We start from the raw sequence: 72,089 nt of genomic DNA, 5'->3' as shown, positions 1-72,089 counted from the left end.
ATCCTATGCTTAAAGACTTTGCTGTATGAATGGCAAAAGACTTTGTCCATTTCTATCTCGGCGTGGATAACACTGTGCTAATTCTATGCTTAAAAACTTTGATAGAAAAGCAGACATTTGAGGTGAGCAAATTTAGAGTGTCGCTGGTGTTGAGGGTGCTCTATACAGGAGTTGACTTCTACCTAAACTTGGGAACTACCCGGAGTTCTCTCCTTCTTTTTTTGCATAATTTATGTGTCACTCTATGCCTGCAGGAGAATTGTTTTGATATATATGTAGGCAAGCAGATATTGTTATAGTTAGGCTCACATAAAATTCAACAGTTATGGTTACCTCAGCTAACTATAACTTACACCCTCGCAATGCGCTGCTTATGACCTCACATATTGCATTACTGCTGACATGGTCAGTGAGATCACCGATGACATCACTGATAACATCACAAATGACATCACTGATGATATCATCCCACAAGTGTGTTTCATATACGTTTCTGAGCTACAGCATAAGTACATTAACTATTTTTTCTTTACTAGTAATTAGTCATACTATTTCTAACATATCCTATCTGATTGGCTATGTGGCTGTATCAGTGTGTGGTGGATGTCTGAGTCAGAGTATGAGTCAGAGTATGAGTGTATGTGAGTAGCTGTATGAGTCAGTGAGTAGCTGTGTGAGTACCTGTATTGGAGAGTATGTGGGTGTGTCAGTGACTGCATGGGTGAGATAGTGGCTGTGTGAGTGGCTCCATACGTATGTAAGTGGATGTGTTTTCTGGCTGTATGGGTGACTGAGTGTCTGTGAAAGAGACTGTTGGGATGAGGGGGTGGGAGCGTGAGTGGTTGAATGGGTGAGTGAGTAGCTGTTTGAATGTGTATATATATGTCTGCGTGAGTGGCTGTAAGGATCAGTGAGTGGGTGTGTGAGTGGTTGTATGGATATGTGAATACACATATGTTGACATCATTTCCTCTCTTTTGAGAACTTTTTCAATGATCTTCCTATGAAATCATGAAACCATGACCTTTTAGTTTGTAAATATGAGAATAGGATTTATGACGATAGAAATTGTAAATAAGGTCCTTTTGTAAATAAATCTTTTATATAGATATTTGCTTCAATAGTAATGGCTCCAAATGTGAGCATTACATATGTATGAACTATTAATTGTCTTTGTTGCGGTTGATAGGAGCACGTTCCATCATGAAAGACTTCTAATCACAACGCAAAAATGATTATCTTTTAGATTTTTTGTTATAGTATTGTATTTATGATACTGTATTATGTAAACTTTTATGAATTTTAGTAATTTTATAATTGTTTAATTTGTCTTTAGCCCTGACGAAGTCCACAAACTGTATAAAGTTAGGACGAAACACGTGTTGGCAAAGCAAAAAAGAAGGAAAAGTACTGAGTGACTGGAAAGAAGAAAATAAAGAAGACGTTTTTTTGAAATATACTGGATTCATTTCTTCTGATTTGTTCAGATATAATTTGGATGCTTTTTTTGTGTGGATTAATTCTAAGATAATGCTTTAGTAACTGCTCAGGAAGAGAATTGTGTTATGGATATGTGAATGGGTACTTAAGTAGTTCTATGAGTTTGTAAATATATGAGTGGCTGTGTCAGTGGCTCTATATATAAGCAAGTGGGTGTGTGAGTAGCTGTATTGGTGAGTGAGTGGCAGTGTGAGGGGGTCTGTGGATGAGTGGTCACCACTAGGTAGTTATAGTTAGGTCTGCTTTTCCATAGAAAGTGCTTTTTTCTGGTTTACTAATAACGTTGGCCCCGTATGGCAGATCATCACTAAACGTTCCCACAAAAAAGTTCATCCACCTCAGCTCCTTCCTGAAAGGTTTTGCAGTGGCCCGTAAAGCATATGATGAGAAAGAAGGGGGCCCCAAAATGCAAAATCCCCATGCACTTTCCATAGACATGTTTAGACAAGGCTACATCAAAATCTGCTGATCGGAATTATGCCAAATTTGGCAGGAAGCTAGATCTTGGTCTTCAGATTGTGCTTAATGTGATTTGGTTTAAATTCGTTAAGTAGTTTTGAGAAAAGATGGGACAAAAATAATTGTATATCTGGACATATTAGCAACAAGAGTCTTGAGAGCCTGTCACTGGAATGGCAATTTATAAATACAGCATTCTGATTAGCCCAGGGAACTTTATTTGCCTTGGCCACCTCAAGTGAACTGAGTGCTGTCAGCAAAATGAGAAAAATGTTGCTAGTAGCAATTAGAGCACTCAATAACTAAGTCTCCTGTCCTGAAGTTAAAAAAATAAACAATATTAGGGGACAGGGTAGAGATAGTCTGGCCAACAGGCGCTATGCCAGGACAAAGAGAGACCCCCTTGGGCCAAAAATAAAAAGGAAATCAGAAAAAATGCAGTTAAAAAAGGAGGCTGGATCTCATTTAATAACCCCACACTTCGGTGTTCCCACTGGGCTTATGTTTTAATAAAGGTGGGGGGCTATGTGGCTCTACTTCCTGAGCCTTAAGAGGCCACAGGGAGCCCACCCCATGGGGCTAAAATGACTTTATATGGGGAGGGAGGTGCACAGCCCCCTCTCCGAGCCTCCCAGGAGACCCCCCTGGCTGAAATTCCTTTATATGGGGAGGGGTGCTTTGTGGCCCCCTCCCTGAGTCTCCAAAGACCTAGGGAACCCATCACCAGGCGCTGCAGCCGAACCCCCTATTGCACCTTTGTCTATGTTCAGAGTAGAGTTGGCTGCATGTAAGGGGTTGGCTTCAGAACATGATGGCTATCGGCCAGGCCCTGCAGCCACCCTTCCACCATGCACAGCTTTTATCCATGTGCGGCGGTGGAATACATTTACTTATTGTGTTTAAATATATCTTTATGTTAAAAAAACTACATATTCATTGAAAAACCCACGGTTAAAGTAATGTTACAGTTAGGTCTGCTGAAAAGATCTGTTTTTCTTTAAAAGTGATGTCATTTGAGATGTAATTTGAAATGTCATCAGTGATGTCATAAATTATATCACAGAGTATGTCATGAGTGATGTCATATGTGAGGTCATAAGCAGTACATGGCAGAAGTTATAGTTATATCTGCTATTTATAACTGGTGAATATCTGTTTTTGTTTAGTTTAAAATGTTAATGTTTTCACTTACAAATACACCTAACTATAACATTACTTTAACCTTTGATTTTATCAGTGAATTTCAGAGTTTTTTTAATGTAAAGTAACAATATAAAGGGGTGTCATTTTAGGTAAGGCAGATATACTGGCTTTGTCAAAGGGTGAAAACACCAACATATATAAATCAGGCCTATTGGCTTTAGGGGGAAGTCAACACATCAACAGTTATAAAGCAGACATATTAGCATTGTCAAAAATTCATTACTGTGTGTGATAATTAACTATAAACCAATATATTAGTTAACACACACATCACAATACTTAATAATATTAATTATCACAAATATGCAAAATATAGCATTTTTATTTACGATAAAGGTAAACATGCCTTTGAGTCTTTGTTTAACACTCTTCAGGCCACAAAATGTAGACAGAGAACCAAACAAAAAGGATCCTTGCCCTCAGAGCTGAAGAGCATAAAACTCTTGCTCAGAATACTTGAAAAATGATGGTAAGTTATCCTGGAGTCATGTATTCTATGATCCAGGAGACTTACATTGTGTTTTCTAAAACATTTCTAGGGGGCTAATTTGCTCCTTGCTGCATACAACAACACTTTTTTAATGTATTGGTGATGTCCGTGCCCCTAAACTGAGGCACCACGACAACTACAATACTGCTTGAAAAAAAAGCAGACACAGGGCGCTATAGGCATTCCCAGGAGGGAAAAGTGAATATTTAATGAGCAGCCTAGATACTTCAATACTGAAACAGTGAGTCCTCTACTTAGTTTCTTTTTTACCTCTCATTCTGGCCTCCTGGGCTCCACCCAGAGCTGTTTTTTGTGTTTCTTACCAAATGACAGCATGAGGAGGCCAGGCTCTACTCACCTAACCAATGGCAGAAGTGTGTAGAAATGAAGACTAAGCAACCAATGCCCCTGTTATCTGGATACCTACACACTGAGGGGCATATTACCAAGGGCCATTATCGCCACATTAGCGGGACTTTTTCCCACTAATGCGGCGATAATTTCATCGCCCTATTACCAAGCTGTCGCTAACACCAGTTAGCGACAGCTTGTAGGTGATAGCGGGCATTTAGGGGCCCACTTTGCATGTCAGCGATAATTATCACTAATGACATGCAAAGTGGGCGTGCCAAGATGTTAGCGACTGAAAACAGTCGCTAACATCGCTACCTCCGATTACCAACTTTTGGAAATATTTGCGCTAAGAGCAAATATCTCCAAAAGCTAGCACCTGCCCTGAGCAGTTCTTAGCCATGTTATCCAATGGTAGGTGGATAACATGGCTAAGAGCATTAGCTCAGTAATGCATGAATATCCCTGACTTTTCAGTGATATTCATGCATTTCGGCCGATTTTTATCGCTTAGGAGATAAACCTTGATAATAGCAAGGCTCCTAAGCGATAAAAATAGGCGAAGCACAGCGATAAAATTATTGCCGCTAACCAAGCATAGCGGTAATTTTCACTTATGCTTGGTAATATGCCCCTGAGTGTTCTGACTGTGTGATGGAAACAGGCCTCAGGAGAAGAGGAGTTAGGATAAGAAAGAGAGGAAGAGAGTAAGAGAAGATAGGGGCATATTATCAAGGGGGTTTATCTCCGCTTTTTTGGCTTTAAAAGCCAAGAAAGCGGAGATAAAATTATCTCCCTATTACCTAGCTGCCGCTAACACCAGTTAGCGCCAGCTAGTAGGAGATAGCGACCATCTTGGGCCCCACTTTGCATATCAGTGATATTTATCACTAATGAGATGCAAAGTGGGCGTGCCAAGATGTTAGAGACTGAAAACAGTCGCTAACATCGCTATCTCCTATTACCAACTTTTGGAGATATTCGCGCTAAGCTGGAATATCTCCAAAAGCTAACACCTGCACTGAGCAGTTCTTAGCCATGTTATCCAAAGGGAGGTGGATAACATGGCTAAGAGCATTAGCTCGCTAATGCATGAATATCGCTGACTTTTCAGCGATATTCATGCTTTGTGGCGATTTTTACCGCATTTGCGTTAAACCTTGGTAATACCAAGGTTTATTTGCGGTAAAAATCGCCGCAGCGCTGCGGTAAATTTTTGTCACTAACCAAGCAATAGCGATAATTATCGCTATTGCTTGGTAATATGCCCCTCAGTTTTCCAGCTTTAGGGAAGGAGCCTGTTTTGCATAGAACTTCTCTTCCCACTTTTCTGAAAGGGAGCTTGAAGGCCTGTCAGCCAAAAATGTATTGGGAAGAATGAAGGTGGAAGAACATCAATACAATGTACAATTTTGTGTTATCCCTCATCTTACCCTTGCGTGATGGATTTACCTTACTGCTTACCCATGGAAAGTCACCGAACTAACACTCTTTGCACTCAATATGGATTACTATTATTATTATTATGTCTCTATTAGGTTTCTATTAAAAAAGAAACAAATGGAAAGGGGCGACCATTCGGTCCCCCCGAACGTATGGTGGAGTACCACGATCCCCCCGGGAAGCCATCTTGGGCGGGAGGCGAGTCTCGGCTGGTATGCCCGAAGCGGCGTAGCCGGGGCGCGCCTTTTCCCGCCCTGGAGTGGGTTGTCCTAGACACTGACGCACTCGGCCACGCCCTCGGAGGCGGGCGGGGGCGGGTTGACGCCCGCCCTGAAGACGGATAAAAGAAGCAACAAGCCAAGAAAGCATCCTCTTGTTCCTGTGCTCTGAAGCTGCACCTCCCCGCTGCACGTGAGCTCGAGACGGAACGAAGAGCCAATTTTGACCCACCCACCAGCCCCTGAGGACAGCTAGTTGTTTTGAAATGAAGTTTTGATGTGGTAACTCTATTTTCTTACAGGTTGTGACGATTGTCGTGATAATTTTTGAGTATGCAATAAAGATGGTCACTTTCAGTATGTTTTGCAAATAAAGTATTTTGCAGTGGTGTTGATCAGTAATCATGCTTTTAATAGGCTATAATTGTTTCGTAATTTAGTAATTTAGGTAGATTTGTCGTATTTATTGTCGGGCGGTAAGGTCATGATCGGTGAGCAGTAATTGGAAGATCCCTATGGGGGGGCGTCACCCATTACGGATGGGAGCGCTCGGGGGAGGTGGCCATTGGCCCCTCAACGGGGAGGCGGTCCCGTCTAAGGATAGGCCGCCGGAAGGAAAGGAAAGGTGGTCAAGGCCCCTTCCTGGATAGGAGGGGCTACGGGCCCTCCTGGGGAATTTCCCGGGGCCAGGACATCTGCGACAGCAGATGGGTAAGTTGTGTGGGGTTCGGGAGGGGGTTTACGCTACCTCTTAGACACCTCACACGAGTCCTCGGACGACCGTTAAATGGCGTCGAGTTCATTGGGGCCCCCGTCAAGTCCAAGGGAAATTGGTAGATGCACTTGAGGTACGCCTCTGTGCGGTTGGTCCTCTCACAAGTGAGGGTTGTATTTCTGGTTTAGGGATCTGACACCGGTTACGACCTTGCCGTTGGCCCTTAACGTTAGGATGTACAATTTCAAGTCAAATGTTTTGTAGGATGTTAGATCGGCTAGGAGAATCTTTGTATTAGAGATCTGTTAAGGTTAGCCAAACATCGTAATGTGGAAATGAAATTGTACATAATATGAAACTGTTATTTTAATGTTTTGATTTTGTTTCATATTTTAATAAATACGGCCGGGAGGGTCACTCCCTCCCGCCTTCCAAAAGTTCAGAACCGTTTCGGTTTCCCATCCTTGGGGATTGTGTTGAGAGGGGGTGGCGGGTATCTCAGCCATATACATATGAGATGCATTATTACCAGGATATTATCACATAGTCCCTTTTTTACCAGGATATTATTGCACACTCTACTGCCCCTTAGTCGTACCTCTTAAAACTCGTGCTCAACCATAGGATAACTTCACAGTATTTGACAAGAATGCCTTTACACTTCGCAACACCTTGTACCTGCACACTGTTTATACCAGAGGCTATTGCAAATGTCCACAAAACAACAAAGTTTTTCAAGTTACATTGTTCATATTGTCCATTGTGTGTTATGGATGCATTCACTTCCAACTTCAAGTCCTTGTACTTTAGTTAAATGTCTTTCAATCCTTATTACTTAGTGCACTAGCCCAAAATATAGTTTGTGAATGCCTTTGCTCATAACAGCGGTAATCTACCTTTCCGAAGTTCAGTAGAGATCTGTACATGTCTCTGCTTTTCTTCTTTTGCAGGGAGCCTGAGGCAGAGGCTGTCAGTGCAGACAAAGAAGTAGTGGGTCCTACAGTGGGAACAGGATCAAGCAGTTAAGATCTTACATGAAACCTACTTTCCAGAGGAAATGAGGCTCTCTCCTTGAGAGTGAGGAAGCCAAGCAGGGGAGCAGCAGAAGGGTGAGGTTTTTATAGAACAGTACCCAAGGGCGTGGCAGTGCATGGTACAAGGAAGGTTCTAGGTCCAAGAGGAAGCCTTGACAACAAAGAACATTAGATCAATGAGGTGGGTGATCAATATAATGACACAAACAGCATGGAAAGGTAACAAAAGTTCCAAGGGCTCAATTTACAGGCTGTGTTGCTGAATACCCCGGGAAATATGGGATACCAGGAGAGAAGCCAGCAAAGCGTAAAACAGACTACGCATGCTGGTTGGGATGTATAAATATATCTATACTAATATTATAAAGAGAGAGCCCTAACCTTTGAGGTGGGTAATCTCACTAACCACAGCACCAATCACAACACCCAATACAGCATTGGAAAGGGCAGTTGCAGCAGAAGGACATAAGCTATACTGATGGCCAACATATACATTTGAAAGGTAAAAGAACCTTGCCAGCAAAGTAGTCCCATGTGGGCGTGTGCTTGGGTGGGGTACGGCATGACGACCAAAAAAACGTATTCCTTAAACGTGTGCGTTGTGCTGGGGGCGTGACAAAGGCTGGGGACGTGTGCTAGAGGCATGCCAAACGACAATGGGTGCAGCAATTGGGCAATTGCATGGGAGCAAGGGGCGTGGCCAATGGGCGCGGAAATGCATGGGAGCAAGAGCATTCAATGGGCGTCTGAGTTCAGCTGGAGGTTCGCCAATATGCGTGGGAGCAAGGGCTGTGACAAACGACAATGGGCACGGCAATTGCAGAATTGCACGGGAGCAAGGTCCGTGGCCAATGGGCGTGGCAATCGGCCGCCAACAATCGCGCCACATTCCGAAATTATGATGCCAATCGTGCACCTGGGCGTATGCATTCAATGGGCGTCTGCGTTCAGCTGGAGGCGTGGTAAGTAACCGTTCGCTCTACTCACTTGTGGGCCTGCAGGTTGTGCTGGGGGCGTGTCACACATACTGGGGCCGAATGCAGTGTGTGCCTTGGGCTGGGTGCGTGTCAAACAGACTGGGGCCGAATGCCGTCGGTGCTTTTCTAAATTGCCGTTATGTTCTTGCCTTCACGCCATGTGGGTCCTAAAAAAATAATAATACCGGGAAATAACTTTCAAGGGTCACATAATTCGCATTGTAATATGGTCGCCACTGGAGCCGGGCCTCAAGCGGGGGCACACGCACTGAGCGTGCCTGCAGGGACAATAACTGCAGCGTCTCCTGCGCTCTGTCACTCAACTCTCTGCATAAATTAATTTACACACGGCGCCCAACATCAACCAGGGCTGGAGCCGGCCTCAAGCGGCGGCTGACGCGATTAAGCGGCCCTGCTGGCACACTAACCTTGAAACTGACTGCACTTCCCCACATGCACAGCGTCTCTAGCGTGAGCTGTCACCCACTCAACTCTTCATACCCGGACAATGTCGGGACGGGCTGCTAGTATATATATATATATTCACTGAACAAATCATAGGTTTTAGGGGCGTTATATTTAGGAATTAGCATTTAAAAAGCGTATGAAATTCACTGAAAAAAACATAAGTGTCAGGGAAGTTATAGTTAGAAATTAGCATTTAAAAAAACCTTTGAAATTCACTGAGAAAACAATGGGCCCGATTCACAGAACTAACTTAAGACAAAATCCTAAACTTACTACCATTTTGGTATTCACAGAAGGCATGTACTCATTTTGGTATTCACAGAAGGCACTTACTCATTTCGGTATTCACAGAAGTTAGGAGTCCTAACTTTAGGACTCTTAAATGCCTTCTGTGAATATGGAAAGTCTTAAAATTAGGATTTTTCACAATTTAGTAGTAGTAAAGTTAGGACTCCTAACTTTAGGACTCCTAAATGCCTTCTGTGAATACCGAAAGTCTTAAAATTAGGATTTTTTATCAGTTTAGTAGTAGTAAAGTTGAGAAAAATCCTAATTTTAAGACTTTCACTGAAAAAACCATAGGTTTCACACACGTTATAGTTAAAAATTAGCATTTAAAAACCTTTGAAATTCACTGAAAAAAAACATAGACTACATAATCAAACGTGTCAAGTGTATTAACAGCACAAACAGGATTAGCTGCACATAACATTAAAGGGATTATTTTACATCACCTACTAATGATACCTGTTGAACATTACAATAAACTGGAAAACTGGACATTATCTAGTGAAGCTTGCCATGAGTTATCAAGAGTACTGAAGAAACTGAAGCTCCTAATCATTGATGAGGTCAGCATAGTATCCATCTTAAAGATTGCTTTCACAAACTTAAGAATGCTGCAGATTTTAAGAACAAACCACAATGTGGTCTTTGGAGGAATGCATTTGATTTTATTTGGTGACCTACTGCAACTTACCCTGGTAAAAGGCCAACCTGTTTCCAAAATACTTGTCCATAATGAAACAAGAAATTCTCTGGGGAGTGTTGGCAATGTAAATCCTTGGTGACAATTTGAATACAAGGAACTAGTGAAAAATATGCATTAAGCATCTGATGTGGATTACGGAAATATCCTTAAGGAAATTAGAATAGGAGTTCTAACAAATGATGGAAAACATGCTTTATAAAGTCGACTTATCAAGAAACTATTTCTATCTGATATTGCAACAGTAAGACTAATAAACAATGTCACTGAAGAACAGATATCCATAGTCTGTTTAATACTTACACTGTAACTATAACTCACACCCCCACCATGCACAGTTGTCTCATCAATAATTTAACTGCAAATGTTGCAGTGATATTATAAATGATGTCATAGATATTATGAGTGATTTAATATGTGGGGTAATTAGCAATGCATGATGAGGGTGTGAGTTATAGTTACCTTAGGGCATGAATTATAGTTATTTGAGATAACTGCTGAATTTCTATGATTTTTTTATGTGTAAAATCTGAACCTAACTATAAATTCCCTGTAACTTTTGCTTTTTTCCAGTGAATTTATAAGGCTTTTTAAAATGTTATTGTCTAACTGTAATGCAACCTTTGGCTCTTTCAGTAAATTTCTACAGTTTTTTAAAGCTATTTCCTAATTATAATGTCCCTGTAACCTTTGGGTTTTTAGTGAATTTCACCTTTTTTTACTATGTTTTTACCATAAGTTTAGTTTACTAATATACATTTTCACAAGTTTATACATACATTTTATTCACACATTAATTCTTAATATATATTTTAAAACAAAAAATGTACAATTAAGATACAGTAACTTCTGTAGTATCTGTATAAACGCAGTGCACCAAGTCTTTCTATTTGCTAAATTCATTTTATGGATTTGTCACAAATCCTCAGACAAATAAGGGGTGCTCATGCTGTGTGCCCTTGATACTGAAAAGACGTGAGGTTGTTTCTTTGCCTAACTCACGTAGAACTCTGAAGAAAGTAAGTTGGAATTGTTATGCATTGGATCATCATAATACAGGTAGTGGCTTGCCCCCCATCTCTAACTGGTAGGTATAGAAATAGAACACAAATTGGGTGCTAACACACTATTGTTGTTAATATGTGTTGTATTGCATCATTCACAACAAGTTACAGAGTGCCAGCAATTAGTTATACTATTGTCGGTTACGTATAATGTGGTTGTAATACAGTGTTACGATGCACAAGCTTCCTGAAACATATTTTGGTTATGAAATAAATATCTATAAACAATGCCTTGTGATGTAATTGACTTATTTACATTGTGTTGTATGTCTGATGAGGTGCAAGCCACAGTGGGAATGCGAACAGTTGAACGTGTCATACCAATATATTTTTGCTGCCGTCATTTGCCAGGTTTCCAATGTGTGCCGCAGTGATTAATGCATGAGTGTTGGGTCAAACGACATGTCCATCACAATAAATGGAATAGGAAGTCAATGATTGTATTGTTTGCAAGGAGAGTAGGCACCATTACGAATAGAAAAAAGTGCAAGTATTCATTTGAGTGCTGAGAATGTTGAGTCCGTGACACTCATGACAATCTCGTTTTTCGCTAATGAAGGTTTTCCAAAGTTCAAAAATGATGCCAAGCTCAAAGAATGTATAGATAGGTGATGGTTAGAATATATGAATGAAGGAATGTTTTTCATTCTTTTAATAGCAAATTTAAATATATTGAAACTGAAGACAATCTAAATGTGACAGAATTGTACAAGAAATTGCTCTTTGTAAGTAATTAATTCTGCTCTCTTTTATCAACACAGAATACTGATGTACTTACCATGGAGTGATAATGGCACGAGGAATGGACCAAATATGTATTGTTTGAGTTGTAATTACTACAGTTAAACTGTTGGAGGCAAGGATAGGCACTGAATTATGGCCTCCAGGTGAATTTGTGCTACAATTGGGGAGTTGGGAGAATTTTGATTTAGAATATGTACATACAGAAGATATATAATTTTTTTTTTTAAATATTTAAAAAAAAAATAGGAACAAGTAAAACCTGTTTTAAATGTCTGTTTATATGTTGATTATTGTATATATATGATGTTCAGTTGCTTCTATCTTTGGCACCGGTATATTAATCTCCATGAAATGTTTCCCAAAAATTTTTAGGCCCTGATGAAGTCCCTACATTGGGATGAAACGCATTGGCTGGGGCTGTGCAAAATTGGAAAATTGGTATAAAAATAAAGAATATTTAAAAATTCCAAAGTTTGGAGAACAAAACTTTTCTGACAGAAATACTCTTTGGTTCATGGCCATCTGATTACAAGTGATCACAGCTTTAAATCCATGGGCGTTTTCAGAAACTATTTAGTGACTATTGTCCTACTCTACAGTTAGTTTTCTATAAATTGATTAGATCAAAACTTGGGAGTGTGCACAAAGGTGTAAAAACTTTGAATACTAACCTGTGCAGTCTTTGAAAATCACTACTACCATTGATTTGTGTATTAAACTGAATGTCTTAATATTGTTACATCATAGAAACTAAAGGCCTGAGTTAATTTTTTGTGGACAGGTTACAGCTTCACAAACCCCTACTCTTATCGAATAATACTTTTGTGAGAATTTTTCTTTAGCAAAGCCTTTTTTACTTAAATGTTGACTTTCATGGAAAGTTTTGTGAAGTTGATCAACTTTGATATGTTTGGAAAGTCTGAATCTATTCAAATTTGCCAAACATGGTACGAGAGATGTACATTTTGTAATCCCTTATCAAAATGAAGAGCCTATTCTAATTATTACAGAAAGGTGTATAGAAAATGTAAAGAGGCAAAAAACTAGCATGTAGAGATATAAAGAGGATTAAGACAAAGGACAGACACCATCAGTGAATTATAGAGATGTCTTATGTTATACGTATTTTGAAAAGTACAATTATTTCTAATTAGTCACAATAGTATATCTCTTGAGAATATTTAGAACATACAGTGTACACATAATTTTGAAATTATTATTGAGTATTTTAATCATAATTATGAAGCAAAGTCACATATATGAAGCAGGTGCTTCAAGTGATATTATGTGGAGTGGTGTGGCTCACTGGTTAGAGGCAGCAGACCCGGGAGCAGAAGTCGGCCTGGGACCAGGGTTCAATTCCCGGCAGGGTCGTGGACCAGGGTCAGCGGACTCGACAATTCTCGCCTCGGTGCCTACCTGGGGTCCCACTCGGCAACTCTGGGCATTCGCTTGCCTAATCTCCACAACGGCCCCATCAACGCTGGGGATGCCTAGCTCCACCTTGGGGTTTCCCAGTAGGGACCATCCCACAGGGAAAGCCAGGACGGGTTCCCCAGCGGTATACAGCGCTGGGGCAGCTGTGCACTTTACAAGTATACGACATTTTAACATGACCCACACATCATGTTAATCTCTGTGATATCCATGCCCTCTGCTGAGGAGAGAGGCAGATCAAGTTTTTTATTTTACTGCCCACTTAATTTAGTACTAAATCTGTACCACCGAACAGGGGAAATAGACACCTTGTCCCAGATAATCCAAACTTTCCCCCAACTGAGCGCAGCACTCAAAGTTGCTGAGCTGCGTTGTATGATAGGGAGAGAGCAGAAAAGCATCATAGCTACAAAGATATTGCACTATCCTGCTCTCTCCCTAGTGCTGATGCACAGTTAGGATGCCGAGCACCACCCACGCCTATGTGCCAAAGTGCAAAGGTGTCTGCATGAGTCTAACATAAGTTGGTGCTGGAAAGATTTCCCTTCCAGTACAAAATACTGTGCTTAGAATGACTTTAAAACTTTCCAAACTTTGGTTATGTGTTGTACAGTGCAGCACACATGGAAAGTGTGAAAAGGTAGGACAAATAAAAAGCATTTCTCTTTTTTAACACTTTGTGCTACTTTGAGTTACTTTCAGGCAACTTTCCAGAGCGAAACAGTTTAAAAAAACTCACTTTTTAGACGCGAACCCAATGCAAAATGTTTGATAATCCGGGCCAATATGTTCACTAATCAGCACTAAATAGAAGGAAGTAGAGAGCAGTCTAGCCAGGCCTTGTCAACTTTCTCTGCAGTAAATTTCGAAAACTGACTGCAGGTTCTTCACTGTACGTTCATATCTGTACCTCAAAATACCTGTAACTCAAAGTGATTCATTCTTAACTGACCTTTATAATATCTCAATCTCTTTCTGGTGAGGAAACTTATTTTCTATCGATTTAGCTTCTTGGTTTTTATTACTGCTTCCTGCTCGTGCCACAATTCCAAAAAAACACAACTATGACCAAAGCTGAATGGTATGTTATTGCCATGTGAGGTCACTTGCATCAAGAGACAGCTGCAAAGGAATGTCACCTCTGCTTTTTTTACCATCATAGTCTTACCTGCTTTCTGAAATGCGAAGAAAATTCCAATTGTATTTTTAACAAATCGCTGCCTGAAAATATTGTTGACATGTTTCTTCTTTGTTCACCGCCTATGAACTTGTAGATTATTGCCTATGGCGGAGTGAAGGAAGCTCCCTCTGAGCTGTCCTGTTATTCCGAACATGTATAACCGTGTCCAGCACCATTTCTCTGTTGATAATCCCTCTTTCCATGTTCCAAGACTTTTATTCCAGATGTACTCCTCCACCGAGAGAGCTGACCCGTAATACCTCCTCCAAGTATGTCTGCTGAATTGCTCAGTGTCATTCAGATGTCCTCTTTAGTGTGCTGACATCCCCAGGGTGTACGACAATCAGGCCACAAAGGGATCCCAGCACATGCCACATCGAGATTTGAGGCCGAGCGTAGCTTTGATTCCCGAGTTTCTCAGATATATCATAATAGCGCTCCAGAGCTGCGGCTTCTATACACCGCCAGCTACTTGCCTGCTGAGACACAGCACCAGCTGTGTTGGCAGCAATTTGAAAACAGAGCAAAGAATGCGTCCAGCACAATACGACACCAGGCTGCCACCGAGTACAAAACGGAGCACGGCTAAAAATGTCTCCTTGTTCATTAAACAGGAAATGAACTCTGCGAAAGTGTTCCTTAGTACGCTAGGACTGGTCAAGGGGTCAAGATCAGATAGAGGTGGGGAGAAGTCTTAAAGCCTTTTTAAGCACTCGAATCATTTTTCCTTGCAAAACAACACCATCCCTTACTGAGATGTAACACTCTTTGGCACAAGAAAAAGAATGTTTATCTCTGTACATAATTTACCAGTAAAAGTATTCTTTCCTGCAACTTATATGGCAACGTACATCCTGTTTCATTTCAAAGTGGGGAAAAATCTACAATGTTCTTTATACCGAAATGTGGCTTTTTTTGTATGAAGGTAGAATGTAAATGGAAAGGTTGTTACTTAAAATACAGTGTTGTGTTTCTTGTGTGACCTCTGCCAACAAACAGAGAAAACCCCTGAGGATAGGAGAAGTGACTGATGGTTTGGTGTATGAATTGCTATGTGACAAATGCTCCAAGAACATGGTGGTATACCCACAGTACTGCTAGAAAAATAAAATAACAAATACACTTTCGTCAAGGAGAAGGTGGCAAATTCATATACGTGATGGAAACAGTCAAGGAAATCGTAGTCTCATCATAAGTTTTTTAGCTAAATAGAGTTTGACATCAATGAAAAATATTTAACTAATGATCGCAATATTTTACAAATGCCAGTTTTAAAAGTCATTGTGAGGAAGCAACTCTTTTTGTGTGGTCACCCCCATTTTTGTTGTGGACTAATGCTGCTGTTTTTGAACTCTGTGCCCCGTGACACTGATAACCAGGCCCCAGTGTATCTACTCTAACCCCTAAAACATAATGGATTGGCTAACATCTTGTTGGCATATTTACTTTTCCTATACGTCTATGGTGTTCAAAGCACATCTATGGCATGGAACGGTAAATGTCACCTCTGGACTAAAGAACTACTGTGCTATCAACTCATTGTCCAGGAAAACATGACTTTAGGCCTGCAACAGCTGGCTTGCAGTTGCATTTTAAAACTGCAACTTGACCTGTCGAAATATACAATTTTGGAAAGTAAAAAGCATTCCTTTTAAATATTAATATGCCACCACTATGTAGGACTTGTAGTTCACAAGACAGGTTGCATGGTAGAAATTTAAAGATAACAGCCCTTACAGTGACTAGCACTCAAAAGCTATTTTCACTGTAGCAAGGCTGTCCGGTTATAGAGAAAGACTAGGAAGCACTATCACATTTCTCAATGCTCTCTGAAGTTAGGAAATTTGTAGAAATATCTTTCTTGGACGTGTTGTTATATTTATTAAATGACCAAATCATTGGTGAAGTCAGGTTTCTAATACATATTAAGGAAAAAGTAATTTTAGAAAGTTGCAATTTCACTGCCTAAAGCCTCTGTAGAATAGAGACTCCCCTGTCAGAGGCAAATGTCACAAGACACCTGTACCAACCCCTTCTTTGTTCCCTCAATCAGAGACTCCAATACCAATGGGGAGGGATCTGACTCAAAAACTGGTTTAGTCAACACAGAGGAGGGGAATCTCATTTCCCAGTACACACCTCTGGGGTGGACACACAGGCTCTGCACAAAGGGAAAAGAGTTTCACCATCTGGATTTAGGCAGAGGGGCACGGTTGTATTGTTTGCAGTAGGGCATACAGGAACTGGTGAAAAATTGGGTATGGGTACCCCAGGGAATTTCCCCTCTATTGGTTAGGCAGGGGATAAGGTTCAACCCATCAACAAGTTAGTGCCAGGCATCCCTGGGCACCCTCCTCAGAACATTCTGGACCGGTAGAAAAACAAAAGAAGGACTGCACCTGATTTTTGAGACCTATAAGGAGGCATAAAGGGCTGGACCTGCTACCGCTTGTGCCCATGAAAAAGAAGTGGATTCAAGAGTCAATTGGCTGATCTCTTTTTTAAGGTACTGGGCCACAACAAGCTGCAAGATGCCTTTTCCCTGAGGAGCCCAGCTGACCAGTCCTAACTGAACCTGTCCTGGACCCAGCTGGTGGCCTCAGCTAGAGCGGGTCTTGACCCTCAAGTGCTATTCCCAAAGTCATTGGACCCTTGGCTGTGACACAGTATACTTCCTCTAACAACCCTGTAAAACTAGGGACTTTGAAAATGTGTTGACTAAAGACCTGGGCAAACCCGGCCTGATCAGACTGAGGTGATTAGGTGCTGGATTGAGGATTTTCAGTCTTGTAGAGCCCTCTTTGGATACAGCCTGCAACCTTTCCCCGCTTTAAGATTCTGAGCTTCTCAAAAGAGACTAAGTTCAAAGGTTAAAATCTTTGATCATGCAAAGGTTTCAAAAGCATACGGCCAGTGAGAAAACTTTCCTGGGCATGAAATTTGAACTTCTCTTAATCAGAGATTTTCCTGCTAAAACAAACCTGCCTATCCAATGTCTTGAAGACCCCTTTGATTACAGCCTGCCGTCGTGCCCCAGTGAAGGACGTTAACTTCCACAAAAAAGACTTAGGGGGTCATTAGGAAGGTGGCTGCATTCCTGACATTGCGGCAGGCGGTGCTCTCAGCACTGCCCACCGCAATGCCAGGAAGGCATGTCGTACACTTCCATGCACAATGTGGCAGGCACCGCGCTATGCCTGCCATGCCATGTTGTAGGTGGAACTGCAGGGGGGTACCATAGGTACCCCACATGTGAACACCCACCTCCCAGATTCCCTGGGGGCCCGCTACGACCCCCAATGGCAAACACCGCCTGACTTTTCGTGGCGGCGTGTCCGCCACGGAAAGGCTCAGCCCCGCATTTATGCTTATATGGATGACGGTGTCTCCCAGACACCACCACCATGTTAGCAGCTTTTCTGCCTGATGGACTCTGCGACCGGGAGGAAAACCGGCGGATGGTTTCTCTGTCTGCCGGGGCCCCCGCCATGGTAATGTGGCGGGGGATATCCTAAGCGTGCAGTGGTTTTAAGCGGGCGGATCGCCGCCACCATACAGGCAGTGGCGATCCTCCCGCTATCCAAATGACCCTCTAAGTCCCAAGATAAATCCCCTGACTCGGTCAAACCTGCTTGTGTATCCGACCCATGCTCATTTGCAGATGGCCTGAAACTGCACCTAAGTCCTGATCAACCATGACAATGACTTGGCGCTTTTGGTGCTTTTTAAAATATTTTTGTTTAAAACTTTCAAAATTCATATCTCTGGTTCTTCATATTCGACTTTTGCCATTTGGGTGTCCCTCCGCCCATTATATTATTCTCTATTTTTCATAAATTGGAGTAGGATTTCTTTTGTGTTTTATTTTTGACTTTGTAACTGTTTTTCCACTTGTAAATGCTTTACACACTTGCTAAATTTAAGCCTGTCTGCCCTGGGCCATAGCTACCAGCAGTTGAGCTTGGGCTTAAATTACTGAAACCTTTGACTGGACCTAACAAGATAGTGACCTTGTTACTTGTAGTGGACCCCCTTCCACATCAATAACTAATTTAATTTCTCAAAAACATAAAACATATCCCATAAACTATCCTCATAGAGTGCTGATGGCATTTCAGCAAAAATGTGTTGACCCATTTATTGAAACTTAGTAATAAATGCCTTTTCAAATACTCACAATGGTCTGCTAGCAGTGTGGCACATCAATTGTCAGGACAATTCTAGGGGTCTGCATGGCTCGAAGGCAATTAGACAACTTTTATGACAAGAATTTCCACTGTGGATAATACTTTGGAAAAACTGAAACCCAAGTACCTACTCTTTTGACTTTGAATTATAGGGACTAGAAAAGTCAATCAGTCAAAGGTGTATTCTTGGATGGTGTGGTGGGTAGTTCCTTTAATCAAGGTGTCACAAATATTACATATATCAATCATAATACATATAATGTGCAAGCATTTTCATGTTTTAACATATATCTATCCTAATACGTGTGCTAATTTATAGACCCCCCTATCACATGTCTCACTTTCCCCAGCTATTGTGTGAACAAATATCCCACTTAGTAATCAACTATACTAAAATTCTTCTAATCAGTGATTTTAACTACTGGGCTAATGATGAGATGAGTGGCCCAAGTTCATCTGAACTGACTGACTTACTTACTGACTTACTTAACAGATTGAACTGCGTCCAACATTTGACATCTCCCACTCACATAAAATAACATATACACTGAAAAGTCTGGACTATCAACCGCACAGTATCTACTCTGATGGTTTCTCCATGCACCTGGTCCAATAATTTTTTAATAAAGTTCTCCCTTACTAATCTGACTATAGCCAAATCCCAAATTAAGGCGGGCCTAATGGCGAGAAACTGGAATCGTATGAATAGTAACTCCTTCTGTAATCTGCTGACAACCACTGTGCCAACTAAACAGTCTCTGGTCATTCAACATTAAATGATGGATAGTGGCTGCTAGTAATATCCATGCCCCTCTCAGGAAAGTTAAAACGGCAAGACGCCACGATGCCCAGAGATGGTTCTCAGAAGACATAAAACTTAAAAAATTTGCTTTGCATCGCACTGAATGTATCTGGAGAGAGAATTACTCTCCAGATAAAAAAGATATTTACCAAGCTCAACTCAAACAGTATAAAAACTCTATCCGGGCAGAGTCATGGCAAATTAGCTCCTACCCAGTCACTATGTAACTTATGGAACACCTTTTTTTTATAACATCATCACCCAGCCAGTAACTAATTCCCCTCCTGGAGGCCAGCCAGCTGCTCTCAGGAAATCTCACTCTCTGCATCACTTTCCCATTATTAGCACAGAAACCTTCCTGGCTCTGTTGACCGAAGTTAGAAATGTATCTCCTGCCAATAGCTGCCCCGCACATTTAGAGGGCAGCTTTTATCACATGTCCTGGTCCTGCTCTTTCTCTACTGAATAATACACGTATTCAGGGTTTGCTTCCCAGAGCATTTAAAGAAGCATTATTAGTTCCAATTATCAAGAAAATAGGTGCAGACCCACGGGTCCCTATGAACTATTACCTCATCTCTCTGCTCCCCTTTATAGCCAAGGTATTGGAAGCATTTGTTGCCAACTGTCTCTGCTCTTTTATTGAATAGTCTCAATTCCTTGACTTCCATCATGCAGGCTTTCAGCCCTCTCAATCAACGGAGACAGTAATCCTGACCATATTAGATGAAATCAGGAAAGAAGCAGACAAGGGTACCACTCAGAAACGGGTGCTCGTTGATCTCTTTGTAACTTTCAAAATAGTCGACCATGAACTTCTGGCGGACGGAGTCAGGTATGTCAGGAGCCAAGGTCTGGCCCTCAAATGGCTCACGTCCTTTCTAGATGACCGTTCTCAATCTGTTTGCCTTTACCAATTCACAGGTCCTAAATTCAAATTGACATGTGGTGTGCCCAGGGATACTCCCTGTCCCTGCACCTGTTCAATTTGTACCTCATCCCATTAATGTAATCCTTAGGTGAAAGAAATGTGTGCACTTTCAACTACGCAGATAATCTGTAATTGATCTTCACCATCCACAACTCTGCCGCCTCCATCACTAATTTTCAGACAACCATGCTACATATATGTAATTGGATGAATAGCAATCACTTAAAATTTACCCCAGATAAAGCAGAACAATCTTCGTCTGTGGCCCTCTAAATTCCTGGAATTCGAATTTTTGGCCTGCTGCGTTGGGAACGTCACCCTCACCCTCAAGATCAGCTAAAAGCCAATGTATCAAAATTGACAGCGACCTGTCTATGAAGTCCCAGATTGGGACGGTGGTCTCTACCTGTTTTTTTCAGCTCTGGTAGATCAGAAAGATTAGTAAATTCCTTACTCCTGAAGCTCTTATCAAGGTAATTTCAGCCTTGGTCATCTCCCATATTGACTACGCTAATTCACTTTATTTTGGCCTCCCAACATATTTAACAAGAAGACTGTAGCTGATCAAAAACCAGGTAGCTAGATTAATCTATAGTCAGCCGAGATGGCATCACGTTACCCCCTAATGAAGAAGCTACAATGGCTCCCTGTAGTAGAACGCTGTGCATTTAAGATAGGGTGTCTCATCTTTAAATCTCTCCATGGCAAATGCCCAGAGTTTATCCCTACCTTGGTCCAGAGATATGTTCCCACTCAGGACCTTAGGTCATCCCATCTTAACCTCTTGTCTACCCTTTCCTTTAAACATAAGAGATTAAGTGTAACTCTCTCCCCTTTAACACCAGATCCTCGCCAATTTACCTTCAATTCAGGAAAAGTTGGCTGTTTCATCTGGCCTATGACTGAATCAACGAGCAGTACTATACCTTTTACACTTAGCGCCAAAAAAACATTTGGTGTATGTGCGCTCTACAAGTACTTTTAACATAACATAACATAATACATATAATTTCCAAACCTTTTCATGTTTTAGGAAAATATCCAAGATAACATAATATGCTATACAATTTTTTATCAGTTTAATGGCACAGGTATTAACTTAATGCTTATCTAGTAAGTAAGTAACTTCTCAGTGCTTCCAATGGTCCATACATTGACATGTATATCAGTATAGCCCAGCAAAGCATCTCAATTTCAGTGTTCTAACAAGCAGTTTTAAATTTTTGTTTCTATTATCTGTTCTTTCCCTTTTCCCAGGGACTGATTTAATACCATGCTATCAGCACTGCACAGTTGGACAGTAGTCACACAGTGCAGTAGGTGAGGGCTGTGAGAATATGTAGCAGTCATATTTTAGGGAAAGAATAGAGGGAAGCAGGGAAGACACATCACAATGCTTCACACCATGATGGTCATTCGACAGGGGCCTCTACAGCAGCAAATGCAAGCTGTGTCTCTCAAACCCCATATGGACATGAGGTCTCTATAGGGTGGGGTGCACAACGGTGACAAAACAACAGCCACATGGGCATCACATTAACATCCGGTTGCTGGAGAAAGAGGGATCTTCTATGTCCAGCACAGTAGAAAACAGAAAAGGGAGGTATCCCATTTATTTGTTTATGTTGTGCACTGTTTGCCATACCTTTTGTTATATGCATTATGCAAATGCTGCTCTTGTCAATCCAAAGGCCAAGTGAGACCTTTTCTGCATCTTTAATTTTGATGCAAATTCAGCCCATACAGTTACACTTTAAAATCTTCTACAGAGAGAATGAAATCAGTAGAGAAGCACTGGGGGGGAATGCCAGTGAGCGCCAGCACAACTGACTAACATTAAAAACTGTAAGAATTCTTTGAACTTTTGTGCTACATACAGCCAATTTATTTATTTATAAAGTGCAAATTAATACCCAAAGGCGTCTAGGTACTGAAAACCAAGGGTAAAATCCACAAGCTAGCGGCACTCAATCCTCACGTTATAGAAGATATACTAACAGAAGAAAAGCCTGTCTTAAGGCTCTTCCTAGAAGAAAGCAAGTCAGACGAGTTTTTTAGTTGGTGGGAAGACAGTCCGTAATCTAGAAGTGTTAGTAACAAAACTCCCCCAGTTTACAAGCCGAAATTCGGGAACCTCTATCAGCTTTAGAGACGATGACCAGAGATTTCGCAGCAGAACATACCAATGAAACTGGTGCTTTAGGTATTCTTGTCCGTGATTGTGGAGGGCTTTAAAAGCAATACACAGGGCTTTAAAGTCGATCCTTTTCTCTACAGGGAGCTAGTGGATGGATTTAAGAGCATGTTTAGCTGAGTGATGTCTGTGGGATCCGTAGTAGTAGTCGGACTGCTGCGTTCTGAAGAGCCTGTAGTTTGTTAAAAAAAACCTTCGGTAAACAAACAAAGTGAGCGTTACAGTAGTCTAATCCTATATAAGATGAGCGCAGAGAAAACCATTTTTTGAAGATCAAGTGGTATAAAAGGAAAAATTCTTAGAATTTTTTATGTCAAGAAAGTATTGAAATCCAGCAGAGGTCCAATAAGAACAGAGCGGCATTTCCTCCGTTGTCAACCTCACGTCTAACCTCCTCCATAGCGGTAACCAAGGTAAACTCTGTGTTGCGCTTACTCCTGAACCCGTAGTGGGTAGAATGCAAGATGCAATTATAGTTGATAAAAGTAGTCAACTCTTAATTTATTAATTTTTCCAGGATTTTTGCCGACAAGGGCAACTGGGAGATTGGGCGGTAATTACTGGGGTTCAGGGAAATCCAGGCTGTTTTTGTTTTTTAACGGAGGCAGAATGGAAGCAAATTTTAGGGCATATATTCCTGTATTGAGGACAAGACTGAAAATTTCAGTGAGTTGCTGTGTAAAAAGATGCAGAGCTGAATGAGCTATTCTAAGTGGTCAAGGATCTGCCTGAGAGCCGGCTTTAGCTGTGCGAAAAGTTTGAGAACCTGATCAAAGGAGGTGGGTGAGAAATTAGATAGCCAAGCTGAATTAGCTACTGATGGGTCATTTTGGCCTGTTTGATTAATGACGTCCCCTATGCTCTCATCCTAAGGACTGCAAATTTCCAGAGAGTGACTCAAGGAGAATGCGTCATAGATGCTTTGTACTTTTTCATAGAAAAAAGAAGCTAGAGTGATCTGGTTGATGGCACCAATTTCTGGTCTCTGGGGTTCTTCTTAATTTCTGAAATGTGGGAAATAATTCTTCAGTACTATTGTTTGTGGATTTTTTTTATCAGAAAAATAGATGTTTTTTGACTTGTGAATTAAATCTTTGTATTATAACACAAATCCTGTGCACACGTTATAACGAATTAATCATACAGGTTTTACTTAGTAGTTGAAAAAATGAAGAGCGCAAAATCATGAGTAATGAGACAAGGTCGATACATGTGGATAGTGTCTTTCAGATGTATTTGGCCTCCCTGTTCCGGAAGATGGTCATCAAGACAAAGAACAACAACAACCAGCCGACACGTGTTTCGTCAAGCTAGCAAAGAGCTTGTGACCCTTCAGGGCTGTAGGCAGTGTAAGTTAATGCAGATTTGGATGGCCGGTGATAATTCCAACCCGGCTAAACTGGGTTCAGTGACAATGATTGTCAGTATGGTGATCAAGGAATGAGGAAACAACGGGCGGGTACATCCGTCATTCGTGTGGCAATCTGGATTCAGATGCCACAGTCGAAACAGTCGTGGTGATTCTCGTCAGTGCATACTTGATGACCACCTTCCGGAACAGGGATGCCAAATACATCTGAAAGAAACTATCCACATGTGTCTACCTTGTCTCATTCCTCATGATTTTGCGCTCTTCATTTTTTCAACTACTAAGTAAAACCTGTATGATTAATTCGTTATAACGCGTGCACAGGATTTGTGTTGTATCTACTTAATTGGGCTCCTGCCTTACCACTACAGGAGTTTTAGTGGGTCTCCTCTGACCTTGTTGCACCGTTAGTATCTTGTGTTTCCATCTGTACTTACCTCTACCAGCACAGGCACCACATCTTCTTGTACACTCCAAAACCCTACACAGAACCCACTAATTCTTTGTATTCTCCGATTATCTCCCGATAAATTTCCTTCTCGGTGGTGGCATAATTTTGTCTCCACCACCGATCTTACTGACAGCATCGTCTTTTTAAAAGCCTCAGTTCTTCTGAGAACCAGGGAACAGTAGGGGTAGCTTTGTTTCCCTTACCTGTTTTTGAGGGTCTACTATTTTCCAGTAAAGCATTGAATTCAGTGGCATCTAAACTATGCCACGGGCGCCGCTCATACTTTCTGGTTGAAATGCTCATATTGTAAGAGGGTATGGATAGAGTACAAAGAATAGAAGAGTGATCCAAACAGGGTAATTGAAGTACACTCCTGGATTCTAAAAACAGACTGTCCGTAAAGACGGCATCAAGCATATGCCATGCCCTATCAGTAGGGCCCATTAATATCTGTTCTAACCCTACACTAGTTATCAAATCAATAAGTTTGCTAGAATCTTTATCCTGCAAATTATCCAAATGGAAGTTGAAATCGCCTTATATCGTGCAGACGTGAGAGTTGACCGTATACTATAATAACTGGCAAAAAGTTTGTATAAGTCAGCTCTAGGGCCCGGTTGGCGATAGATGAGAAGCCCATTGAAGGAATAGGTATTGCTGAGTTCAATTTTGAAAGAGAGCACCTAATGGTCGGGCTTAGATGGAATATCTCGGTAGACTATGGCTAAACCCCCTCTCTTTTTTCTCTCCTGTTCTTTCCTAGCAATGGAAAAGCCTGCTGGGGTGGTGTCAAACATGTCAGACCACATGCAGCATTTTTATCGGTTGCAACATAAAACTGACAGGGGGCCTGATGCTGAGCACGATCCATGAACGGGCGGCCGCAGACGGGCTTGCATTTGTCGCGCCAGGGGCGTGCGCCCGCTATGCAGACTCACTCCCATGCTGGGTAAATCTCCCACCGAGTGTGAGGGGCGTGGCTTTGCCAAACGCTTCGAATAAGCGTGAAAACATAGGGAAGAAAGTAAAATACTAACTTGGGTCCAGCAACCCCTTAGTCCTACAGCAGGCTCCTCTGCTGAGGGCTAATACTTGTAAAGAATATCAAACTAAAATAAGCTTTGGAACATTTAAAATCATACAATCATTAAAATCTGAGTTAAACCCCACTACAAGATCATGCCCGTCCTAACCGGAGCCTGGCACCTCTGAAAACGACATATCTGTCCCTACAAGGAAATCAAAGTGGGCTGTGGCAAGGTAAAAGAGCCAGGCACCTCCGAATATGGATGCCAGTCCTACAAGGAAATCAATAAAAAGAAGTAGGCTGTACCCATAATAACAGTGACGGTAAGAGCAGCCAAATACTTAGAAATCACCTTTAGGTATGCCAAAGTTGTACGAACGTGCTCCTATTCTGGTTAAATTTCCCACCGAGTGTGGGGGCGTTGCTTCACCAAATGCTTTGAATAAGCGTGAAATCAAAGGGAAGAAAGTAAAATACTAACTGGGGTCCAGGTACCCCTTAGTACTACAGCAGGCTTCTCAGCTAAGGGATAATACTGGTAAAAAAATATCAAACTAAAATAAGCATGAAAATATTTAAAAGAATAAAATCATTAAAAACTGGGTTAAAACCCACAACAATATTGCGCCCGTCCGAACCGGAGCCAAGCACCCCTGAAAACATCATATCCGTGTCTACAAGGAAATCAAAGTGTGCTGTGGCAAGGTTAACCAGAGCCAGGCACCTCCGAATATGCACGTCAGTCCTACAAGGAAATCAATAAAGAGAAGTAGGCTGTAGCCTAACAACAGTGCAGGTAAGAGCAGCCAAATACTTAGAAATCACCTTTATGTATGCCGAAGCAATTGAGCCTGAGCCCTCCTATCATTCCATAAAAAGGCCCTTCATCCTCTGATTCCTGTGGCCTGATCAGGACCGGGGTGATTAGTATGAAAAATCCCTCTCCAAGTCTTTGCCCTTGACTTTTGTTTGAATACAACGTTTCATGTTGCCGAACAAAGAGGGTTAAATTGATAGCTTCACATGCCTTGCCTAAGGGTGAAAGTGAAATATTATCTTTGCACGGAGGTGGATGTTAGTTTCACCAGTGCATTGATACCCTCGCAGGCTTGGTTTAGGACTGGGAAAAATTGGAAACGAGGACTGCAGTGCTCCACTCTACAGGTTGCTGTTAGTGGTAAAAATGTTTTCAAAAACACAGTATTGCTAAAACAAACCTAGAGGTGACATTGGGATTAAATAGAACATTGGATACTATCATGCAGTATTAATTAGGGTTAAGAAACATTTTTATAATCGCACAGGCTGAGAATTTCTGTGGCGAAGAAAGGACTTTTTAAGGATACTTTGTCAAAATAAAAGCAACCAATTGGGAGGTGACCTTGGAAGGTAATACATGACCTATTAGTTAAGCATCATTGTCATTCTGAGAGGAAGAAAACCAATGTGGGGGAACACGTTTTGTAACCAATTACTCGAATTTAGTGTTAAAAAATGTGTACGTCCACCAAAACTCAGCTTCAACTATTTTTAATGTTAAAGAATATTGTTTTATATATATATATATATATATATATATATATATATATATATATATATATATATATATATATATATATTCACTGAAAAAACCATAGGTTTCACACCAGTTATAGTTAGCTGGAAATTTTACTGATATAAAACCATTGAAATTCCCACGTTATAGTTAGATGGACTCACTATAACTTGCGCGTGCAATGCACTGCTGATGACGTCACATATTACATCACTCATGACATGGTCAGTGACATCACTCATGACATCACTGATGACACCATCCAGTGAATGTGTGTCTTTCTGAAAAATAAATATATTTTATATATGTATATGTAAAAGTTGATGGAAGAATAAATGTTTAAATAAGTGTCTAAATGGATGGTTTTTAAAAATTGATTGGTTAACTGGCTTAATAAGACATCATCAGCAGTGCATTGCACGCGCAAGTTATAGTGAGTCCATCTAACTATAACGTGGGAATTTCAATGGTTTTATATCAGTAAAATTTCCAGCTAACTATAACTGGTGTGAAACCTATGGTTTTTTCAGTGAATTTAATAGGTTTTTTAAATGCTAATTCCTAACTATAACTGGTGTGAAACCTATGGTTTTTTCAGTGAATTTCATAGGTTTTTTAAATGCTAATTCCTAACTATAACTGGTGTGAAACCTATGGTTTTTTCAGTGAATTTCATAGTTTTTTAAATGCTAATTCCTTTGTATATCGAGTTTCTAACCTTTTTTTTTTTTACAATTTGCTGTTTTTTTTTAAGTATTCATTTTTTTTTATAATTTTTTTCTTTTGCGCTCTGGGTGCGCGCTCCGGGAAGCTTTCAGCTAAGCTCTCCTTTAAGCTTCTCCGAGAGCTCATCTGAAAGCGCACCCAGAGCGCAACTGTCGTTCGTGAAAAAAAAATATGAATGAAAAGTTAATAATAATGCAAAACATTTCGTACCATACAAATAAAATTTGTTTTTTTTAATATGGAAAATGATTATGCATTTCTATAAAAGATTGATGACGTCACTTCGGCGCGCAACGTAAGTGCCCTCGGAAGCGCATACGTGCGCGGCGCATAAACGCACGGAAAAGCGCCTACGATCGCGCCACGTTTGCGACCCGGAAGCGCCTACGATCGCGCTGCGTAAACGCACCCGGAAGTGCTCCGGAGCGCGCAGCGTAAACGCGTCGGGTCATGTGACCCTAAAATAACACTTTTCATTGGTTGCTAACAGTTTTTTTTTACAATGAATGAAATCCCCACCCATTTCCTTCACTTCTTCTTTCACTTTTGTGACTGAAAGACCTGCCTTTTTTGCTGCTCCATATTCCTGGATTCATCATGGCTGCCAGACCATCCAGCAGTGAAGATGACTCCAATGATTTCATTGATGAAGAGCCTCCTACCCCAAAGGTGAAGGAACATTTCATCTGGAAATTTTTTAAGTTTCCAGAAGGCCAGAAGAAGGTGAATGCACCAAAAGTAGAGTGCAGGATCTGCAAACAGGTCCTGTCACGGGGTAACCCCCAAAAAAAATACTCTTTTGGCAACTTCACCATGATTCGCCATGTGGAGAGGAGGCACCCCCAGAATTTTGCCCGGGAAAGTGTCAGGGCTCTGGCACAGGAGGTTCCCAGAGATGGGGCCTCTACATCAACAGGAGGAGCAACTTCTTCTGGAAGAGAACAATCTCAGGGGCAGGTAGCAAACATTCAACCTGCATTCAACCATGGGGTCGTCAGATGCAGATACTGCAATCAACTCCTCACCTATGGGGAGCAAAGTGTCCTGCTCATGGTTCGGGCATTGGAGAACCATCACTGCCCTTCCCACCCCTAATTTTTTTCTTTTCTTTTTGCTCCTGTTGAGCAGTTTCTATTCCCTGTTTTTGTTCCTCTTCAGTTAAAAGAAGAAAACCAAAAGTTCTTTTCAGAACTACCTCCAATTCTCATCAAAGAGCTATAATCTTAAAAAATGAAGAGTAAGTGAAATATAGTGCATTGATAATTGAAAGGAGAATGAGTAAGAAAGAACAGAAAGGTATGAGAGGTGAAAGGAAGTGAAGTAGGAGGACTGAAAGAAGGTGAGTGTTAGAAAAGAAAGTTATGACACAGTGAATAAACTGGAGGCCTCATTTCTGAAAAGTGACGCATCGCTACGTGAAAATAGCGATGCGTCACTTTTCTGGACGCACTCCTTATGACATTCCAGATATGTCATATTTAATATATGACTAATCAATTCGCAAGGAGTTACAGATATGTCAGTATTTCTGACATATCTGTAAACACAAAAGTAACGCATTGCAGGAGTGCGTCACAAAAGTGACGCAACTCCAGTAATGTGTCCTTTCACATGGAAAAAGCACCATGTGAAAGGTTTGCTGTGAAGCAGGCGCAAGATTTTGGCGCAACTGCATCCTAAAAGTGACGCACTGCGTCATTATTACCAAGCTTTTTGCAAGGAACACCCCCTCTGCATGCATTATACCTGACACTATTTTTTAAAAAGTGACGCATCTAGGTACATGGGTCACTTTTTAAAACTCTGCGCCATATTGTATCTGCATCAGGTATAATGTATGCAGAGGGGGCAATCCCTCGCAAAAAGCTTGGTAATAACAACGTACTGAAATCTATGAGATTTCCCTGCGTCACTTTTAGGATGCTATTGCGTCAAAATTTTGCGCCGGCCTCGCATCACTTTTATGTTTACACATATGTCAGAAATACTGACGTATCTGTAACTCCTTGCAACATGATTCGTCATACATTAAATATGACACATCTGGAATGTCATAAGGACTGTGGACAGAAAAGTGACGCATCACACCAGCAGTGTAATAAAATGTGCCTCGTTGCACTATATTTAAAGGATGCAACAGCATCCTAAAAGTGACGCAGTGAAATCTCAAACATTTCACTGCGTCGCTATTACAAAGCTTTTAGTGGGAGAACACCCCCTCTGCATGCATTATACCTCACGCAGATATAATGTGGCGCTTGATTTTAAAAAGTGACCCATCTACCTAGATACCTCACTTTTTAAATATAACGCAACGCAACACATTTTTTTACACTACTGGTGCAATGCGTCACTTTTCTGTGCGCACTCCTTATGACATTCCAAGTAACGCATTGCTGGAGTGCGTCACAAAAGTGACGCAACTCCAGTAATGTGTCCTTTCAAATGGGGAAAGCAGCATATGAAAGGTCTTGCCTCAGTCTAACACCTGCTGTAAAGCAGGCACAAGATTTTGACGCAACAGCATCCTAAAACTGACGCAGTGAAATCTCAAAGATTTCACTGCGTCGCTATTACAAAGCTTTTTGCGGGAGAACACCCCCTCTGCATGCATTATACCTGACGCTATTTTTAAAAAGTGACGCATCTAGGTACATGGGTCACTTTTTAAAACTCTGCGCCATATTGTATCTGCAACATGATTCGTCATACATTAAATATGACACATCTGGAATGTCATAAGGAGTGCGCACAGAAAAGTGACGCATAACACCAGCAGTGTAATAAAATGTACCTCGTTGCACTATATTTAAAAAGTGACGCATGTAGATAGATGCGTCACTTTTTAAATATTGCATAACAATGCGCATTTTTTTACACCGCTGGTGCGTCACAAAAATTGACGCACAGGAAGCGCAAAACTAACAGCGCAAGGCCTTCATAAATATGGTCCTGGATTTTCCCCGTGCTTCGCCGGTGCGCGTACCATGCGCTTCCCCCGCGCAAAACGAAAAAAATTTTTTAATGCCCTGCAGGACCCTATTTTAGTCCCTACATCAAACCTAGGGGGTCAGAGGGGGTCTACTCTTCCCCCTTATGGTCATTTGCCCCTTTTTTTTTCAAACCCCTTGTGTCTCGATTTTACCGAGACACAAGATGGCGGCCGCTCCGCACTGTTTAGAATGTTTACAGACAACTGAGATCCAATCAGCTTCCTGCGCGCAAGTCGCGTGTCGCGCCTGGAGCGCACTCCGGTGCGCGCACGGGAGAGCGCCTATAGATATATATATTTTTTTGAACCTAAATTACTCAAAATCCACTGGAGCACATATCTTGAGACATAGCAAAGGCACATCGGGCTACCAGTCCCTACAATTTTGCCAAGTTTGGTGGAAATCCATTCAGCCGTTCGGGCTAAAAGTGAAATCGACCGCCCTATGGAAATTAACATGGGGAAAACGCGTTTTGGGACCCCCCTTTTATCTCGGCCCCCGCTTGACGAATCCCCCCCAAACTTTCAGGGAAGGACCGGACCGCCATGAGACCATTTTCCTGAAAATTTCAGGCAGATTCGTCAACCGGCGCCAAAGTTATTCAAAATAGAATGTTGAGATTTAACATTGAAAATTATCCTAACTATAACTACCTACTGGCGACCGCCAGTAGGTAATATATATATATATATATATATATATATATATATATATATATATACATATATATATATATATATATATATATATATATATATATATATACATATATATATATATATATATATATATATATATATATATATATATATATATATATATATATGTATATATATATATATATATATATATATCAAATATGTGTAATTTAGAATTTACTATTGTGAGAAATAAAGCTACTGGTTGTGGGGAGCGAAACTCTACTTAAGCAGCAACCACAATTAATGTCAGTGCGAAGCACAAGCAAAAAACAAAATTACCCTGCACTCAACACTCTGTTAGCTTGGCACTGAGCAGTCTCGGTTAACTTAGAGGCACTGTGTAAAGAATTTATGCGAGGCAATGTGTAAAGTATTTATGCAGCAATTCAAACAGTAATAACATGAAAGCACAACACAAGAAAATCCGCAAGTCCAATGTGGAATCCTTGCGCTGGGAGAACCTTCAAAGCGGAGGCAATGTGTCTTTTCTGCTCTGGCTTGCATATGCAGCAGAGGAGATATATTGGCTCTGGTGGATCCAGAGAGGTTGGCAGAGCACCTTCAGGCCCACTTATAAGGAACCAGGAATGTGTGGCAGGGTAGGACTCATAGATGGAAGAATACAGGTGCTGGTTTCAAGCTTGTTGTAGCCATCTGTCCCTGAGGCTCTAATCAGGAGGAAAACCAACTAGCTCTGGATTCACTCTGGGGTCCTGGGTTCAACAGATGCAAGTCCAGACCTTCTCACCCAGGCAAAAAGGCAGCAGGTCAGCAGTCATTTAGAGCAGCAGTCCAGTAGACTGCCAGTCTTTTCAGCAGCACTGCAGTCTTTCTTCCAGAAAGACCTTCCACAAGTCCAGAATTGCTTCCTGGGGTCCAATATTTAAACCTGGGTCTTCCTTTGAAGTTGTAGAAGCTTTTAGAGGTTTCCCTTTGAATTCCACAGGCTTCTTGCTTTCCCTGTACTTTCTCCAGTTTAACTACATGTGGTATGCATCCCTTTGTGTGCAGGCAGGGCGCAGTCAATTCAAGTGTAAGAATAACTGTGCTCAGCTCTGCCTTTCCATCTTGCCAGTTATGGCCCATCCAGGCAAAACTAAGCTTTCTATTGTGTGTGCTGTCTAGGAGCATACACAGAGCCCAGCTGTCAGCTGCACCCAGTCATGTGACCCAGAGACAGGCTGCAGGCACTAAGTGGCTAAAGCAGGAAAACAGCAACTTATAAAAGTGTTATTTTCAAAATTGTTATTTAAAATCTGACTTTACCATGAGAGAAGAATCTTATTACAATTCCAAAGACACTAAACATGAACAGGTTACCTGCTCCAATTTAGAAAATATCACTTATTAAAGGTATGAAAGTACCTCAAATGTTATCATATGGGAAGGGTAGCCCTTGGAGTAGTTTAAAACGAATAGGAGTTTTTTTAAACTACCAGGACATATAAAACAAAAGGGTATATGTCCAACTTTTTAAATACACTACAGCCTGCCCTCTGGGCTCTCCAGGGCCTACCCTTGGGGTGACTTATAAGTATAAAATAGGAAGGTTTGGGTCTGGCAAAAGGTTTATTTAGCTACGTTGAAATGGCAATTTTAAAATGTACACACTGACTGTAATGTCAGATCAGAGACACATTTAAAGTGCTACTTAAGTGGGTGGCACATCAGTGCTGCAAGCTCACTAGTCATTTACAGGCCCTGGGCACAGGTAGTGCGACTATACTAGGGATTTACACGTAAATGAAATATGCCAACTGGGTGTGAGCTAATTCTACCAAGTATAAAGGACAAATCCCAAGCACTTTAGCACTAGTTAGCATTGGTAAACTGTGCATAGTACAAAAGCCAGCAAATACAAAGTCAGCAAAACCAGAGGGCTGAAGACAAGAAGTTAGGGGAGAAACCATGCCAAGGTTGCCAGGTCTAACAATAATGAATTGTGAATGGCTTCTTCTGATGTTTTTAAATAATGATGAAGGAGATGACAAAGTTTTTAGAAAGATTATCGCTATGAATTTGTATGAAAAATACATAATGTTATCCATTATTTTTTAATCTATGTTTATGTGTCCTTTATAATGCAGAGGACATATATTTTTGGTTTGATTAAAACTTTACTTGATTGAGTGTGAGGGTCATGTGGGCAAAGAGACACTATTTGTGAGAGGCTGGCATTTCACCCATCTGCTTTGTATAACAATGGAGGGGGCAAAGGGAGGTTCAGCCCCTTACTACTTTGTCCTTACCAAAAGGCAGGGGACATTTCAGCCACAAAATAAAAAAAAAACAGATCACATTTTAGCACTTGGGGGGGCTACAAACAGCTTTGGTGTTCTCTCTTATCACTGGATGCTCAATAGTTTTGTGCATTTGCAACTCTCTGCCTTACCCAAGGTGGGTTGGGTAGTTAATAATTCTAATCTTTTCCAAATTCCGTAGGCTACTTTCTTCACCTGATTTTCAAAATTACATGAGCATATGATATTATAAAATTGTTTTGAACATTCTTTACTTACTGTTTGCTACTCTCTACACTAATTCGCCAGTCCCCGGTCCACCGCAGCGTGTGCTGTTTGCCTGGAGGGACGTGGCTCCGCCCTCCTCTCCTCATTTCCGTCACGGGGGCATACATAACCGGCGTGTCAGCTTGGCCGCCGCAGCACTAGGTGACAATGCACCTGCCAGTTTGCGCCTGCCTTTTGTTTCTCCTGCTATTTCATAAAACTTTTAAATAGTGCTTTATAAAATTGTTTTTAACATTCTCTCTGCACTAATTCGCTGTTTGCGTGAAGTGACATGGCTCCGTCCTCCTCTCCTAATTTCTGCCACAGGGGCATACATAACTGGCATGTCAGCTTGGCCGGGCAGTGGACGCGCGCAGCGGGCACGCAGCGGGCGCTAAAGGCGCACCAAAGGCAAGCTCGTCTGCGACCGACCGCACTAGGCCATCGCCAGATGCCAGACATACTGTTAATTTTATGAAATCGCAACACACTTATGCCCGGAATGAACTGTTATAATTCAGGACGCTGTCTGTTAAGTGTCAGGTCCACGGTTTGTGGGGTTTAGAGGGCCCTTTCAGCTGTAAATGCTGTGGTTTCACATCTATCATCCCTGCAGTTTCACATGCCTGCCCCCCTTCCCCAGGCAAAAGTATGACTATCTTCCATCTGAATTGCAGCTCTCTGGTTAACCCCTTCGATGCTTGTGACGGAACCATTCCGTCTTCAGTCATGGTTGAGCTGTGCTGATGAAGGAATGGTTCCGTCACAACCGCACCCATTTACATAGGGGCCCAGCACGGGAGGGAAATCGGGGCAGCATTCATGTGGTTAAACATTGCACTGATATATTTGATCTTTTGGAAAACTGAATCTCCTGATACCCTGTTTCTAACTGAGTCTTGGCTTTCTGAAGACCCGATTCCGGGACTTGCACTCCCGGAGGGTTAAGTTATTCATACCCTTAATTGAGAAACAAGAGACGGGGTATTGTGGTTATTGTCAAAACCGGCTATCCCTGCACCTTCATTAAACAGCCCATTTTGGTCTGTGAATGTGCATGTTTTAAAATTGCTTTTATTCCCAATTACACCATGACCGGTTTATTGGCATATTGTCCCCCGGGCCTATCCAAGGTTTTTAGGGAAGCTCTTTGTAGAGTTGAGTGCATCTGCATGTCATCATTAGAATGTTAGCTATGTTGCTAGGATAGAATGTTAGCTTTTGATTATAGGAGTTGATCTTTGAGCTGTGAAGCTCTGCTGAAGGTATCTTTCATGATTCTCAAATAAAGCTATTTGATCTACATCAAATTGACTGGAAATTGAATCTTTACATTGGCGACGAGGTGGTCTTCTCTGCGCAGGGGGCAAAGACATTGATTCCTTCACCCCTGGATTTATGGACTTATTGGAGATTTATCTACCTGTTGAGATTTAGCTGGAACCTACTGTGAGTAAAATTTGTTGGATGAAAGAATATTACTACACTTTCCAAGATTTAATCCGAAATTGAAAAATCTGGATTCTCCAATAAGGAAAGGAAACGTTTATTTTCCTTGATATTTACTAAAACTTCTGAAGATTTGTTTAAATATGGAACCTGGATGTTTTGATATAGAACCTGGATGTTTTAATACTGAAACTTAAAGGATTTACATGCTTGCCTGAGAAATATCAAGAGTGTTAAAGACTGCATTCTTTGAACTGCTTCCTAACTGGTATATGGTGATTGTAGCCATATTGGATTTTCTTCGAAGCAAACCCTACCTCTCTTTTAAAGAGGACTGAATGTTTCTTTCGACGGCCATATTGGATTTTCTTCAAAGTAAGCTCTACCTCCCTTGAAAAGAGGACCGAGTGTTTCTTTTTGCGTCCATATTGGATTTTCTTCTAAGCAAGCCCTATTTCCCTTGAAAAGAGAACCGAGTGTTTCTTTCAGTGGCCATTTTAAGAGATTGGGCGGATTTTCATTAGAAAAACATTACTTTACAATAATTTTTATCAAAATACGATCGCGACTTTAGAAAACTGCATCTATCTTGAGGAACATTTGAATTTGAAGAAAAGAGGAGAACAGTTTTCTACAGTTTGGAAGTATTGAACTGGAAGAGACTACAACAATTTAGAAGTCGTTGAAATTATAAATAGAAGGACTAGAAAGGAATTATAAATAGAAGACATCAAATATTCTGGTTTGTTTTTTTAAACTATTGTTTTATCTTTTTATATTAACTTATTCTTTTGATTTGTTGTTTTCTTAACCAACACTTTCCTTCCAGGTACATTGTATTATATATATTTAATTTCTTTTTTTTATCATTATGGGTGATCAATCCATGTCTGCTCCTCCAAGTTTCCTTCCTACTCCAGGTGATCCAGCGATCCCTTTGATTTGTTGTAAAAAACTATTTTTGACTTACATTTTGGCTACTGGGGCAGATAAACATGGACCCATAAGAAAACAAGCTATATTACTCCATCATCTTGGAGTTGAAGGGTGTCGATTATATGAAGATCTACCTGAGATCTCTCTAGGAATGGGAGATGGTCAACCCATTAATCTATATGAAATGTCAATGAAAATGTTAGAGTTACGCTTTACTACTAAAGTGAATATGGTCCTTGAGAGGCATACATTTTTTAGTCGCAAACAGAAAGTTGATGAGGATATTGGTACATATGTTGCAACATTAAGGGGTCTATTTCTTACAGGCCAATTTGAAAACCTAGCAGATTCTCCTATTCGAGATCAGATAGTAAGATGTACTAACAATAAGAGAATACAAGAAAAACGTATCATAAAAGATCTGTCTATAGAAGAGGCAATTCAAATCGCTAAAAGTATAGAACATACTCAGATATGGATTCAGGAAATGGAAGTTTGTAGTGATTCATTAAGTAGAGATCAGAATAATAAGAAATGTGAAACTCAAGCCTATGTTGATGAAACTAAATTAGTTAAGCAAATAGAGAAATATCCTTAAAAAAAATCCTGCCAAAATTGATAGATCTGTAGGTAATAATAATATTCCAAAATTTGACATGAGGACTGTTAAGTGTTACCGGTGTGGGGCACCTGGTCACATTGCTTCTAGTCCCAATTGTGCTGCAAGGAATGCCTTGTGTAGAATTTGTGGAAAAAGGGGACATCTTGCCAAAGCGTGTAGGACCAAGATCCAGTCGGGACAGACGCAATCAGATCAAGTACATGAAGTGGATGATGTTACTGATAATATGCGGGAGCTTATGTTATGTGTTGATGGTTACAGTGACTCTACTAAATATGATCAAGTGTACAGTAATGATTTAGAATCACATTCTGAAAATTCAGTTTTGGATTGTGATGTGGTTAGAGAAAGCACAGAATTGTTGACCAAGCCTCACTGCATCATAAAATTAGACTCATATGATGTCAATATGCTAGTTGATTCATTCAGGGAGTCTTTACACTTTGTTATCCATGGAAACGTATAATGAAGTGTGGAAAAGTAAATCTGATGTTAACTCATGGAATAAGCCTGCCATCAGAGCTGTCGGGTATGGAGGAAAAACTATTGATATAATTGGCCTCAAATGGATGTTAATATTCTTTAAAGGAAAGAAAGTATATGGAAGGGTGTATTTAACCAAACAAGGATTGAATTTGTTGGTCTGGTGCCATCAGAAGGATTTAAATATTATCCTCAACCCTAATGCTGAAGAACTTGTTATGTCTGCTGTTGTGCACAATATTAATTCTATCTATCAAAATGATTTATTTGAAAAGTACTCAAGAAAGTTCTCTGATGACCTTGGGAAATTGAATAAATTCTCACACAAAATTATTTTAAAGAAAAATGCTATTCCAGTAGTACACAAAGGTAGAAATATACCCCATTTAGTGAGAGAACCATTGCGATGTGAACTTAAAAAACTCCTTGCTCAAGGAATTATTGAACCAATTGAGGCCTTCGAGTGGTTGGCCCGATTGTCGTCACGCCAAAGGATGGAAACAAAATTTGTTTGTGTGTCGATTTACGCGATTTAAACAGAAATATTTGGGTAGATAGACAACCTTTGCCAAATATTTCTGAAATGCTAACAGCTATGGGTGGTGGTACTGTTTTCAGTGTGATCGATATGTCTTCGGCGTATCACCAGGTAGATTTGGAAAGTGGCTCAAGACATCTTACCTCTTTTGTGACGCCGTTAGGGGCATATCGGTATTGTAGGATGCCTTTTGGCTTAGCATCTGCCTCTGCGATATTTCAGAGAGTGATGGAGAGGATTTTTGGAGACATGAATGATATTTTGTGTTTTCAGGATGATGTTTTAATTGTAGGAAAAGACAGTGTACACCATGATATTGTTCTGAATGAGGTATTGAAAAGAATGGATAATAATGGACTGACCAAAAAGAAAGAAAAATATCCGTTAAGAAAAGATAGTGTGACGTATCTTGGACACAAAATTTGCAAAGATGGTATTAAGCCTAAAACATGTATCATTGCTGCAGTTAGAGACTCTCCCATTCCAACAAATATGGATCAGCTTAAGTCGTTATTAGGACTTGCTGAGTATTGCTCAAAATTTGTCAAGGGTTTTATAGAAATTGTTGAACCACTGAGACTGCAGATGAAGAAAGGAGTTATTTTTACTTGGAATGAGAGTTGTGACAAGGCATTTAATAACATTAAAAGAAGCATCATTAGTGCTCCTACTCTTGGGCATTTTAATGTTAAGGATAAGACTTTTGTTACTACTGATGCAAGTGCAGTATGGGTTGGAGCTGTTTTGACTCAGTTGAGTAATGGTGAGGAAAAAAATCATTGGATTTGCTTCCAGATTATTGCGAGATGCGGAACTATCATATTCTGTGATAGAGAGGGAGGCCTTAGCATGTTGTTGGGGGATTAGGCACTTTAAGTACTTTGTATGTGGTCTTCCTTTTCATGTGCGAACTGATCATAAACCGTTAGGTCATCTTTTCAAAGGAGGCAGAGGATTAGAAGGAAATGTTACCCCTAGTATTTCAAGGTGGATCTTGTCTGTACTTGATTTCAATTTTGTTGTTGAATATGCTAAGGGTCTCAGGAATGTAGTAGCAGACTATTTATCTAGAATGTCTGCTGAGGGTGTGGACAATAATATGGATGACATGATTGATGTAGTGCATGATGTTAAAGGAGTTGAACATGCTTTTAGCAAGGAGGAATGGACAAATGCAATGTCAAATGATGAACGTTAACAACAAGTGATTACTTGTGTTTCTAATGGGTGGCATCAAAACAATATTGAGGATGTAAGATTCAGAAGTTTTTACCATGTTGAGGCTGAACTGAGTGTATGTGAAGGAGAACTATTGAGGAGATATCAATTTGTACCACCAGCAAGTCTGAGAGGGAAAATTATAAATATTGCTCACGAGGGACACCTAGGCAGGAATATGACTAACAGAAGGGTCCGACAGTCATATAAGTGTGGGCAGAAAATGTGTTCCGCTCGCGGAATTTGCGGATTTTCTGCGATTTCGCGATCTGCGAATCTCGCGAAATTGCAGAAAATCAGCGAATTCAGGAGCGGGACGAATTTTCATGGAAGCACTTACAGGGTTACAGCAGCAGGTGCACAAGTTGAAGTTAATTTCTTTGTAACCATTTACAAAAGGGTTACAAAGAAATTAACTTCAACTTGGGCACCTGCTGTAACCCTGTAAGTGCTTCCTGAGCAGCGCCTCGTTGCCTACTTGCAACTATTCTCTGACCCTGCTCTGACCCTCGAAGCAGGGTCAGAGAATAGTTATAAGTAGACAACAAGGCTCCTGTCACAAATATTAAACCTCAACAGGAAGCACTTACAGATACAAATATTTAAAGCAGGTGCCCGAGCTGAAGCTCAAATTCAGTAACTCCTTAATCAGCTAAAAAGAAATGTGTGCTTTGTCGAGGCTGGGCAGGTGTGCGTTCTCCCCATATCAACCGTCGAAAATTAGCTATGATGCTTGATGGAGGCCTTTGCATCCTTGACTTTCACAGGCGCAATCACTGTGACCAGGAGCTTCTTTCTCATCATCTACTGCTCTGATCGGTGTCTGACCTTTTATACACACACAAGAGGCATGTGAACTCACATAGAAGCCTCCCCCCGTTTGGCCCCGCCACTCACACTAGCGGTGTGCACCGTCTTCCCGCCCTTTGCACACTATGATGGACACCTCACTCAAGGGACCCCGGCACCCTTCGGCGCGATGGCAAAGTTAATCAGCCCCAAAAAAATGTGTACTTTGTCGAGGCTGGGCAGGTGTGTGTTCTCCCAATATCTACCGTCGAAAATTAGCTATGATGCTTGATGGAGGCCTTTGCATCCTTGACTTTCACGGGCGCAATCCCCGTGACCAGGAGCTTCTTTCTCGTCATCTGCTGCTCTGATCGGTGTCTGACCTTTTATACACCCACAAGAGGCATGTGAACTCGCATTGAAGCCCCACCCCGTTAGGTCCCGCCACTCACACTAGCGGTGTACACCGTCTCCCCGCCCTTTACACACTATGATGGACAGCTCACTCGAGGGACCCCAGCCAGCGCAATGGCAAAGTTACACACACATGGTCACTGGAGGCAACTCTTCTGGCCCTTTACGCAGCTGTAGTGTAGGAAAAGCACTATACATTTACCCAACGAGGTAGCACTTACTGATTAGCCAGTAGAAAGTACTCCAGTTGAGTATGATGCAAATCGCGGAAATATCCGCGATTTTGCTGGGAAATCCGCGAATTCGCAGATTTTTTTGCGATTTTGCGCGAATTCGTGAACCACGAATTCGCACAATTCGCCCATGCTTATAATCGTATTGGTGGCCTGGAATGTATAGAGAGATTGAGGATGCAGTAAGAGAGTGTTACGCTTGTGCTCAAGCGGATAAAACTAAAGTTGTAAGGCAGCCTTCATTGGTGTCTACAACTTTTCCCAAACGTCCATGGGAGAGAGAGGCGATTGATTTTGTTGGGCCAATTGTTAAGCTTGGTACTCGTAGCAAGTTTTTGATGGTCATTGTTGACTACCATTCTAAATGGTTTGTGGTGGAAAGCAGAGAATTTATAAATACTCAAAGAGTTGTTGATTTTATGGAAAGGGTGTTTACGAATGAAGGGATAACCAAGACACTAGTGTCAGATAATGGTGTGCAATTGGTGTCGAAAGAAATGCAGGAATTTCTTTCTAAATTTGGGATCATTCATGAGAGGGTTGCTCTATTTAGCCCACAAGCTAATGGTTTAGTGGAACGAATTAACCGATTGATTATGGATAATATTCAGTTGTCCCTGTCTAATGGATTGTCTTGGTGTGAAGAATTACAAACATTGGTGTGGTCTTACAGGATTACACTGCATTCAATAACAGGGGTTTCTCCATTTATATCTTTAAAGGGACGTGAACCTGGTGTCAAAGAGGTTCCTGGTTGGTTGAAAGTGAAAGATTATGTGTGGGTAGACAGAACTGCTGTGGAAGATAAAGTAGTTAAAATGCAAGCTGAATCTACTAGATATTATAATGATAGGAAGAGTGTGAAAGATATTAATTTTGAGATTGGTGATTGGGTGACCATAAAGCGTGGTGGTGTAATTGCAAAGGGCGACAGCAAATGTTCTGCACTGATTCAAGTGAAGTCTATAAAAATAAATGTTGTTATTCTATCCAGTGGATCAACTTGGAGTACTGGAAACATATGCAAATACCGTGCTCCGGTTCATGTTTCTGAAGATTGATGTTTTTTGAATATAAAAAATGGACATTTATTATATTCCTTAAATATGATTTATATGAAAAAAGAAATGTATAATTTATTTAGTGTATGTTAATTAGGGAGATGTGTAGAGTTGAGTGCATCTGCATGTCATCATTAGAATGTTAGCTATGTTGCTAGGATAGAATGTTAGCTTTTGATTATAGGAGTTGATCTTTGAGCTGTAAAGCTGTGCTGGAGATATCTACCTTGATTCTCAAATAAAGCTATTTGATCTTCATCAAATTGACTGGAAATTGTATCTTTACACTCTTGTTGAAACCGTCAGCACTTTGACGGTTAATACGTCTAATTTCACAGTCTTAGGAGACTTGAATCTTCATTTCGATAACCACCTTGATGTGGATGTGGCCAATCTGGTGACGGATCTAGCTGCTTGTCAGCTTGATCAATTGTATGGCGTTACAACACATGCCATTACCCCGCATGCCGTTACAGCGCATACCTTTACCCCAACTTGCTGTCGAGGTGCGCTAGAAGTTAGAATAGTATAATTTACTATTCCAACTCTAGTGTGTGCTACAGTAGGGAAGGTGTTGGAGTTAAATCCAACACCTTCTACCCCCTGCAACAAGCCTTTCGTGTTGTAATGTCATGCGTGATAATGGCATGTGGTGTAACCCATGCGTTGTAACAGTTGTTTCCCGCTTGATCAGCGTGTATCTGGCCCTACACATTCGGCTGATCATCTGTTGGACCCTATATTTACTAATATCACGTCCCTCACGATCCAACCGCCGGTCCCTATGGCATGGTCTGACCATTTTATATTCCCCTTGGCTATTCAGGGCATTGTACCTGTGCGTAAACTAGGCAAATCTCTCTCTTTCAAACGGCCATGGCATAAATTAAACTGGGATCCACTACAAGTTCATCTTTCTGCTTCCGTTCCAGTACTGCCGATGGATCCTGGTAAGGCCAATTTAGCCTTTTCGGATTGGATCAATCAGCCACTGGATAAGCTGATCCCAGCTAAACGGTCCCTGAACAGCACTTCTAAATCTAACCCGTGATACACTGAAAAAATAGTTGTGCTGGTCAAAACCTGCAAAAAAAGTGAAAGGTTTTGGAGAAGGGACTTTGATTTGTTATCTAAAGATCGCTATTGGTATGCAGTAAAGATCTATCATAAGGCTATCCATAATGGGCGTGCTGCATTTTAGGCTGAAGAAATTAGTAACAGCACCAATCCCGCTAAGAGTATCTTCTCTATTGTCTCAGGTCTGAAAAATCAGAAGGGGGCCGTTGGCCCACTAATTACCTCGAACAGGCAATGCAAGGAGCTCACCTCATTTTTTTCTAAAAAGGTAGAAGACATTTCTAAATGTTTTCCCATGGCCCATACCGGCTGCCCTGAGATACCCAATAATGGCACGATCGCCACTTTAGAGGTTTTTTCTCAGATTCAGCAGGACCGTTTACTTGCTCTCTGTGCTAAAATTAAGTCAGGCTCACTGGCCGACCCATTGAAACCTGATCACTCCAGGAAAATTCTACCAACCATTTCTCCTCTCCTATGTCAAGTGATCAACAAATCGCTCAGTTTAGCGTTTGTGCCCACAGCATGGAAAAAAGCAAGGGTAATACCATCGCTCACAAAACCTTCATTGGATTGAAAAAAACAGAGAACTTCAGGCCAATTTCATTGCTTCCTTGGCCTGCTAAGATCATTGAGGCATATATTAACTTCATTCTCTCACCACTTGACCCTCAACAATACTCCAGATCCTTCGCAAAATGGCTTTCGCCCCAGCCATAGCACTGAGTCGTCGCTTTTGGCGGTGACAGAGCATCTCTGGACAGCGTTAGAAGCAGGATAGACATCGGCACTGATCCTTCTGGATCTCAGTGTCGCATTCAACATTGTGTCCCATGCAATCCTGTTGCGCCGTCTGGAAGAGGCTGTACAAAAGGGGGTGGTGATGGACGGAGCATCTGAGTCAATCAAACACTCACACCCAGTCAAACGATCAGGGTTTAATCCATCACCGTTCTTTAGCCAATTCTGCCACCCCAGTTCAGACATGGCTCCACCCCCTTTTGTACCGTGTCTGGAAGAGGCTGGCATCGGTGGCATTGCTTTGAAATGGCTAGCGTCATATCTCACTGATAGGACCTATCAGGTGATCGCTCCCCCTTTCTCCTCGTCTGCCTTTCCCATCAAGCACAGGGTGCCACAAGGTTCTTCTTTGATCCCTCTGCTCTTCAATTTGTATGTACAACCTTTGGCTGCATTTGCCAAGAGCAGAGGACTGACTGTGGCCTCCTACGCCAACGACACTCAGCTGGTTCTACCCCTCTCGAGCAATTGTAAGCACGACGCCTCTAAGTTTCAAGTTAATCTTGCTGTAGTTGCTGGGTGGATGACAGCTAACTGCCTCCAGCTGAACGTCAGCAAGTCGGAGGTGCTGCTGGTGGGTAGGGATCATGGGTTATGTATGTATGTATGTCTGTATGTATGTATGTGTGTGTGTTCTTATATAGCGCTTGACTTACCCTAGGGCATCTCGGCGCTTGCCTTGGGAACCCTTCCTGGCTTTTCCCTGTGAGATAATCCAAACTGGGCATCTCCAAGGTGAAAGCCAGGCATCCCGCCGCGGGGGGCCGTAGTGGAGATTAAGCAAGCTTAATGCCCAGAGTTGCAGAGTGTGAACCCGTGATTAGAGTGGACACCGAAGCAAGAATTATCGAGTCCGTGGACAATTGGGCTCAGGACCCTGCCGCGTCGGGAATTGAACCCTGGTCCCGGGTCTGACCTCTGCTTTAGGGTATGCCTCCTCTAACCAGTGAGCCACACTTCAGATCAGATCCACACAGTGATTCAGTTGTGACGGTCACGATGCGCATTTTGAATTTGCTTTAGTGGTGGCCCTTGCCTGTGGGTGGGACACTGATTGGGCAGGGTGCTGGATTTGACTCTGCGGTGGTGATTAGTCCAAGACACCCGCAGTCCTCTCCAAAGGACCCCCACTCTGCTCTACTACACCTTGCCGCCTTCCCCCAAAGTCACAACAAGCCACCTTCCCTGCCAATAATCAAATCCTCCTGGAACTGACTACACAGATAATCCATCATCTGTCTCTCCCAATTACAGTATTCACCAACCATCCTCTGCCCCTCGCCCCTCCTTACCCTTTCCAGCTCGTAACCTCCTCAGCATCTACAACCATGAACCTTTAAACTTCAACCCGTCCTACCCGCAGATTTCAACTCTCGGCCTGCCTTCGGTTCTACCTCAGGCACCAAACATCTACCTTCCTAGCTCTCACACAGGGGGTGTAACTTCATGGAGGTGTTGGAGGTGTTACACCCCCCTTAAAAATAGTACTCTGTAGTAAATAGTTGGTACAAGAGATTTCAGTTGGGTAGGATGAAGTATATGGGGTATTTCACTTGTCTGTTTTGAAGGCCTTAAAATGTTGATCAGTTTGAAAAATGTTGTGTTTTAAGTGCCACTAAAAATGTGCCATCCTCTCTCATTACATTGCCCCTTAAGCCCCCATGTCCTTCTTATCATAATGTGTTTTTACAAGATATCCCAACATAACTGTTGGAAAATCTGAAGCTCACAGCCCGCCCATCTTATTGACCAAGCTGCGCCCCTGCCCACACCTAGCTTTCCTCTACTCATCCCTCCCAAATTTCACATAAGAGGCACAGACAAGGCTTTATTGCTTTAATTCGCTCCTCCACCGCAAGTAGTATGCATACTCAGGAAATCTTAAAAGGAACAAGCATGTGCTAGGGGCTTCAAACTTAGCACCTAGAAAAGGTTTTCTAACTCACCTACCTTGCCAGGGTTGAGGGACGCACAATCATCTGAATCAGTGCTTAATTTGAGCCGGTGCTCAGCACCAGCAATTAATCATCAACACCAGCACCAGCACTTGAGCACCAGTTAAGAACACATTCATTATTGGTAGACACAGATTCACTCAGAATCACAGGATGTTGAGCCGACTCCAAGACTCGAACCTGTTTCCCCAGCTCTGAAGTGGGCCGCCCTGGTTATTTGGCCACATCCTCTTCCCCATCTGTAATGTTTGCTGGTGCTGTGTTAAGCAGTGCTACCAGAAGAAAAGGGCTGGTTGAAGTGCCTCCTGACGAGAGCCCCAGCACTTATCTTTTTACAAATTAACCACTGTGCAGACGTCATACCTTCCAAGGACTTCTTCAACCAACTCGGCTCCTGCTTCCATCTCAAGAACAAGTCCCTCTACTACAACTTCAATGAACAGACACCAGATGCCGAAACCACACCTACCACCAGCAATACCAGCCAGCCTACCATCTCCGCCTGGACCCCAGTCACCATGGAGACACCCGCTCTTCTCTCTCACTCAATAAAAAAGTGGGGGTTTAGTGCATGGTGTAGACCCTCTTCATGTTGACCGTTTCCACAACAAGGGTTGAATAAAGGTTTGGTCTCATTGTTCACCACTCCTTAATACCCCTTCACCTTTTTAATAAAGCAGTGAGCCTGACCAATAAAATCTTCTCTATTTAGGACTCTACTGAATTTTTTTTAAGACACACCACCACGCTCACTATTGCACCTTTTATAGGCCCCTCACACCCACACACCCGTTGGCTCGGAATAGAAGATCTCCGCTAAAGTGCAGCTTCACTTGCTGCCCAACGGGCATTGCACCGCCAGCCTGTCGCAGGAGCAGGATACCAATGATGACGCTGGACGGTCATCGGCTGGGACAACAGTTGTGGTCCTGCCGTGAGCCTGTGTGAGGTATCCTTACATTCTGAAGAGGGTCTACACCATGCACTAAACCCCCACTTTTTTATTGAGTGAGAGAGAAGAGAGGCTGAGCTAATCCTTTTGGCTCCCCCTGGGGAACTCTGTACAACACTTTTGGTTGCTGCTACTCAGGACGAGTACATTGGACCCCACTCAAAAATCGTCCACCCCTATTCCCCCTTTTTGATACCACCATGGAGACACCGCCAGAACCATGAAGAGTATTTAGTCAGGAGCCCCCACTGACCCCTGCTCGCTGCACATCTTCCACAGAGCTGCCGCCGCACTAGCTCCGGAGCTATAGCATACCATCAACGCCACCTTCGAATCTGCCACTTTCCATGATGAAGTGGAAACGTGCAGAAGTCAAGCCCCTCCTCAAGGAGCCCTCCGCAGATCCTACAGACCTCAAAAACTACAGACCCATCTCTCTCCTCCCCTTCACGGCCAAAGTCACAGAGAAGATTGTCAACACTCAGCTCATGAACTTCCTCAAAGCCAACTCCATTCTCAACTCTTCCCAATTCAGATTCCGCCGCAACCACAGCACTGAGACCACCCTCCTCCACAGCACTGAGACCACCCTCCTCACCGCCACAGACAACATCCCCTCCTCGATCAGGGCCACATGGCGACCCTCATCCTACTAGACTTCTCTGGTGCCTTCAACACCGTCTTCCACCGAACTCTCACTGCCAGACTCGGCAACGTCGGCATACAGAGAACTGCCCACGACTAGATCTGCTCTAGCCTCACTGGCTGAACCCAAAAAATCAGACTCCCACCTTTCCTCTCCGAACCCACAGAAAACAACTGCGGAGTACCCCAAGGATCATCACTCAGCCCTTCGCTCTTCAACATCTACATGGCCCCACTCGCCGCCATCGTCAGACAGCACGGACTCAGCATAGTATCCTTTGCCGACGACACCCAGCTCATCCTCTTCCTCACGAAGCAACCCAACACCACCAGACTCAGCTTCCAGGAAGGAATAAAAGACGTTTCATCCTGGATGAGCAGCAGCTGTCTGAGGCTCAACTTGGAGAAGACAGAAGTACTCATCCTTGGACCCACCCCCTCAACATGGGACGACACCTGGTGGCCCACTGCCCTTGGCAATCACCCCACTCCCACAGACCATGCTCGGAAACTCGGCATCATACTCAACTCCTCCCTCACAATGACCCGCCAGATCAACGCCATCTCCTCACATGCTTTAACATCCTCCACATCCTCTGCAAGACCTTCAAGAGGATCCCCCCCGAATCCAGAAAGACCGTCACCCATGCACTCATATCAAGCAGACTGGACTACGTAAACACACTCTACGCCGGAATCAACAAATCTCTGTTCTGAAAACTCCATACCATCCAGAACCCTACTGCCAGACTCGTCCTCTGCATCCCACGACATGAACACATCACCCACCACATATGAGACCTCCCTGGCTCCCCGTCGAGAAGAGAGTAACCTTCAAGCTACTCACGTATGCCTAAAAATCTCTCCACAACACGGGACCCCAATACCTCAACGAAAGTGTCTCCTTCCATATACCCAGGAGAAACCTCCACTCTGTCGACCTCGCTTAAACCCCACGCATCCGCAAAGTCAGAGCGGGCGGAAGAGCCTACTCCGACATTGCTTCAAAGCCCTGGAACGAGCTCCCGCTCAACACCAGACATTCCCTCATGCTGCACACTTTCAGGAAGAGCCTCAAGACCTGGCTCTTTGGCTGAATTGGAGCTGCACGCCCTATCCCCCCACTGCCTTGATACCCTCACGGTGGAGGATCACTGACTAATATCGACAGACAAAATTTATTTCGCCCTACCAAAATATCGAGGTAAAAATATAGAATGCCAGAATATCGACTGCCTATCTACAAACAGCTAAGTACAAAAATATCGACTCCAAAATATCGATTGTAAAAAACTATAGACTGTCAAAATATTGATTTTTTTAAATGTCTTAAAATTAATTTTAAAGTAATATAATATTAAATATAAATAATTTAAACATACTTAAAATAATTAAATAAATGTAAAATTATTAAATAATGTAACTTTAAAATACAAAACAATAATTTTAATACATATATATATATATATATATACATATTATTAATAAAAAATATACAATATTTTTACCGTAGGATAGCGAGAGGGTTAAATTTAATATAACCACTCCAGTGACTGCAACAGTAGGGAAAACATTGGATAGCGTAGAGGTAAAAATTACTATTCCAACTCCAAAGAGCGCAACAGTAGGGAAAACGTTGAATAGTGTAGGGGTACAAATTACTATTCCCACTCCAAAGAGTGCAACAGTAGGGAAAGCGTTGGATAGCGTAGGGGTAAAAATTACTATTCCCACTCCTGTGAGTGCAACAGTAGGGAAAGCGTTGGATAGCGTAGGGGTAAAAATTACTATTCCAACTCCAGAGAGTGCAACAGTAGGGAAAGCGTTGGATAGTGGGAGGGTAAAAATTACTATTACCAATCCAGAGAGCGCAACAGTAGGGAAAGCGTTGGATAGCGTAGGGGTAAAAATTACTATTCCCACTCCAGAGAGTACAACAGAAGGGAAAACGTTGGATAGCGTAGGGGTCAAAATTACTATTCCCACTCAAATGAGTACAACAGTAAGGAAAGCGTTGGATAGCGTAGGGGTAAAAATTACTATTCTAACTCCAGAGAGTGCAACAGTAGGGAAAGCATTGGATAGTGGGAGGGTAAAAATAACTATTCCCACTCCAAAGAGTGCAACAGTAGGGAAACCGTTGGATAGCGTAGGGGTAAAAATTACTATTCCCACTACAGTGAGTGCAACAGTAGAGAAAGCGTTGGATAGCGTAGGGGTAAAAATTACTATTCCCACTCCAGTGAGTGCAACAGTAGGGAAACCGTTGGATAGCGTAGGGGTAAAAATTACTATTCCCACTCTAGTGACAGCAACAGTAGGGAAAGCATTGGATAGCGTAGGGGTAAAAATTACTATTCCCACTCCAGTGAGTGCAACAGTAGGGAAAACTTTGGATAGCGTAGGGGTAAAAATTACTATTCCCACTCCAGAGAGTGCAACAGTAGGGAAAACATTGGATAGCGTAGGGGTAAAAATTACTATTCGCACTCCAGTGAGTGCAACAGTAGGGAAAACGTTGGATAGCGTAGGAGTAAAATGTACTATTCCAACTCCAGAGAGTGTAACAGTAGGGAAAGCTTTGGATAGTGGGAGGGTAAAAATTACTATTCCCACTCCAGCGAGTGCAACAGTAGGGAAAGCGCTGGATAGCATAGAATTTATAATTACTATTCCAGTCGAGTGAGTGCAACAGTATTGAAAGCGTTGGATAGCGTAGGGGTAAAAATTACTATTCCCACTCCAGAGAGTGCAACAGTAGGGAAAACATTGGATAGCGTAGGGGTAAAAATTACTATTCCCACTCCAGTGAATGCAACAGTAGTGAAATCGTTGGATAGCGTAGGAGTAAAAATTACTATTCCAACTCCAGAGAGAGCAACAGTAGGGTAAGCGTTGGAAAGTGTAGGGGACAAATTACTATTCCAACTCCAAAGAGTGCAACAGTAGGGAAAGCGTTGGATAGCATAGGGATAAAAATTACTATTCCCACTCCAGTGAGTGCAACAGTAGGGAAAGCGTTGGATAGCATAGGGGTTAAAATTACTATTCCAACTACAGTGAGTGCAACAGTAGGGAAAGCGTTGGTTAGCGTAGGGGTAAAAATTACTATTCCTACTCTAGAGTATGCAACAGTAGGGAAAACGTTGGATAGCGTAGGGGTAAAAATTACTATTCCCACTTCAGAGAGTGCAAAAGTAGGGAAAGCGTTGGATAGTGTAGGGGTAAAAATTACTATTCCCACTCCAGCAAGTGCAACAGTAGGGAAAACATTGGATAGCGTAGGGGTAAAAATTACTATTACCACTCAAGAGAGTGCAACAGTAGGGAAAGCGTTGGATAGCATAGGGGTAAAAATTACTATTCCCACTCCAGTGAGTGCAACAGTAGGGAAAGCGTTGGATAGCGTAGGGGTTTAAATTACTATTACAACTCCAGTGAGTGTAACAGTAGGGTAAGCGTTGGATAGCGTAGGGGTAAAAATTACTATTCCCACTCCAGAGAGTGGAACAGTAAAGAAAGCGTTGGACAGCGTAGGGGTAAAAATGACTATTCCCACTCCAGTGAGTGCAACAGTAGGGAAAGCGTTGGATAGTGTAGGGGTAAAAATTACTATTCCAACTCCAGTGAGTGCAACAGTAAGGAAGGCGTTGGATAGCGTAGGGGTAAAATTACTATTCCAACTACAGTGAGTGCAATAGTAGGGCAAGTAAATACTTCTTATTTAAATATAAATAATGTAAATAGTAACACCAATTACAAATTAATTAAAATATTTTACAATTGTGTTAAATATATTAATCGATTTAAAATACAAATAAAAATTATTTAATAATACAAATTACCTACTAATACTAATTATTTACCTATTAATAATAAAATATTTAACAATTTAAAAGTATTTTGAAAAATTACCTCAATAAATGTTTTATTCAAAAATGTAATTACTTACAATTAAATTACTTCACAAGCTATTCCCCTAAAAACACACAACCCACTACAGAAATTAATTTAATAAAAGTAACATAATTATCAATTAAACAATTACAATACATTACAAAGTATATTTTAATTAATTACAAATTAATCATTAATTTACAATTCTAAATAAATTCCAATAACTAAAATAACATATTTAAATAATTATAATGAAATTACTTCCCACCCTATTCCCCTATAAACCCACACCCCACTACAGAAAATAAATTACTAAAATAACAAATTTATCAATTAATCAATTAAATTTAATTACAATTATATTTTAATTAATTGTCAATCAATAATTAATTATCAATTAAGTCTAAATAAATACCTACAAATTACATTATAATAAAATGACTTCCCACCCTATTCCCCTATAAACCCACAACCCACTACAGAAAAAAATAAAAATTACATTAACATATTTATCAATTAATCAATTACAATTAATTACCAATTATATTTTAATTAATTACCAATTAATAATAATTTAACAATTAATTCTAAATAAATGCCAATAAATAAAAAAACATATTTAATTAATTATAATTAAATTACTTCCCACCCTATTCCCCTATAAAACCACAACCCGCTACAGAATTATATTACATAAAAATTAAATATTAATATTAACTTACCTTAAATTCGATATTTTTGTTGTCTGTATTCTGTCTAGTCGATTTTATGTCCATTCTATATTTTTGATTCGATATTATTGCTATTCTAGTCGATATTAATTTTTTCTAGTCGATATTTTTGTATTCTATATTATGTCGTCGATATTATGTCTATTCTATATTTTAACTCGATATTATGTCTAGTCGAAATTAAAAACTCGATATTTTGACTAGTTACCGTTTGCAGTCACTACATTTATTTGCAACTCTTAATTGTACTTTAATACATTGAAGCTTCTTGTGTGTAGTTGCAAAGTTTGTAATTGTGTGCACCACAGTCTTTCTGAATGCAAAACTCTTTCTTGCACCATACCCAACATTTCTAAACTCAAATATAGGGGCATATGTAGGTAATTCACATTTTGCGATTCTCAAATAGCGATTTTTAAGGAACCACTATTTGAGAATTGCAAAATGGAATGTAGTTAAAAAATCGCAATATTTTTGAGAATCTAAAATTCCTTAATTGCGATTTGCAAATTGCGAATCGCAATTAAGGAATGAGTGAGGGGACACATGAGGCAGAATTTCCTGGGATCCTTGTTGCACTGCAAAAGATTAGTACATTTGTAAATGCAAATGCAAAATAAACCAGGTCAAAAAATAGCACAAAAACAGCGAATGCTTTCTGAGTCAGTGTTTGGTACATCAGATCCTTTATCAAGGGATCTTAGACACCAACTCTCATTCACATCACAGGTGCCCAAGTCATTTTGAATATGAAGTAAACCTTCACCTGATGAGGGATCATTTTATCAAGTATAAAGTTGTATTTATGATCGGTTTGAGCGTATTATTGATGATTTCAAATGCTGCTGTTTGCTGCTGTTTATACTCCTTTTGTCAGATAAGCCTGCTTTTCTAGTGTTTCTGCTGTACCTGATCTGTGTGTTTCTGAATGCATCTGTGCTTCCATGCATGCGTTTTGTTTTTATATATACTGGAAGCATGAAATGCCTCTTCCTGCTCAGCTTGGGGGATATTTACCAACAAATGTTGGAGCGCGGTGTTACTCCAAAAATGGTAATGCTGGGCTCTTACATTTTTTAAGCGCAGGGAGGGGCTCTATTTACACAAATGCAGCACACCCCGGCATTTCCTCTAGCGCTGGCGCTTGAAAAAGCAGCCTGGCGCCAGCGCAAGCACGCTCACGCCATATTGCAAGGGTGTCTGCGCTGCAGTAGTGATTGAGCTGCAGTAGTGATTGTTTATGTTCAGGGAGGCGCACCTTCCTGCACATAAACAATCTTTATAGGTGAGTTGCTCTTTCTATGTGCAGTGAGCAAAATACGAGGAGAAATGAAATATCTGTGTGCACGCCTTATGTGTGGGATAAGCTAGCACTACTGCAATCTGGGCTGTGTCTTGTATCTGTTAGAGCGATCAGTGCCTTTCTAGTATGTGTGTTGAACCTTTTGTCTGTGTAAATAAAGCTGGTACTACTTCTGCCCATGAGATACCTGTTTTGTGTGCCAATGGAAAGTGTGAGAGTAGATGTTTTTGCTTCTGTCTGTGCTGTATCTATTAGTTGTGCTAGAGAAGCTTACACTACTGCATGGGTACTCACACATTTTCTCTCAGGGGCCAAATTTACACTGTGGTTTGTGTCCGAGGGCCGCACCAGTGGAGGCGGGATCAGCGGGGGAGGGGGCGGGGCTAGAGCAAAAAAAACTGACCATGAGGTTGATCACTGTTCCCTGCAGTGGACACCTTCGTCCACTGAGCCACCAGACCCGGCATACACACATCTCTCTCTCTCTCACTCTCGCTCTCTTTCTCTCTCTGTCTCCCTCCCTTCCTCTCCCTCCCTTTCTCACTCTCCCTTACTCTGTCCCCCTCCCTCTGTCTCCCTCCCTCTGTCTCCCTTTCCCTCTCTCACTCCCTCACTCCGTCTCCCTTTCCCTCTCTCATTCCCTCACTCTCTCACTCCCTTTCCCTCCCTTCCTTTCTCTCCCTCCCTTTCCCTCTCTCACTCCCTCACTCTGTCTCCTTTTCCCTCTCTCACTCCCTCACTCTGTCTCCCTTTCCCTCTCTCACTCCCTCACTCTGTCTCTCTTTCCCTACCTCCTCCCTCACTCTGTCACCCTTTCCCTCACTCACTCCTCTCTCTCACTCTGTCACACCCTTTCTCTCCCTTCCTTTCCCTCCATCCCTTACCCTCCCTCCCTTTCCCTGCATCCATTTCCCTCTCTCACTCCCTCACTCTGTCTCCCTTTCCCTCCCTCACTCTGTCTCCCTTTCCCTCCCTCGCTCTGTCTCCCTTTCCCTCCCTTACTCCCTCACTCTGTCACTCCCTTTCCCTCCCCCAATCTGTCTCCCTTTCCCTCCCTCACTCTGTCTCCCTTACCCTCCCTCACTCTCTTACTCTGTCACTCCCTTTCTCTCCCTCCCTTTCCCTCCATCCCTTACCCTCCCTCCCTTTCCCTGCATCCATTTCCCTCTCTCACTCCCTCACTCTGTCTCCCTTTCCCTCCCCCGTTCTGTCTCCCTTTCCCTCCCTCACTCTGTCTCACTTTCCCTCCCTTGCTCTGTCTCCCTTTCCGTCCCTCGCTCTGTCTCCCTTTCCCTCCCTTACTCCCTCACTCTGTCACTCCCTTTCCCTCCCTCACTCTGTCTCCCTTTCCCTATCTCACTCTGTCTCCCTTTCCCTCCCTCACTCCTCACTCTGTCACTCCCTTTCTCTCCCTCCCTTTCCCTCCATCCCTTACCCTCCCTCACTTTCCCTGCATCCATTTCGCTCTCTCACTCCCTCACTCTGTCTCCCTTTCCCTCCCTCCCTCCCTCCCTCCCTCCCTCCCTTCCTCCCTCTGTCTCCCCTTCCCTCCCTCACTCTGTCTCCCTTTCCCTCCCTAGCTCGGTCTCCCTTTCCCTCCCTCGCTCTGTCTCCCTTTACCTCCCTTACTCGTTCACTCTGTCACTCCCTCACTCTGTCTCCCTTTCCCTCCCTCACTCCCTCACTCTGTCTCCCTTTCCCTCCCTCAGTACTCACTCTCTCACTCTGTCACTCCATTACTCTCCCTCCCTTTCCCTGCATCCATTTCCCTCTCTCACTCCCTCACTCTGTCTCCCTTTCCCTCCCTCTCTCTGTCTCCCTTTCCCACCCTCACTCTGTCTCCCTTTCCCTCCCTCGCTCTGTCTCCCTTTCCCTCCCTCGCTCTGTCTCCCTTTCCCTCCCTTACTCCCTCACTCTGCCACTCCCTTTCCCTCCCTCACTCTGTCTCCCTTTCTCTCTCTCACTCCCTCACTCTGTCTCCCTTTCCCTCCCTCACTCCTCACTCTCTCACTCTGTCACTCCCTTTCCCTCCATCCCTTACCCTCCCTCCCTTTCCCTGCATCCATTTCCCTCTCTCACTCCCTCACTCTGTCTCCCTTTCCCTCCCTCGCTCTGTCTCCCTTTCCCCCCCTCGCTCTGTCTCCCTTTCCCTCCCTTACTTCCTCACTCTATCACTCCATTTCCCTCCCTCACTGTCTCCCTTTCCCTCCCTCACTCCCTCACTCTGTCTCCCTTTCCCTTCCTCACTCTCTCCCTCTGTCTCCCTTTCCCTCTCTCACTCCCTCACCCGGTCTCCCTTTCCCTCCCTCACTGTCACTCCCTTTCCCTCCCTCCCTCTCTCTGTCTCCCTTTCCCACCCTCACTCTGTCTCCCTTTCCCTCCCTTGCTCTGTCTTCCTTTCCCTCCCTTGCTCTGTCTTCCTTTCCCTCCCTTACTTCCTCACTCTGTCACTCCCTTTCCCTCCCTCACTCTGTCTCCCTTTCCCTCCCTCACTCTGTCTCCTTTTCCCTCCCTCACTCCTCACTCTCTCACTCTGTCACTCCCTTTCCCTCCATCCCTTACCATCCCTCCCTTTCCCTGCATCCATTTCCCTCTCTCACTCCCTCACTCTGTCTCCCTTTCCCTCCCTCGCTCTGTCTCCCTTTCCCTCCCTCGCTTTGTCTCCCTTTCCCTCCCTTACTTCCTCACTCTATCACTCCCTTTCCCTCCCTCACTGTCTCCCTTTCCCTCCCTCACTCCCTCACTCTGTCTCCCTTTCCCTTCCTCACTCTCTCCCTCTGTCTCCCTTTCCCTCTCTCACTCCCTCACCCGGTCTCCCTTTCTCTCCCTCACTCCCTCACTGTCACTCCCTTTCCCTCCCTACCCCTCATTTTCCCTTCCTCCCACCCTTTCCCTCTCTCACTCCCTCACCCGGTCTCCCTTTCCCTCCCTCACTCCCTCACTGTCACTCCCTTTCCCTCCCTCACCCTCACCCTCCCTTTCCCCCTCCCTTTCCCTCCCTCACTCTGTCTCCCTTTCCCTCCCTCACTCCTCACTCTCTCACTCTGTCACTCCCTTTCTCTACCTCCTTTTCCCTCCATCCGTTACCCTCCCTCCCTTTCCCTGCATCCATTTCCCTCTCTCACTCCCTCACTCTGTCTCCCTTTCCCTCCCTCACTCTGTCTCCCTTTCCCTCCCTCACTCTGTCACCCTTTGCCTCCCTTGCTCTGTCTTCCTTTCCCTCCCTTGCTCTGTCTTCCTTTCCCTCCCTTACTTCCTCACTCTGTCACTCCCTTTCCCTCCCTCACTCTGTCTCCCTTTCCCTCCCTCACTCTGTCTCCTTTTCCCTCCCTCACTCCTCACTCTCTCACTCTGTCACTCCCTTTCCCTCCATCCCTTACCCTCCCTCCCTTTCCCTGCATCCATTTCCCTCTCTCACTCCCTCACTCTGTCTCCCTTTCCCTCCCTCACTCCTCACTCTCTCACTCTGTCACTCCCTTTCCCTCCATCCCTTACCCTCCCTCCCTTTCCCTGCATCCATTTCCCTCTCTCACTCCCTCACTCTGTCTCCCTTTCCCTCCCTCACTCCTCACTCTCTCACTCTGTCACTCCCTTTCCCTCCATCCCTTACCCTCCCTCCCTTTCCCTGCATCCATTTCCCTCTCTCACTCCCTCACTCTGTCTCCTTTTCCCTCCCTCACTCCTCACTCTCTCACTCTGTCACTCCCTTTCCCTCCATCCCTTACCCTCCCTCCCTTTCCCTGCATCCATTTCCCTCTCTCACTCCCTCACTCTGTCTCCCTTTCCCTCCCTCGCTCTGTCTCCCTTTCCCACCCTCGCTCTGTCTCCCTTTCCCTCCCTTACTTCCTCACTCTATCACTCCCATTCCCTCCTTCACTGTCTCCCTTTCCCTTCCTCACTCCCTCACTCTGTCTCCCTTTCCCTCCTTCACTCCCTTCCTCTGACTCCCTTTCCCTCCCTCACTCCCTCCCTCTGTCTTCCTTTCCCTCCCTCACTCCCTCACTGTCACTCCCTTTCCCTCCCTACCCCTCCCATTCCCTTCCTCCCACCCTTTCCCTCCTACCCTTTCCCTCTCTCACTCCCTCACCCGGTCTCCCTTTCCCTCCCTCACTCCCTCACTGTCACTCCCTTTCCCTCCCTCACCCTCACCCTCCCTTTCCCCCTCCCTTTCCCTCCTTCCCTCTCTTACTCCCTCACCCGGTCTCCCTTTTCCTTCCCTTTGTCTCCCTTTCTTTCCCTCTCCCTCAGTCATCTCACCCTGCCTCTTTGTCAGCCCGGGCTGAGACAGCTTCAGAGCACACACACACACACATAGCCGCACCGAGCGCATTAACAGGTCTTTAAGAGACCATTAGCATGTTAATGAGGCTGTGTTGTTCACCTCTTAGCGCCCCTGCAGCTCCACTCTAACTATTGCAGGAATCGCCCGGCCGGACCCACAGAGCAGCAGAGTCTCCGAGTCGCGCTGCTGTAACTTAGTTTGCAGACATTCTTAAAAAAAAAAAACATTAAAACACTGGTATGATGTGTGCAAGGTCCGCGGGCTGCCAGGAAAGGCTTGCAGGGCCGCCAGCGGCCCGCGGGCCGTACTTTGAGTACCTCTGCACTACTGCTTTCTGTGCAAGACACATCGGTCGTGTAAACTCTGAAGAGAAACTGTCGTTGCTCTTCCTGCTCTATGAGTGAGATAAGCCTGCTTTGTTGCTGTATGAGAAGTTACTGCTTCTTCTAAACAAGTGGGTTTGTGTGTGTGTAGGAGAAAGAGAGAGTGTCAGAGATGCTTTGCCGCCTCCACTGTATCTGTTTTTTGTTTAAGACATGATTGTACTGCTTCATCTCATACTCTAGCTGTTCTTTTTGTGAGTTATAATAGCATTGCTGTTTCCTGTACTGCTAATGCCTTTGCACCATTTGTAGTTTTTTGGGGAGGAAGTTTGCTTTGATGTTTGTGCTTAAACCTGTCTTCTAAAACACTAAGATTCCACTTAGTCTGCGCTCTTTGTCCCACACCGCACAGGCAGTGCTAGAGAACAAAGAAGAGATTATTTGACAGCTTAGAGAAATATAGGCTTCTGAAACACCCTCAGGCAAACCCTGAGGGAGTCAGAACTCAGTATTTTTGTTGCTTGCAAATTAGAGAGAGGGAAAATAAGAAGGTTTGATCTGGCTTTGGTCAATCCTCTCACTGCCTATATGCATGGTCACCCTGTGTGAGTGTGTCCTCTCGATAGTACACAGCGCATGATGACAGTGGCCTTTTATTGACTTCAAGCGGGTGAAGGTGATGTAAGCTATGGTTAAAGTTCTGGCTGTAGAGCCTCATCAAATGAAAATGTCTGCATTTCTAAACCACTGATATATTAGCGGATAGGCTGCACTTTTCACTTTATCCCTTAACATCTTGTACCATGGACACTAACACAATTAAACTAAGGTTGGCACCCAAGTGTATAGATGCAAGAACTACATATTAAAATCTAATACTTGGCACCCAAGTGTATAAATGCTGGACTACACTTTAAAATTGAATATTGAGACGAACCAAGCATTAGACTTGAGTGGTCCACCATTGCTCTGCTCGAAAAACCTGGGGGCATATTATCAAGGACAGGCGATACATTATCGCCGCTTTTATCGGCAGGAAACTGCCGATCAAGCGGTGATAATGGCCTTGATAATATGCTCTATGAATTCCAATCGAAGCCCATGTTAGATGTGAACATCTGAGAGCGATTACAAATGTGGATAAAACCTATCCAATAGCAAGACATTTCCAAAGTTGTCATGATCAGAACTCCGATCTGTTAAGCTTTTGTGTCCTAGATACAATAAAACACAACGAAAGAGGTGGCAACAAACTCCAATGTCTACGCAGACTGGAGTCGAAAATCATAATACAATATAGAACTACGGCCCCTCTGGGACACAATAACGATGAGGAAATGGAAGTACATTTAGGCTAACTGGTTCAAGCCGCATATCATAATGCAATCTGACATGTCCTGCTCCCCGATTGGAGCCCCTAAGTTGGTCCCATTTAGAGTATCCAATTTTTGATATTGATATATGTGCCTGTATATAGATTCTCTTTTAAACTCTGTAAAAATATCATGTTTGTGTGTTTTAATGGAGAATTTTAAAAACAATTTAAGTAGTTCATTGTTATTATTTTTTATTTCAGGGAATGTGGACTCCACTTAAAAATTGAGACAACACAATGTAGTTTACCACACTTGAATGTTCAAGGAAATCACGTTGAGGGAGTTACGCCCACTTGGGCAAGATTGTTGCTGTCATAATATGATTTGATATTCATGCACTTTGAAAATCATGTGTAAATTTGATGTTCCGTGGAAATTTCACTTGGGGACTTGCTTTAGCCCACTGGGGCAGTATTTATAAATGACAATTCGCCGACTGTTATTTTTAAGCGGTTGTAAACTATTTCAGTTTAAATTCAATCTTTGGTATATCCGTATTGAGGTGCACTAGCCTTGGGATTACTTTGTAAACCGCGGCTGGATAAAGATAGCAATCGCCATCTGGGGTTAAAAATAAGCAGACTCAAAGATCTATGGCCCAATGTAAAGCCTTCGGAACTCACCTAACTTTATTGATAAAATGTGCAATGAACATGGCGAAGATAAGTTAATACATTTTCTTCACATTTATCAATGCTGTTTTTTTAGACACGATTATAAAATTGTATATCCCGGTTTCAAACAAAACAAATGAAATTGTGTAAACTGTTACGAAGAAGAAACATTCCGTACTGCCGTTTTGTTTACTAAATCGCGGCAGTCTGTTGTTTATGTTCTTGTGTCACATGTTTGTTTATTTAAACCAATGAGATGCACACAACTTGACTCGTGAGCAAGGGAAGTCTCCCAAAACGCGTCAAGGTATTTTTCTGTTGCCAGTCACAAAATAAAATCCTTTTGATGCAACTTTGGGCTCGTGCTTTTTCATACAGCCTTGGATGCGAGGAGCATTGTGTGGATCATGGAATTGATATATATATATATATATGACCTGTACGTGTATGTATCTGTCTGTCTATCTATCTATCTATCTATCTATCTATCTATCTATCTATCTATCTATCTATCTATCTATCTATCTATCTATCTATCTATCTATCTATCTATCTATCTGTCTATCTATCTATATGTATATACTAGCAGCCGGTCCCGACGTTGTCCGTGTATGAATTGCTGCCGGCCAGTAGTATATTGTTTTGTAGGATTTCGTTTTGATAGCATTTCTTATCTGTGACAGGCCTGTGAAACGCTCCGATTCTTGGTGCACTGCTGATGCACTTAAGAGAGCGCGTTCAGTAGTGTGAACTCGAGTCTCCCTACTTTATTTTTCCTTGCAATATTATATAGCGCGAACTCGACAACATGGCAGGAGCACAATTTACATTACAGAAGAACACATTAATTTGTGGTAGGCACGGGTAGACAAAGCGATTTGCCTGGAATCACAGGATGTTAAGCTGACGCCGAGATTCAAACGTAGCTCCCCAGCTCTAAAGTTCGCAATTCTAGAACTTGTGGCGGGAGGTGTGTTCAAAAGTGTATGTCGGTGCTGGCCATCAATGAGAGAGACCTGTGCATTTTTCAAATGGGTGGTGAAAAAATATTAGTATGTTGCTGGAGATGTGGGCCGCCGTGCCACCAATGTACTTACCCGGGGGGTATACACCCATTATTCCGCAACTTTCTTTCCGCATACCATCACTCCGCATACTTTCATTAGGAAAGTACCATGACTCCGCAATGCCATTATAACGCATGGCTTTACATTTTATATGCTTTTACCACGCATACATTTACAACGAAATTCGTTGTGAATGCATGAATGGTAAAAGCATGTTTTTAAAAAAAATGTTTGAATAAGGTAAGTATGGGTAAAGGGGTATATGTTTTGGGGTACTGAGGTATATGTTTTGGGGTGTTTGGGTATTTTAAGGTTTCAGATATAGTTTTGGGTTATGGGGTACAGGGGTAGTTTTAGGGTTTAGGGATATGTATGGGTTTTGGGGTACAGTGGCATTTTTAGGGTTCAGGGCTATGTTTGGGTTTTGGGGTATAGGGGTATTTTTAGAGTTCAGGGGTAGGTTTGGGTTTTGGGGTACAGGGGTATTTTAAGGGTTCAGGGCTAGGTTTGGATTTTGGGGTACAGGGATATTTTTAGGGTTCAGGGCTAGGTTTGAGTTTTGGGGTACAGGGGTATTTTAGGGTTCAGGGGTCGGTTTGGGTTTTGGGGTACAGAGTTATTTTTAGGGTTCAGGGCTACGTTTGGGTTTTGGGGTACAGGGGTATGTTTAGGGTTCAGGGGTAGGTTTGGGGGTACAGGGGTATTTTAAGGGTTCAGGGCTAGGGTTGGGTTTGGGGTACAGGGGTATTTTAGGGTTCAGGGGTAGGTTTGGGTTTTGGGGTACAGGGGTATTTGTAGGGTTCAGGGGTAGGTTTGGGTTTCGAGGTACAGGGGTAGTTATAGGGTTCAGGGCTAGGCTTGGGTTTTGGGGTGCAGGGGTATTTTTAGGGTTAGGGATAGGTTTGGGTTTTGGAATACAGGGTATATTTATAGGGTTAAGATGGGTTAGTGTTTAAGGGTGTTGGGGTATTTTAAGGAGTAAGGGTGTGTTATGATTATAGGGTACAGGGGTATTTAAAGAGAGCAGGGTGGGATTAGTTTTTAGGGTGTAACGGGTAATAAATTAAAATAAATAAAAATAATATAAATAATGCAATTTAAAAGAATAAATGTTTTAATTAAATTATATATATATATATATATATATATATATATATATATATATATATATATATTCACTGAAAAAATCATAGGTTTAACACTCGTTAACACTCGTTATAGTTAGGAATTAGCATTTAAAAAACCTTTGAAACTGGATGATGTCATCAGTGATGTCATTTGAGATGTCATCAGTGATGTCATCAGTGATGTCACTGACTATGTCATGAGTGATGTAATATGTGACGTCATTAGCAGTGCATTGCGGGTGCGCCAGTTATAGTGAGTACAACTAACTATAATGTGGGAATTTCAATGGTTTTGTATGAGTAAATTGCCCGGCTAACTATAACTGGTGTGAAACCTTTGGTTTTTTAAATGAATTTCAAATGTTTTTTAAATGCTCATTCCTAACTATAACGAGTGTTAAACCTAGGGTTTTTTCAGTGAATTTCAAAGGTTTTTTTAAAAGATAATTCCTAACTATAACGAGTTTGAAAACCTATAGTTTATAAAGTGAATTATTAAGTATTTTTAAATAGCTATTTTTTATTGCTATTAATTATTATAATTTTTTAAAAAATATTTAAATAATGTATATTTTTCAAACTTTAATTATTCAATGTATTTTTCCTGTGTTTTTTTAATTTATTTTTTAACCCTGGAGCGCTCAGGGTACGCGCACCCGTAAACGCACCCGTAAACGTAGTGTAAGCGCTATTTCCGCCAGCGAAAAAAATATATGTATTTAAAGTAAATAATAATGCAAGACATTCAGTTGCATACTCATAAAAGTAGTATTTTTAATTTTAAATAACCGTATTTTAACATTAAACATTTTCATTTAGACGCGCTGCGTAAGCGCCCCCGGAAGCGCCTACGTACGTGCCGCGCAAGCGCCCCCGGAAGCGCTCCAGAGCGCGTAGCGTAAGCGCCTCTAGTCATGTGACCTTAAAATAACACTTTTCATTGGTTCATAACAGTTTGTTTCCACAAATATTGAAAGTCCCCACCCATATCCCTCACTACCTCTTTGCAATTGCTAAGAGAACACCTCTTGTCTGCTTCTGCATCTAATTTTGGAGAGATGGCTGATTTGCACAACGCTCCCTCTGATTCTTTTGAGGAATTTCTGCCTAAGGATCCTCCTACTAGGAAAGTGAAAGAACACTTCATTTGGAAGTTTTTTACCTTCCCCGAAGGACAAAAAAAGGTGAAGGCAGCAAAGGTGTGCTGCAGAATTTGTGGCACCACTTTATCATGTGGCAATCCTAATTAAAAATATAGTTTTGGAAATGCCACTTTAATTAGGCATGTGCAGAGAAGACACCCAAACAACTTTTCCAGGGAGAGTGTCAGGGACCTGGCACGCAATGCACCGAGAGATGGGGCCAGCACTTCCACTGGTGGAACAACAGCTTCGGGAAGACAAGGTGGAATAATGATCCCGAACGTGCAGCCGGTCTTTGCACAAATCAAAATTTTATGCATGGACTGCGATGAACTTCTCTGTTATGGTGAGCAGAGTATTGAACTGATTGCTCGGAAGAGAGAGGAACACCGCTGCCCTCCCCAGCCCTAATTTTTCCCCTTTTTTTTCTCCTGTTGAGCAGTTTTGGAATCCCTGGTTTTGTTTTTCCCCAGAAAAAAATACAAAAAAAATATAAAATCGTTATAAAAAAGAAGAAAAAAAAAGTTCTTTTCAGAACTACCTCCAATTCTCCAAAAAGAGCTATATTCTTTATATATTTTGCAATTCTTTATTGCAGAGAATGTGTACTGAATAAATGAATGAATGAAATGAGTGAATGAAGGGGAGAAAGTGATAGAGGGAACAAGTGACAGAAGAGGAGTGAGAGAAGGTGAGTTGTAAACAAGATTTAGTCGAAGTGGAGTGAACGAAGGAGAGTGACAGGGAGTGACAGAATGAAATGAGTCAAGGTGAAAAAAGGGGACTGATATTGAGGGAAAGAGGGTGAGGGAGGATAAAGTAATAGGAGTGAGAGTAAGCCAAGGGGAGTGAGGGAGAAGGAAGGTGGAGGATTGAGAGTGAGTTGATGACAGTGAGGGTTTGAAGATCAGTGAGGGTGATTGAAGGGAAGTGAGAGTGAGGGGACAGAGGGAGTGAGGGTAAGACAGACGGAGTGAGAGGAGAGCAGTGAAGAAGTTAGAGGACAGAGGGAGTGTGAGAAGGAATGAGTGAAGTGGGGTAAGGTGAGTAAGAGAAGGAGAATGAACGAATGAGCGAAGGAAGGGAAGAGAGGGGAAGGGAAGTGAAGAAAAGGGAATGAAAGAAAGTGAGTGTGGGAGGGGAGTGAGGGGAAGGTGAGTAAACATGGGGAATGAGGATAAGTGAGGGAAGCAGAGTAAGAGAACTGGGCTGAGGGAGGGTGAGAGAAGAACAATGAGGTTGAGGAAAGAGTGGTGGATAAAGGCAAGTGAGTGTGAGACAAGGGGAATGAGGGAGTGAGGAGACACAGGAAGTGGAGAAAAGAGTGAGAGAAGGGGACTGAGTGAGGGAGCATAGAAAGGTAAGTGAGGGAGTGTAGGTGAGTTAAAGGAAGTGAGCGTGACGAAAGAGGAGTGAGAGAGTGAGGGGACGGAGAGAGTGAGGCTAAGAGAGAGGGAGTGGGGGAAGGGGAGTGAGGAAGTGAGAGGACAGAGAGAGTGAGATATGAGTGAATGAAGTGGAGTAAGGTAAGTGAGGGAAGGGGAATGAGTGAGGGAGTGAAGGAAGGGAAAAGAGTGGAAGGGAAGTAAAGGAGGGGGACTGAAAAAAGTTGAGTGTGGGAGGGGAATGAGGGAAAGGGGAGTAAACATGGGGAATGAGAATAAATGAGGGAAGTGGACTAAGGGAACGGGGGTGAGGGAGGGTGAGAGAAGAGTAGTGAGGTTAAGGAAAAGAGTAATGAGAAACTAAATGTTGTTTGTCAAACTTACCTTATAAGTAATGTAAACTTAATTACATATTTTTACTAAATTTAATATCTGTGGAAGATGAAAAAAAATTACTTATAATGTTTATAATATATATTTCAAAATACAAGAGACAAGGCAGGAGATTAAAAGTCAAAAAAGGGTACTAAAAGATAAAGTAGGAGTGAAGGACACAGAAAGGGAAACAAAGGAATGGTGAAGGACAGAGAGAGGGAAAAAGAGATAGAGGGTGAGAAAATTACTAAGAGGATAATGAGGTGGATAGATTCAGTGACAGAGAGGAAGAGAGGGAAAGAGAAATGAATTGAAGGTGAGTAAGATACTAAAGGAATGTGAGTTAGCAAAACTAAATGAGGAACGGGGAGTAAGGAAAGGGGAGTGAGTGAGAGAGAAGGGGGAGTGAGTGAGGGTGTATTCATGACAATGAAGGATGGAAGGTATGGTATGGGTTCCATATACCACAACAACTTGCGTTACAACATGCAAGGCATCTATAGGAGAGATGGTGTACATTTTACAGATGAGGGGAATAGAGTCTTCCTCTTGAATTTTAGACTCTGCATCAGTACCTACTTGTAGGTACAAAAAACACCCACATAACACAACAGCTCTTTTCAGAGCTACCCTACCTCTAAGCACTCTAAATTATTTTCTTACTCAAATATTTTACACTGTTTTTCCCCGTGGTGCGCTCGGGGTACGCGTACCGGGAAGCGTACATGTGAACGCACCCAGTGCTTACCCCGCTAAAATTTTAAAAAAAAGAAGTTTTTTTGCCCTTCAGGGTCCTTCTAGGCCCCCCTCAGAAAACCTAGGGGGTCAGGGGATGTCTACCCTGCCCCCTTTTAATCATTTCCCCCTTTTATTTTACACCTCTTGTGTCTCGATTCAACCGAGACACAAGATGGCGGACTCTCCGGACTGTTTGAAATGTTGACAGACATCCGAGAGCCAATAAACTTTCCGCTCGCGCACATCCGTGTCGCGCCGGGTGCGGTCCCCGATACGCGTACCTGTAAGCACTCGAAGCGCGCATATAGATGTATATGTGTTTTTGAAGTTAATTTTCGTAAAAACCACTGGAGCAATTTTTACCAAATATAGAAAAGGCACTTCTGCGTACCAGTCCCTTCAATTTTGCTAAGTCTGGTGTAATTCCGTTCAGCCGTCGGCTGTAGCCTTGTCTAATCGTCCTATGGAAATTAACATGGGGAAAACATGTTTTGGGACCCCCCTTTTTTCTTGGCCCCTGCATGACGAATCCCCCCAAAACTTCCAGGGAAGGAGCGGAGCGGAGCTGGCCTAAATTTTGGAAAATTACACGCAAATTCCTCAACCGGCGCCAAAGTTATTCCCAATAGAATGTTGCGGTTTTCCTATGGTAGATAGGTCCTAACTATAACTACCTACTGGCGACCGCCAGTAGGTAATATATATCTACATATATATATATATATATATATATATATATATATATATATATTACCTACTGGCTATCGCCAGTAGGTATATATAGTTAGAATTTTTTCCCTATGGGACTTTTGAAAATTCTATGTCTAATAACTTTGGCGTTTGTGGACGGAATCGGCTGAAATTTTCAGGAAAATGGCACATTTTGTTTCTGAGCAGCCCCTGAAAATGTGGTGGGGTTTCGTCAAGGGGGGGCTGAGAAAAAAGGGGGGTCCCAAAACGCGTTTTTTGCATTGAGTTTTCCATAGGGCGGTTGGACTCACTTTTAGCTCGAACGGCTGAATGGATTTGCACGAAACTTGGCAAAATTGTAGGGACTGTTAGCCCGATGTGCCTTTGCTAGGTCTCAATATATGTGCTCCAGTAGTTTTTGAGAAATTAACGTTCAAACCAAGATATATATCTGTAACAGCGCTCTGGGCAGCGATCCGGTCCGCTTACTTTTCGCTTATCGGAACTTTGCGCGCAGAAAGCTGATTGGCTCTCCGGTGTCTGTCAACATTCTAAACAGTCCGGAGCGGACGCCATCTTGTCTCTCGGTAGGATCGAGAGAGAAGAAGAGGTGGAAAACGAAGGGGGAATTTAATGAAAGGGGGCAAGGTATCCCCCTCTTGACCCCCTAGGAATGTTGTTGGGGTTATTAAAGGGTCCCGTGGGGAAAATAAAAAAAAAATGATTTTTCACGGTAGAAGCGCGGCCGCGAACTGGTAGCGAAACGGGAATTCGCCATTTTGTGCTTCGTAAATTAAATTACTAGTTATAAGTGGGTGCGGGAGACGTATCCTAATCCCCTATGTTTCCTGAGGGTGGGTGAGGAGGCTGATATATGTTGATACATCTCTTCCAGCGGCTGTGCGTGAGCTTTTTTTTTTTTTTTGCTGCGTGACAGTCCGGAGCGGCCGCCATCTTGTCTCTCGGTAGGATCGAGAGAGAAGAAAAGGTGAAAAACTAAGGGGGAATTTAATGAAAGGGGGCAAGGTATCCCCCTCTTGACCCCCTAGGAATGTTGTTGGGGTTATTAAAGGGTCCCGTGGGGAAAATAAAAAAAAAATGATTTTTCACGGTAGAAGCGCTTCACGGGCCGCGAACTGGGCCGCAAACTGGTAGCGAAACGGGAATTCGCCATTTTGTGCTTCGTTAATTAAAGTACTAGGTATAAGGGGGTGCGGGAGACATATCCTAATCCCCTATGTTTCCTGAGGGTGGCTGAGGAGGCTGATATATGTTGATATATCTCTTCCAGCGGCTGCGCCATCTTGCCTTTTTTCGAATGCCACAATTTTGTCGTGCACGGCAGCCATTTTAGATGCCAGGCTGGTTCCAGGCTATCACCTAACCCTGCGGATGTAGTTTATGGCCCCAGCTGTAGAGAATTCAGACATGCCAATCCTCCTGATTCAGGCGTGTGAGTACTGATTTCAGTGCTAGTCTCCCGCCTCCCGATTTCTGCAAGCAAAACCCCGGGGGCATATTACGAACAACTAGCGATAATTTTTGTCTCTAACTTGTTTAGAGACAAAAATTATCGCCGCACATCGGCGATTTTTATCGCAGATAAACCTTGCTATTATCGCAGAAAAGTCAGCGATATTCATGTATTATCGACCTAATGCTCTTAGCCATGTTATCCACCTCCCATTGGATAACATGGCTAAGAACTGCTCAGGGCAGGTGTTAGATTTTGGAGATATTCGCGCTTAGCGCGAATATCTCCAAAAGTTGGTAATAGAAGGTAGCGATGTTAGGGACTGTTTCCAGTCGCTAACATCTTGGCACGCCACTTTGCATGTCATTAGTGATAAGTATCACTGACATGCAAAGCGGGGCCCAAGATGGTCGCTATCTCCTTTTAGCTGTCACTAACTGGTGTTAGCGACAGCTTGATAATAGGGAAATAATTTTATCTCCGCTTTCATGGTTTTTAAAGCCAAAAAAGCGGAGATAAACCCCCTTGATAATATGCCCCACGATTCCCTGGGGGTTTCAGCTGACAGGGCTTGGTATTGTGTTACATGGTAATTTTTCCATGAAACGTCAGAGGGTCGATGCAGGGGTTCTAGAAGAGGTGATAAACCATTTAAGCCTCATGAACAAGCGCATGGTCTTTTAAAGATTTGTGAAGTACTCGGGGCGGCGGTGTGTGTGTGCCCTCTTTCAGGAGCGGGCGGGGGGGCACTGCCAGCAACTTGCCAGGTCAGGTAGTGTTCAACACGTGCATCACCCTTTCTCTGCCTGCTATTGCGCTCCATGCTTCGGAAAGGTAAGAAAAAGAACGTGCATTTGAGTTTGAAATGTCCGATCCTGCAGCAGCACACTTCCAAAGCCCACACATGACAATAACCCGATTCAAGGCCCCATTCACCCGTTTTTAAAAAAATAGATAACACTCCAACAAAGTAAGGTTATAAAACTTTATTAACTACTAACTTTAACAAACGGAACAAAAACTAAAAACATTTAAACATTTCTCAACACAAAAAGCAACAATGGTTAGAAGCTGTCTTTTGTGCGAATAGTCCCAAGGCAGCACAACGTGCAGAGTTCTGGACGGCACCCAGGTGATGTCGCCTGGGTGCCGCACTGGTTTAGGGATCCTACAATGCTGCTCCGAAAATTGGCGTGGGGCGTCCCGGGTGGGGCGGGGGGAGGCCTCGTCAGTAGCGGTCTGTTGTGCGAATAGTCCCAAGGCAGCACAACGTGCAGAGTTCTGGACGGCACCCAGGTGATGTCGCCTGGGTGCCGCACTGGTTTAGGGATCCTACAATGCAGCACAGAAAAACAGCGTGGGGCGTCCCGGGTGGTGCGGGGGGAGGCCTCGTCAGTAGCGGTCTGTGTCCAGTGTCACATGGCTGACACAACATGTACGACAGGCACCCAGGTGATGTCCAGTAAACTGCCGCACTGGTTTTGGTATCCTACAATGCTGCTCCGAAAATTGGCGTGCGGCGGCCCGGGGGGGGGGGGCGTGGGGGAGCCGGCGTGAACGGGCCTCCCCAGGTGGCGGCCATCTAGCTGAGTTGCGCTCGCTCTTGCGGCCACAGCGTCTCGCTCACCATGTTGTTGAGTTGCTCCCACTCTTGCAGTGCAGCGATAGGCGGCTGCCACATGGCTCTTAAAATGGCGGACGGCTCCTCGGTTTTGGGCCTGGTGCACTGAAATGGCCCTGGGACACTTTGGAACTCGGACGCTTGCCTGCTAGGGCTTGGGCTCCATTCTCGAAAAGCGTCCCCTCAGCCGTGAAGATTCTACAAAAGTCTTGGGGGCCCCCGACTCCCGCAGGCTTCCGGTGGGGAGCGGCTGCCATGATTGCTCGCGGAATGACCACGACGGAGCCACGAGATGGTGGTGCTCTCATGCTGACGGCAGCTTCAGTCTGAATGATCCAGAAACAAGGTGGGGCTTTCATCGTTTGGGAAAAAAAAATGTTCTAAACCAATGAAAAGTGTTATTTTTAGGTCATATGACCAAGCCTTCCATCTTTAGGAAACCAAAAGTAAAATGAACCAATGAAAAGTTTTATAAACAAGTCACATGACCTGTTATGCGACATAGGGCTACAAAAAGCGTAGAAAATCCGTTGGCACGTGAGGCGGCGTCAGTAGCGGACCGATGTGCGAATAGGCCGAAGGCAGCACAACGCGCCGAGATCCGGATGGCACCGAGGTGGTGTCCAGCAAATTGCCGCACTGGTGTGGCCATCCTACAATGCTGCGCCGAAAGACGGCGTGTCCAGCTGAATTGCGGTCACTGTTGCGGTACAGTGACTCGAACGCGCCGAGATCCGGATGGCGCGAGGTGGTGTCCAGCAAATTGCCGTACTGGTGTGGCCATCCTACAATGCTGCGCCGAAAGACGGCGTGTTCAGCTGAGTTCCGGTCACTCTTCCGGCACAGTGACTCGAACGCGCTGAGATCCGGATGGCACCGAGGTGGTGTCCAGCAAGTGGCTGCACTGGTGTGGCCATCCTACAATGCTGCGCCGAAAGTCGGCGTGGGGTGCCCCGTTGGCTTATGAGGTGATGTCAGTAGTGGACTGATGTGTGAATAGGTCGGAACCAGCACAAGGCGCCAAGATCCGAATGGCAAGTCCTGGATGTTGAGTGCCTCAGTTGAGATTTCTGAGCAGTGCTTGTAGGACTGTCTGAAGCTTATTTGCACCTGCTGCAGCTTCACTAGGTCCGGCGGAACTTTTTGCCTTTTCCTTTCTGCTTCTTTTCCTACAATGCGTTTCATCTGAAGACACGACCAGGTCCCTGAATGTGTGCAGGGGGACGCTATTGATTGAATGAACTCGCCGAGATCTGGATGGCACCGAGGTGGTGTCCAGCAAATTGCCGCACTGGTGTGGCCATCCTACAATGCTGCGCCGAAAGTCGGCGTGGGGTGCCCCGTTGGTTTATGAGGTGATGTCAGTAGCGGACCGATGTGTGAATAGGTCGGAACCAGCACAAGGCGCCCTGCACTGTTGAGCCTTTTTCAATGTCTGTTTTTTGTTGTTTCCCCTCCATCAAAAACAAAACAAAAATACAAGGCGCCAAGATCCGAATGGCAAGTCCTGGATGTTGAGTGCCTCAGTTGAGAGTTCTGAGCAGTGCTTGTAAGACTGTCTGAAGCTTATTTGCACCTGCTGCAGCTTCACTAGGTCCGGCGGAACTTTTTTCCTTTTCCTTTCTGCTTCTTTTCCTACAATGCGTTTCATCTGAAGACACGACCAGGTCCCTGAATGTGTGCAGGGGGACGCTATTGATTGAATGAAAATGGCGGCTTGACACAAAGCTGACTCAAGCGTTACTGTTGGTGCTATACAGACAAAAATTGGTTTTCAGTTTGTACATTCTTCAGGTTTTTTTTTTCCATCCAAGTCTGATTGAGAGTTTGTAGAAAAATGGCTTCAGATTTTCCACATACTACTCTTCAACATTCTTCCTAAATGTAACAATGTGAAACTCACTAGGAGAACGGCTGTTTCTGTTTCCTTTCAAAATGCTGCCACCAATATTTTCTGAATGGAAGACACCATCTTGTAGCATAAAGGGCCGAAAGGGGTTCTGGTCTGGCCGATGGTTGGTGGAGACATTTTGACTATATCTTGGACCTGCCCGGCCTCGCCCAAAATGGCGCCGGTATAAATGGGACTCGTAACTCTTTGCCCGCAAATGTATATCTAGAAAATGTTATTGTAAGTGGCCCTGTCGTATTTTAATTACAAAATGTACGTCCACCGATTCCGCAACTGTTAGACACCTTTGTTCTTGTCACCTAATGGCCCGCTCGTTACGTTCTTCTACAGTGTAAATGTCTCCTCATCATATACGATTTCAGTTTGCTCCGTGGCCGGCCCACGTGGTTATAGGCCCGTATTTGTATACTGACATTTTCACAATAAAGGTTTTTAAAACAAAACACGGTAGTAGTATTTTCATTTGTAAAGTTTTTACTTTTAGTGACTGTTTTCGAATCAGTAAAAGGCAAGTGAAATAAAGCAGTCCAATTACATGACGGATAAAAGGTATAATATGTAGGAACGCAGTAAAGATAAATGGTCAAGGGCAGTTGTGTTTTTCATGTCTGCAACATAAAGTGATCGATAAGAATCTGATAATCAGGCGTATCGGCGACTAAGACAGCAGGCCGAATCTCTTTTACTCAACGGCTCCGTCATGGAAGGAAGAAACGCCCTTTTTCTCGAAAAAGGAATATATTTTACTTGCAAGACAGTTGTAAATTTTCCGGGAAAGTACATTAGCCTGGAATATTATAACATATGTTTGAAAAAAAAATATTGTTCGAAAAAAATAAAAAGCGTAATTTTTAGGTCATATGACCAAGCTTTTCATCATTAAATTAACAAAAGTAAAATGAACCAATGAAAAGTTTTATTAACAAGTCACATGACCTGTTATGCTTACGTTACGCGCTGCGCGCCGCGCCTCGGATCACTTCCGGGTGCGCTAACGCGGCGTGTCATAAAACGCATTACGCGACAACGTAGGTCAAGAATATAGTCAAAATGTCTCCACCAACCAGCGTTCGGAACACAACCCCTTTCAGCAGTCCAAAAAGTTCTGTTAAATGACAACAGAGGGGACAGGCAACAAGAACCAT

This window comes from Lissotriton vulgaris, chromosome 3_1 (genome assembly GCF_964263255.1).
Source record: "Lissotriton vulgaris chromosome 3_1, aLisVul1.2, whole genome shotgun sequence".
In the NCBI taxonomy this organism is placed as follows: domain Eukaryota; kingdom Metazoa; phylum Chordata; class Amphibia; order Caudata; family Salamandridae; genus Lissotriton; species Lissotriton vulgaris.
The sequence above is the reverse complement of the archived record's forward strand: the minus strand, read 5'-3'. Positions refer to the sequence as shown.